The 64817-nt window shown below is 49.0% G+C and overlaps 1 protein-coding gene and 1 non-coding gene across 7 annotated transcripts; one reads left to right on the forward strand and one right to left on the reverse strand.

The window, feature by feature from the left end:
- The first annotated feature begins 5832 nt into the window (after positions 1–5832).
- IQGAP3 (IQ motif containing GTPase activating protein 3) lies at positions 5833–50794 on the forward strand. 6 transcript variants are annotated; one of them, XM_004026975.5, is made up of 38 exons: positions 5833–5933; positions 8980–9067; positions 11912–12068; positions 12354–12431; positions 13769–13845; positions 14632–14699; positions 14790–14903; positions 15144–15322; positions 15791–15869; positions 16457–16620; positions 17434–17521; positions 19530–19693; positions 21838–21995; positions 24141–24262; positions 24368–24531; positions 25885–25975; positions 27480–27647; positions 27740–27879; positions 27984–28154; positions 31749–31832; positions 31998–32069; positions 32171–32240; positions 35300–35508; positions 36227–36379; positions 36680–36843; positions 37184–37408; positions 38879–39019; positions 40945–41029; positions 41459–41691; positions 42051–42183; positions 42317–42419; positions 43084–43210; positions 44944–45031; positions 45871–46083; positions 47106–47272; positions 47578–47679; positions 48128–48236; positions 49597–50794. In XM_004026975.5, the coding sequence occupies exons 1-38, from the start codon at positions 5897–5899 to the stop codon at positions 49708–49710; spliced, it is 4899 nt and encodes a 1632-aa protein (XP_004027024.5). In that variant the 5' UTR covers positions 5833–5896; the 3' UTR covers positions 49711–50794. The 6 variants fall into 6 exon arrangements, 5 of the variants coding, with proteins under 5 accessions (XP_004027024.5, XP_055218161.2, XP_055218169.2 ...); XM_055362186.2 differs by having other exon boundaries at positions 5859–5948; positions 27743–27879; XM_055362182.2 differs by having other exon boundaries at positions 5860–5948.
- LOC115932512 (small nucleolar RNA U13) lies at positions 46759–46858 on the reverse strand. Its single transcript, XR_004068787.1, has one exon. It is a non-coding gene; the product is annotated as a small nucleolar RNA U13 (small nucleolar RNA).
- Positions 50795–64817: the final 14023 nt, after the last annotated feature.

Below are 64817 nucleotides of genomic sequence, written 5' to 3' on the forward strand. Positions count from 1 at the left end.
TTTTGATATGTTGCCCAGGATGGTCTCAAACTCCTGAGCTCAAATGATTCTCTTGCCTTGGCTTCCCGAAGTGTTGGGATTACAGACTGCACCTGGCATGACCTGTGATAGCAAGCTTTAATGGGGCTTGAGCTGTCCTGGAAGTGAACCCTTTCTCTCTCTCTCTCTCTCTCTCTCACGCGCACACACACACACACACACGCTCTCTTACATACTGTGCTTTTGTGTGGTGGTTTCACATTTGGGAACAGGGTGAAAGATTGATAGTCAGGAAAGGCCTGGAGATCAGAAGAGACTCCCCCAGGGCTCCTTTTTCCAACTCCACTGATCTGCGACCTACAGTTTCTGCTTAATGAGAGGACAGCAGGCCCCAGGACGATGGGAATATAATGCCCCAACTCACCAAGGGTGGCCTGCATCAGAAAGCAAATGTCGTCATTGCCTAGGGAAAGGCCTCTTTTAAGTAAAGAGGCCTTTGCCAGAAACAAAAATTATGAAGTGACGGGGCTCACCTGCGTTTGGCCTGCAGCCTTTGCTAAATGCCTGCTATGTGCAGGCATAGTGCTGGGTGCTACAGATGGTGCTGTGGCAGAGTGAAAAAATGGCTTCTCCCTACCCTTCTAGATTGTTTGGCTGGGCTACAAATTAAATTGACATAAGACAGATTAGCAGGAGAAAAACCATTTTAATTACAGTCATGCTTCGCTTAGCAACAGGGATATGTTCTGAGAAATGCATCATTAGGTGATTTTGTCGTTGTGCAAACATCATAGATGGTGTTTACTTACACAAACTTAGATGGTGTAGCCTACTACACACCCAGGCTCTCTGGTATAGCCTATTGCTTCTAGGCCACAAAGCTGGACAGCATGTTACTCTCCTGAATACTGTCACCAAATGTCATTCAATGGTATTTGTGTATCTAAATATATCTAAACAGGAAAAGTACCCTAAGTATATGGTATAAGAGATTTAAGTGGGGTGTGGTGGCTCACACCTGTAATCCCAGAACTTTGGGAGACTGAGGTGGGTGGATCACTTGAGGCCAGGAGTTGGAAACCAGCCTGGCCAACATGGTGTAACCCTGTCTCTACTACAAATTAGCTGCACGTGGTGGTGCGCACCTGTAATCCCAGCTACTCGGGAGGTTGAGGCAGGAGAATTGCTTGAACCCATGAGGCGGAGGTTGCAGGGAGCTGAGATCACACCACTGCACTCCAGCCTGGGTGACAAAGGGAGACCCTGTCTCAAAAAAAAAAAAAAAAAAAGGAGATTTAAAATGGTACACCTGCATAGGGCAGTCACCATGAATGGAGCTTGCAGAACTGGAAGTTGCTCTGGGCAAGTTAGTGAGTGAGTGGTGAGTGAATGTGAAGGCCTAGGACATTACTGTTTGTTTATGTTTTTGTTTTTTGAGACAGAGTCTCTGTCTGTCACTCAGGCTGGAGTGCAGTGGTGAAATCACAACTCACTGCAGCCTTGACCTCCCGGGCTCAAGTAATCCTCCCAACTTAGCCTCCTGACTAGCTGGGACTATAGGTGTGTGCCACCATGCCCAGCTAACTTAAAAAAATTTTTTTGTAGAGACAGGGTCTCGCTATGTTGCCCAGGCTGGCCTTGAACTCCTGGGCTCAAGTAATCCTCCTGCATCAGCCTCCAAAGTGCTAGGATTACAGGCATGAGCCACCACATCCAGCCTAGGACATTACTATACATGTATATATGACTGGCAGCACGGTAGGTCTGTTTACACCAGCATCATCACAAACATGTGAGTGACGCGTTGTACTAAGATGTTAGGGTGGCTACAACATCACTAGGTGATAGGAATATTTTAGGTCTATTATAATCTTATGGCATCACCATTGTATATGCGATTTGTTGTTGACCAAAACGTTGTTATGAGGCTCATGACTGTATGTGCATATACACAGGAGTCCCGTAACACATGAGACTCAAAGAAAGGTCAGATGATTGACATTTATACAGCATCCCCAGCTACAGAAAGGAATAGGGGTTGGGGCATCTCGGGGGTGGTGCTGATCCAAGTTATTGGAGGGTGAGGGGAGCAAGTGCATGGTGAACAGAGGTTGTCCAGCTAGGACAAACAGAAGTTAGAGCAGCCCTCTTCCTGATACAGATACTTTACTAATGTAGATTTCCTTTACAGATATAAATTTCTTTTACGAAAGGACAACTTTTCAGCGCTACTCCTGTGTCTGCAGTTTCTCAGAATAACCTGCTCAAAATATGCCAAAGAAGTATATTTTGAGGTGGCATATTCTAGTTTCCTATAGTCATATTTTGGGGTGGTGTGTCCTGAGTCCCACGCCCAAGGCAGGCTAACCCAGCTGTCTGCAGCTTCTGCAGACAGCTGGGCTTTTAAGGTGCTACCACAGCCTGGTCAGGGCCAAATATGCAGCTCAGTTTGTCCTTCACTCAGCAGGCTTCCCTTAAGAAGGGAGGATGATTTAGGGAGAGGACAGGGACTGAAACTGTTCTCACCAAGGCTCCAATGACCTCCCAATTATCCCGTGATCATTTCTGAATCATTTTCTTGTTTGATTCCTTTCTGCACCACCACATCCTTGCACTCTCTTTTCACTTGGCTTCCATAATGTTCTGTCTCCTGGCTCTCTCTTTCCTTCTCTGAAAATTCCATTTCCATCTCTTTTGCTGGGCCCTCTGTCTACCTCTTAAATGCTAATGTCCCCCAACATGCTGCCCTTTGCTGTTTTCTCTTCTTACTTTATATACTCTTCTAAGAACATTTCACTGACTCCTGTGGTTTTAACACCACTGACAGACTCATAATTTCTAAATGTATACCTATAGATGTAACTTGTCCAAAGGAAACTCAAATTTCCCTAACTCTACCCTTCCAGCGTTCTCAGTGTTAATAGTAGACCAACAACCCAGTCTCTAAACCAGAAACCGAGGAGCCATTCTTGACTCCTTCTCTGGCTCTCAGTCTCAGCCTGTTGATTCTACCTTTGAAATCCTCCTCTAGTATACCCTTTGTACTGCAGTCTCATGCCTTGGAGGTGGTATAGTATATAGTGGTTAAAAACTCAAGCTTGGGGCCGGGCGTGGTGGCTCACGCCTATAACCCCAGCACTTTGGGAGGCTGAGGCGGGCAGATCACCTGAGGTCAGGAGTTTGAGACCAGCCTGGCCAACATGGTGAAACCCCATCTCTACTAGAAATATAAAAAAATTAGCCAGGCGTGGTAGTGGGCACCTGTAATCGCAGCTACTTGGAAGACTGAGGCAGGAGAATTGCTTGAACCCAGGAGGTGGAAGTTGCAGTGAGCCAAAATCGTGCCAATGCACTCCAGCCTGGGTAGCAGAGTGAGACTTTGTCTCAAAAAAATAAAAAATAAAATAAAAAATAAGGCCAGGCGCGGTGGCTCATGCCTGTAATCCCAGCACTTTGGGAGGCTGAGGCGGGCGGATCATGAGGTCAGGAGGTCGAGACCATTCTGGCTAACACGGTGAAACCCCAACTCTACTAAAAAATACAAAAAAGAAAAATTAGCCAGGCGTAGTGGCAGGCATCTGTAGTCCCAGCTACTCGAGAGGCTGCGGCAGGAGAATGGCGTGAACCTGGGAGGTGGAGCTTGCAGTGAGCCGAGATTGCGCCACTGCACTCCAGCCTGGGCAACAGAGCGAGACTCCGTCTCAAAAAAAAAAAAAGAACTCAAGCTTGGAGTGCGACTATCTGCATTTAGCTCTAGTCTCTACCAGTTATTAGCTGTGTGACCTTTCTAAGTCTCAGTTTCTAATCTGTATTGTAAAGATTAAATAAGATAGTTATTGTAAGATGATGCTAAATATAGTACCCATCCTATAGTAAACACTATATGTGTGTTGGTCTATAACTCTGGTGTGGAAGAAATTAATCTCTACTCAACTTCTGTTTCAAGCCCTGATTCCACTGGGATGATGGAAACAATGTGAACCAGTCTGGGGATTTACCCCCTCCTTTTCCCCAGGGTGGAGTCTAAGTAGGGGGAGGTATATGATGCCAAGTTGAGGCTCATCTGGTCCTCAGCCGTCTATTCACAAAGGTGTCCTCTGACACCTTCTTTCTTCTCATCTACCTGGCCCTTTCAAGCCCAGGGTCCAAGCAGAAGAGGGGAGTAATTCATTCGGATACTTCCTTTCTGTCTAGGTCAGGAATTTCTGCAAAGCTGTCTATTGTCTGCCTGGCTAATTATATAACTGTTCTTTCTCGGGGTCCCGTACACCTAGGGTCCTTTCCAGGAAGCAGAGAATGGGACCCCAGTTGCCAGGAGCCACCAACATCTAGATTCTATCTCCCCCAGCTGGTGAGAGGTAAGGGGAATCCCTCAGATCTTCAGGGGGGCATCCACTCTCTTCAAATCACACTTTTCCCAGTTTTGTCTCAGCCCCTGAGTCTCCTCTGTTCCTCTGAAGGCTCTAGGTATGGATTTCTGTTTTCTGTTCTTTCACATTCTCCTCTCCTACCTGCCCAAGCTATAAGCCTAGGCTGCTTGGTTGTTTGTATGGAGTGTGGGGAAAGGGTAAAAGGAGAAATACAACATGGGGAAACCTATCAGATAATATTTTTTCAGCATAGTTGTTGGTGTCATAATTATTTTTTATTAGTTCAGGCTCTTTTTTTTTTTTTTTTTTTTTGACACGGCGTCTCACTCTGTCGCCCAGGCTGGAGTGCAGTGGCACAGTCTCAGCTCACTGCAACCTCTGCCTCCCGGGTTCAAGCGATTCTCCTGCCTCAGCCTCCGGAGTACCTGGGATTACAGGCATACCCCACCACACCTGGCTAATATTTGTATTTTTACTAGAGATGGGGTTTCACCATGTTGGCCTGTCTGGTCTTGAACTCCTGACCTCAGGTAATCTGCCCGCCTCGGCCTCCCAAAGTGCTGGGATTACAGGTGTGAACCACCGTGCCCGGCCTAGTTCAGGCTCTTATTATCTCTCTTCTGTGCTACTGCAGTAGCCTTCCAACTGGTCTCTGCCCCTAGCCTCACCACCTTCCAATCCCCTGCTATAAGATGGCTCTTTTTAAAAGACAAATCTGGCTCTGACCTATGTCTAAAGTGTTCCTTGGCTGGTGACTGCTCACCAGACCCCATGCCAGGGCCCTAGCATGGTGCCCAAGGTGCTACTGGACCTGGCCCTGTGCCTCCAGGATCCCTTCTGGCCTCTCCCTGGCTGAGCTTTGTTCTCCTCTAAAACTGAACCAAGTTTAAGTTCCCGAACTCACCTCCTTGTTCTTGCACATGCTGTTTCCACTGACTGCACTGCCTCTCTTCTTCAATCTGATGAATTCTCTTTCACTTCTCAACCCAAATCAGCTGTCACCTCCACTAGGACGTCTTCCCTGTCATTCGCTGCTCTTAATCACAGCAATGACCCCCTCCCTCTGTGCATCACCGACCTCTAATTTATTTGACTATATGTCTATCACTTGTGCCAGAACAGCAAACTCTTTTAGAGCATTCACTGCCCTCATACATCTCTGCATTCGCATCACCTAGCTTAGTGCATAGCGCCAAGTAGGCCCACAAGTTAGCCGGACTCGGGAACACATAGGAAGCAGAGTAGGGGTTAATGGGAATACTAGGTGGAAATGACAGAGGCAATGGCAGGAGCAGCAGCTAGAATAAGACTGTTTAGCAGAAAAGGAGCCTGGAAGGAACAAGACGAGGAACTGCTGTAAGGGGAGCGGTACTGCCCCGGCCTGGGGCGCCTCTTCTCCCAGCACCTGGGCGGCCTGCCTCCGCGGCCTGGAACTACAAATCCCAGGATTCTCAGCGGTGTGGACGGGAAGTGTCCTGTCTGGCGGTGCCGACGGTGAGGGGCGGTGGCCCAACGGCGGGAGATTCAAACCTGGAAGAAGGAGGAACATGGAGAGGAGAGCAGCGGGCCCAGGCCGGGCAGCCTGTGAGTGCGGAAAGGGTCAGAGAAGGGTCTCGCAGTGGTGCCGCTGGTCGGGGGCTTGGCCGTCCCGGGAGAGATTGGGGCGTGTGTCGGGCGTGAAGCCTGAGGGGCGAGGGCGGTGGGACTGCTCAGTGGGACGGGAATCCTCAGCCCGGGCGCCGCGGGCCCGAGTGGAACTGTGAGCGGCGCATTGTCCCCTGACTAATGTGCTGCGCTTTAAAGCTTACAAAGCACTTTCTTCCTATTTCCAAGTTCTGGGGTTCCGGAGTCGGGAGAATGTAGGTGATCCTAATGGCTCCTTAAAATTCAGCAGTTACTGCTGGCTACCGAACTTGCCCAGCGATGCCACCGGACAAGACGCCTCAAGGGATCTGGGGGACTCTTAGGCTTTGAGATGCCGCTTTCAGACAATGCCTGTCAAACAGGGGGTGAAATTACCTGGGAAGCTTGTTTGAAATGCAGATTCCTGGGACCTGTTCCAGAGCTTCAGTTCCAGAAGGTCTGGTTTGGGGCCCATAATCTGCATTTATAACAAGCACTGCTGTGCTTCTTCCCTCACCCCAGGTGATTGTGAGGAAGGTAGTCCCTGGGCCACATTTTCAAAGACACTGTTTTAGAGAGAGAGACTGGAGCTGGAAGGATGGGTGGGGCAGAAAGGTTCTATCTGATTTTCTGAATGAAAGGAAAACCTGCTCCTTCCACCACTCCCTTCCTTTCTATTAGGATTCAAAGAGCAAAGTCCATGTCCAGTCTTCTGTTAAAGGAAAACTAGTTCCAGACCTGAGAAGAACAGGAAAACTGTTTTTTGGTTTTTTATTTTTTTGAGACAGCATGTGTATGTACAAAATCCCTCCCATCGCCCACAGTCCTCAGTTCATAACTCTGAGATGATGTCATTCACTTACTGGTTTATTTTCCATGCTTAACAACCAACACTTGTTCCTTGTACACCCCCTTGGAGGAACTGATGGCTTTCCTGTGGTTGGCCAGTGTTTTCAAATCTGTGTTTGGAGGGTTGTGTGTGTGTGTGCGCGCGCATGTGTTTTAATTTACTTAACTGCTCATTCAAATAAGCTCTGCCCTTCCCTGAATCATTGCAGAATATGCAATATAAGGAAATAGGATAACAACCGGGAATGACATTAAGTGCTGAGTCAAAGACAGATTGGCTAAGCTCTGCCTTTTTTCAAGCTCTCTGAGTTTATTTTCTTACTGTGTGTGTAGCTTTCTCTTACTCTTTCTGTTTGATTTTGTATTGTGTTTCTGAGGAGAACAGAGAGAGGGGAGAGAAGGGAGAAGGATTAAGGGAGACTGTAACTAAGGCAAATTATGATTGCTGTCTCACTTGAGGGATTCTCTATTCTTGAGTTTTGGAATCAGTACTCTGTATTTTATTTAGCTTGAAAATTCTTTTCCTCCTCGGGTGACCTATACCAAAAAGGATAGTGAAGATACCTTTGTGGTCTTTTAAAATTTTCTTTGTCCTTCCACTTAATCCCAAGTGAGTGGCATGTTTCCCTCTGTTGGACTGCCTTTCCCTGTGTTCTGCCTATTTATTCCTTAAGATCTAGTTCATAGCTAGAATCCTTTGCTTCCTCTGCTGCTTCCATAGATTTTATTCATGGGCTATAATCATATTTATCATGTTAGATTAATTTATTCAGATGTTTTTCTCTTCTAATAATAATCTTTGGGCGCTGTGGTTCACGCCTGTAATCCCAGCACTTTGGGAGGCCAAGGCGGGAGGATCACTTGAGCCCAGGAGTCCAAGACCACCCTGGGCAACATGGTGAGACCCAGTCTCAACAAAAAATGCAAGAATTAGCCAGACACGGTGGTGCGCACCTGTGGTCCCAGCTATTTGGTGGTGGGGGGCTGAGGTGGGAAGATCACCTGAGCCCAGGAGGTCAAGGCTGCACTACTGCACTCCAGCCTGGGTGACAGAGTGACACCCTGTTTCAAAAACAAAACAAACCCACCAATATCTCTGTTGTCCAGGATGGAGTGCAGTGGCATGATCATGGCTAACTGCAGCCTAGACCTCCTGAGCTCAGGTCTAGGCCCAGTAGCTGGGAGTACAGGTGTGCACCATCACACCAGGCTAATTTTTGTATTTTTTGTCAAGACAGGGTCTCACCATGTTGCCCAGGCTGGTCTCAAACTTCTGGGCTCAAGCGATCCACCTACCTCAGCGTCCAGAAGTGCTGGGATTATAGGCATGAGCCACCATGCAGGCCTTTATCTCTGCATTTCTTAAGAGTAGGGGTCTGCTAGTCCAGTGCCTGGCATAAAGGAGGTATTGATGAATGAATGAATGAGTGAATGATGAATTCTGGTTGGTTCTATTACCTCACCTCTGAGAGAGTAACCAACGAGGATGACACAGGTCCAGTTCTTGGAGAACTCAGTCTAAGTAGGGATAAGAAAAGGAGTTAAGTTTCAAGCCAAGGAAGGCTCTGGATGTCCCAGCTGGGAGGTACTGAGGGAAGTTCCATGAGTAGACTTGAGGAGGAAGAGGACAGGAAGATGGCTACAGAGGAAAGAGAAGTAATGCCTCCAGCACAGGAGGAGGCTGCCTATTAAAGGGTATCCTGGGAAGAGAAGGAGGGACACATGGGAGATGCTTCAGGTCTCTGAGCAGGGTTGCCTAAACAAGTCTGTTGAGAAGACGTTTCGGCTGGGCATGGTGGCGGCTCATGCCTGTAATCCCAGCACTTTGGGAGGCCAAGGCGGGCGGATCACGAGGTCAGGAGATCAAGACCATCCTGGCTAACATGGTGAAACCCTGTCTCTACTAAAAAATATAAAAAATTAGCCAGGCGTGGTGGCGGGCGCCTGTAGTCCCAGCTACTCGGGAGGCTGACGCAGGAGAATGGCATGAACCCTGGAGGCGGAGCTTGCAGTGAGCCAAGATTGGGCCACTGCACTCCAGCCTGGGCGACAGAGCGAGACTCCGTCTCAAAAAAAAAAAAAAAAAAAAAAAAGACCCTTCAGTGCTAAGGCACCTCTAATGCTCTCTTCATTGACCTTATCCCGTTTAACTCCTCAGATGAACGCCTCACAGCTGAGGAGATGGATGAGCAGAGGCGGCAGAACGTTGCCTATCAGTACCTGTGCCGGCTGGAGGAGGCCAAGCGGTGAGCGGAGTCCGGGAAGATGGACTCTTTCTGCTCTCCCTTTCTACCACCCCACCCTAGGCATCTGCCGCTAAAGCAAATGCAACAGATCGAGAGTCCATCCTCTGGGAAAGGGCGAGTTGAAATAGCTTTTTAATTTTTTTTTTTTGAAGCAAATCCCAGTCACATCCTTTTGCCCACTATATACCGCAATACGTATCTCCAAAATATGTGGACGTTCGCTTATATAGCCACAATGCCATTAAAATATCCAACTAAATTATTTTAAATCCTTGGAAGATCAATACCCAAGCCATTTTCAAATTTTCCTGCTTGTCTTAAAAAAAAAAAAATCTGTTTTTACAGTTATCTTATTCAAATAAGGATCCAAAAAGCTCACTAATTACATCTGCTTGTATGTCTTCTTTAATCCAGAGCAGCCCATCTCCTTTTTTCAGTTCATTATCTTATTGACTTGCTGAAGAAAACTGGGTCATTTTTCCTGAAGTATATCCTACATTTTGTCTCTATTTCTTTTCTTTCTTTCCTTTTGTTTTTTAGAGATGGGTGTCTATTTGCTTTCTTGTGTCATTCAGCTTATTCCTGTATACCCTGTATTTCCTATAAATGAATGTTGGCTTAATTAGATTTGGGTTCAACATTTTTGACAAGCAACATGGCAAAACCCCATCTCTACAAAAAATACAAATATTAGCCAGGCATGGTGGCGTGTGCCCATAGTCCCAGCTACTTGGGGGGCTGAGGAAGGAGGATTGCTTGAACCTGGGAGGTCGAGGAGGCCGCAGTGAGCCAAGATGGTGCCACTGCACTCCATCCTGGATGACAAAGTGAGACTGTGTCTCCAGAAACAAACAGAAAAACCTGGATGGGCGCTGTGGCTCACGCCTGTAATCCCAGCACTTTGGGAGGCCAAGGCGGGCAGATCACCTGGGGCCAGGAGTTTGAGACCAGCCTGGCTGACATGGTGAAATCCTGTCTCTACAAAAAAATACAAAAATTAGCTGGTCGCAGTGGTACATGCCTGTAATCCCAGCTACTCAGGAGGCTGAGGCAGGAGAATCGCTTGAACCCAGGAGGCAGATGTTGCAGTGAGCCAAGATCATGCCACTGCACTCCAGCCTGGGTGAAAGAGTGAGACTCTGTCTCAAAAAAAACAAAAACAAAAAACCATTTTTGACAAGAAGGCTTCATTAGTGTTGATGGTTTTTTTTCCCCCACTCAGATCCTTTTACCCCTTATATACTGCAATACATATATCTAAAATATGTGATATTTAACATATGTAAGATACATGTTCCATATCACATCTTATAGAAAGAATACAATGTCTGCTTTTTCCACTTTTAGTGATGCTAAGTTCAATCTGGGAGTTTAGGTGAAACCAACCTGATTTACACATCATAAAATTTCCCATTAACTTTCATCTAATGCCTTCATTCATTGTTGGTCTACATCAGAATTTATTATTTTATCAAGGGTGTAAAATGACTATTTTCTAGTTCTGTCATTTCTTCCATATTTACTAGCTGAAATCCTAAAGAACATTCCCTCATCATCTTAGGACTATTTGGTTACTCTAAAAGTCAATCTGTACAGGAAAAGCAGGATACGTACTTAATTCTTTGCTTTTAATCGACAGGATTCTTTTAATGTTCTTAAAGGAAGTCAGGAGGATGGGGCAATCAGGAAAAATCAGGTGTCTAAGGCGGGGAAGACATGGAACAATGTGTAACTGGCTCTCTTTTTGGAAACAGATACTTTCCAATTAGACCCCAATATGTAGGGAAGTTTGGAGATTCTATCTGAGGAATCTCTCCCTCATACAACCATCAGTAATAATAATACTTTATATTCAAAGTGTTTTCACATTCATTAGCTCATTTGATCCTGGCAGCTGCCCACTGAAGGAAATACAGGTGGCATTATCCTCATTTTGCAAATTGTGCAACTGAGGCTCACAGAGGTGAAGTAGGGGAGATGGTTGGAAAGGGGGCCTTCGGACTCCAAGAGCTGTGGTCTTTCTGTCCCTTTGTGCTGCTCCCCTTCCACCAGCCCCACTACTCTCATCATCATCAAAGCTGGGTTATGAGCCATGTAGATCATTCAGGCAGACATGACCTTTCTGCACCCAGGTTCTCAGAGAACAACCCAGAATGAAAGAAGTGAGCACGTTCTATTTTGTTTAGCAGTCAAAGATGTAACTAGGGCCGGGCACGGTGGCTCATGCCTGTAATCCCAGCACTTTGGGAGGCCAAGGCGGGCGGATCACCTGAGGTCGGGAGTTTGAGACCAGCCTGACCAACATGGAGAAACCCTATCTCTACTAAAAATACAAAATTAGCTGGGCGTGGTGGGGTGTGCCTGTAATCCCAACTACTCGGGAGGCTGAAGGCGGGAGAATCACTTGAACCTGGGAAGCAGAGGTTGCAGTGAGCCAAGATCGCACCATTGCACTCTAGCCTGGGCAACAAGAGCAAGACGCCATCTCAAAAAAAAAAAAAAAAAAAAAAAAGATGTAACTAGACTGAGTGAGAAGCTATGTAACAGTTGAGCCTCACTGAAGATGGGCAGGTTCAGGATCTGTCAAGGAAGATTTGCTGGGGTGGGTGGGGCTGAGGGTTGGCCAGTCCAGATATTTGGGGCAACCTAGGAGAAGGTGGGAACAGCCAGGCAATGGGCAGAGAGGGGAGTTGGAGGTAGAGCAGGAACAGGAGGTAGAGCAGGAACAGGAAGCAGGGGAGGGTCAGAGGCCACTTAAAAGGAGGGACAGAGGGAAGTTCCTGTTGTTAGAATAAATCACTGTGGTCTGCCAGAGTGCGTGAGAAGGTGCTCTCATGTTCATAGCTGGATGGAGGCCTGCCTGAAGGAGGAGCTTCCTTCCCCGGTGGAGCTGGAGGAGAGCCTTCGGAATGGAGTGCTGCTGGCCAAGCTGGGCCACTGTTTTGCACCCTCCGTGGTTCCCTTGAAGAAGATCTACGATGTGGAGCAACTGCGGTACCAGGTGGGAGGATTGGACCCCACCTTCTACCTTCGTCCCCTCAAACTATGCCTTCTCCTCAAAGCTGTGAGGGTAGAGTGACCATATAACTTATTGTCCAAATCTGGATAAAAGGGAGTGTTATTAATCTATGTTTCTCTGTCCTGGTAGGGATGGAAAATCCACAGGATGTGGTCCTCTGGTTCCCCTCTGCCCATCCCTCCTGAATCTTTAAGCTGTAGTCTGGGCTTTACCCCTAGGGAGTGCTGAGAACTGTGGAAATAGATTTTCTTTTTCCTTCCCTTTCAGGCAACTGGCTTACATTTCCGTCACACAGACAACATCAACTTTTGGCTATCTGCAATAGCCCACATCGGTCTGCCTTCGGTAATACTGGGCCTGAAGATTGGTATTCATCTTTACTCCTTACCAGCCACCTCCCACAATCCCATGCTTTATCTCCCTGGACCCTTTAGCCCTATTTCCATGTGTCTTCTAAACTAACTTAATCTAAGAGAACAGTTCCTTGCAGCTGTGTGTCTTTGAACCAGGTTATTTTTTCTCTGCCTCCTCTTCCCTGTGGATGAAAGGAGGTGAAGTTTCCCTGGCCTGAGTGGCACGGTTCCCATTATGCAGGAGGTGGGAGGCTGCTATGTCATGCTCATATTGGCCAGCCCTGTCTCCACCAAATTTCACAGTGTGAAGCAAGGGTATACACATCCCTAGGTGGCAGACTTTGAGTTAGAAGTCTAGGTCCAAAACCCCAACTGGACACATGATTTCACTCTTTGAACCTCAATTTGTTACTCATCTGTAAAATGGGGATAGTGAGCCCTGCCCTGTCTACCTTACAGTGTTGTCAGGAGGATCACATGGTCTGTGTGAACTCCCTTTGTGAATTGTGAAGAGCTATACAAATGAAGGCATGATAGGATTCTACAATGTATGGTTTCTTTCTGCTTTGTTTTTCTTCACTGTAGAAAGGCACTATAAGACAGGAAACAGCAGTAAAGAAAGACACTTCGATGGGAGGCAGAAGCAATGAGGTCATGTGTCTTCAGTGGGACTGGAACACTCTAGGTCTCTAAATTTGGTCTTTTATTGTGAATCTAAATATAACCAAGATATATTGAGGTTAGGCCTCATTACAGTTGTCAGGTGGCATTGAGAAGCCATACCTGGTGCCACTCGGTTCTTAGAAGGGCTCTCATTGATCAGAAGCTGCTGGCTTGGAGACAGGGATAACAGCCTGACACTTTTGTGGTCCTTGGCAATATATGCTTCATTGGGCCCTGCATGGGAGTAGGCCAGCTCTCCAGCATACCACATCTCTGGCAAGGGTCTAAGGTGAGGCATGCAGGCTCACTATAGACATCTGGAAGACAACTGGGGGCCTGGTTTTTTGTTGTTGTTGCTGTTATTGTTTTTCGAGGATATGGCTTATATCCTGTAGCCTTGATGGCCTTATCTGGTGTTTGGTTAATCCAGGGCACCCTAGGACTATGTGTCTGTGGCTGAGCCTTGGCTTAGTATGCATCCTCAGTGAATTTCTTTTATACTAGGCTGACTAGAAATGGTTGGGGGAGACTGACCTAGACACCCCAGGTAACAAGGGAACACACACCTCAGGTTGGAGAGGAAGACCCATTCCTCGGCACCCCCTCTCCGTATTTGGTGCTGCTTAAAGGTTCCCAGTGGCAGTAACTGGCTGGTTTCTCCTCTAGACCTTCTTCCCAGAGACCACGGACATCTATGACAAAAAGAACATGCCCCGGGTAGTCTACTGCATCCATGCTCTCAGGTGAGAGACCTCAAATTTTATCATCCAGGTTCCTCTAGGTGGATGCGACCAACAATCAACAGCAACAAACTCAGCAAGAAGGATGAAGGGTAGACCACAGGGAGCACTGCTCAGGAGAGTGAGGTTTCAGATTTACAGAGTTGTGTTTAGATTTTTGTGCATGTCTGTGGGCACATTTATGTATGGCCTGTGTGGGTGAAGGGGAAGGGCAGGCAGGGTACCAGAGATAGGAAAGTAGCAGGGTAGGGCCTTCAGTTTGTAACTGGGTATAAAGGAATCAGAACAGGACCTATTGAGAGCATCACAGGCAAGACACTTAGTATGGATGGTGTAGGATCTTTGGTCCTACTTACAGCCAGCCATCAGGAACCAGTTGGCTAAATCACAGCAAGTGACTGACCAGTTCCTTGTGTTTACCATGCCATCTCTTTCTGACCACTTCCCATGTCCCTTTGTGCCCCTGTGCCTTAGCTCAGCAGGTATCTGCTTGCTGCGCCCTTCCTGTCCTCTGTCTCCATTGAGTGACCTGCTACTGCAATGTGGCCTTCTCTGTGAAGCCTTCCTAATCCCCTCAGACCCCCAACACCATCTTGTTTACCTTCTGCAGCACTTTCCTTGGGCTGATTTATGGTCATATTTCTTTATGTGGGTTGGGGATGACTTGAGGGCAGGTGCTGAGTGGTCTTCATCTCTAGGTCCCCATAGTATCTCCTTCAAACCCATCGTGGGCAGAGTGTCAAAATGAATAGGCCCCAGTGCCTTCCAATGCCTTCCGTTTTTTCCTAGTCTCTTCCTCTTCCGGCTGGGATTGGCCCCTCAGATACATGATCTATACGGGAAAGTGAAATTCACAGGTAAGCCCAGCTCCTTCCCTGACCACCACAGCCTGGGCAGGGTCTTGGGGGTTCTGGGCCTGATGAAGGGCACCTGTGGCATCATTGCAGCTGAGGAACTCAGCAACATGGCGTCCGAACTGGCCAAATATGGCCTCCAGCTGCCTGCCTTCAGCAAGATCGGGGGCATCCTGGCCAATGAGCTCTCAGTGGATGAGGCTGCAGGTAAGGACTAGGCTCTGCCCTGCCAGGAGTAGGCTCAATGCGTATGGGAGGGCTCCAAGCCTCACAGCCATTGGATGGGTTCTGGCCAGCTCTCATCCACAGATAGGGCCATCAGGCTACCTGGTTTGTCTGGCCCTTGAGGGTGGGAAAAAGGATGACATTAGAGTGGGCTGCTACTGGTTGCGCTCCAATGTGGGATTCACTCTGGCCTCCTGACCTTGTTTCCATGCCCTCTCCCAGTCCATGCAGCTGTTCTTGCCATCAATGAAGCAGTGGAGCGAGGGGTGGTGGAGGACACCCTGGCTGCCTTGCAGAATCCCAGTGCTCTTCTGGAGAATCTCCGAGAGCCTCTGGCAGCCGTCTACCAGGAGATGCTGGCCCAGGCCAAGATGGAGAAGGCAGCCAATGCCAGGAACCACGTAAGGAGTAGTCTTGGGTTGCAGGGACCGAAAAGTTGAGTGGCTGGAAAGTCTCAAGTAAAACCGGGACTCCTATCTGTCATGTCTCTAGTATCCAAAATTGCTTCTTAGAGAAACCATAATTTATCAGTGATTTTAGAGAAATAGGAAAGGAACTTGGAAGAATGATGAGAATTCCGAAGAGAAGACTGGAGAAGAGGTTCTTGGGGGATGATCTTCAGGGAAGCCTGAGAGGGGTGCTGGAATGTAGAACAGAATGAGATTGGACTGGAGGTTCCAAAGGTTGGTTTGGCTTAATTATGTCAGTGCCAAGTGTTTTAGACCCCACAATTCCTGAATTCTGAGCAGACTGACCTTTGGCCTTGGGAAGGTCCCCAGAAGAAGAAATAAGTGTAGCCAGGCAGGGAAGAGCAGGACAAGGAGATTAAATTGGGTTTCCCAGGTTCCCTTTCAACGGAGTTTTTGCAGGATGACAGAGAAAGCCAGGACATCTATGACCACTACCTAACTCAGGCTGAAATCCAGGGCAATATCAACCATGTCAACGGTAAGAGACATCGAGCAGGAGTGGTTTGGGGGTGCCCTCAGGGTAAGCCCCTGCACTGGGAGGTTTGGGGATAGCTTTTCTCAAGCCAGAAAGCCCTATGGTCTCACTTGGGCCAACTCCTGCCTCGGGGAAAGATCAGAGTCCAAGGAGTATGTGCACTGCTTTCTGGCCGTCGGTGTCTAGAGGAGAAGTAGTCCATGTCCGGGAAGCTTCTGTCTGACTGGAGAACCATAGAGAGGAGCAGCTCTTGATGCCAGGGGGGCAGTTGGACTGGGGTCCTTCGAGAGGGGCAATGTGGAGAATACATGAGGATGGGGTTATCTGGGTAGGAGCCGTGTGAAGGCTCAGGATGGGTGGGCATTTGCCTATTTGGGTGAGGATATCCTTGGGGTCTGGGGCGTGAAGTGAGAAGGCTGTGAAGACCAAGCTGAAGAATTTGGGCTGAACCAAATGGGCCCAGGAAGCAAGGGGGAAAGGGTGGGGGTAATTCCGGGCAGGCAAGAAGAGGGCAGATTCCTAGGGCTGGACTAGGGGATTATGAGAGGTGGCTTTCTCACACTGTCCATTATGGAGTCATTTTTTTTCAGTCCATGGGGCTCTAGAAGTTGTTGATGATGCCCTGGAAAGACAGAGCCCTGAAGCCTTGCTCAAGGCCCTTCAAGACCCTGCCCTGGCCCTGCGAGGGGTGAGGAGAGACTTTGCTGACTGGTACCTGGAGCAACTGAACTCAGACAGAGAGCAGAAGGCACAGGTTAGCCTCTGTCTATTACCTGCCACCCCCTCTATGTGACTATAGGATAGGAGAGGGCCTCTTACTCAAAGATCACCACTGTTGGTCCTTTGTATTCTGTAAGTGCTGACTACGTGTTTAAATGGTTAAATCACCCCAAGGCCTAGTAGACCAGATTGATCAGCTTCTGTCCCTGAAAGTCCCCCAGGCTGACCAAGAGGAACCCAAGGACAGTCCCATAGGCAGTAATGTGCTCCCCCATTGTTGAACTGGTGCCTCCACTTAGCAATCTTGTTTTTAAAGTAGTTGACTTTTCCCCGACACTATTTGTGTTGTCTATGTTGTTATTTTAGATGCTTGCTGAGCAAGAAAGATTAAAGATGAGTTAATAGGGCTGGGCACCGTGGCTCATGCCTGTAATCCCAGCACTTTGGGAGGCTGATGTGGGTGGATCACTTGAGGTCAGGAGTTTGAGACCAGCCTGGCCAATATAGTGAAACCCTGTCTCTACTAAAAATACAAAAATTAGCTGGTGTGGTGGCACACGCTTGTAATCCCAGCTACTTGGAAGGCTTCGGCAGAGAATCGCTTGAACCCGGGAGGCAGAGGTTGCCGTGAGCCGAGATTGTGCCACTGCACTCCAGCCTGGGAGACAGAGCAAGACTCCATCTTAAAAAAAAAAGGGTTAATAGGGATGAGTGAGCCAGCCTAACGGAGAGAGGTAGGATTGAGGGTAGGTGGCTGGGGAGACCTGGGAGCTCGTGCTGGCAACTCGTAAAGCATGGTCATGGCCCTGGAAGGACTCCATTCTACTGTATCTCTTCCCTCTCTTAGGAGCTGGGCCTGGTGGAGCTTCTGGAAAAGGAGGAAGTCCAGGCTGGTGTGGCTGCAGCTAACACAAAGGGTGATCAGGAACAAGCCAGTAAGTCATCTGCCGGTCTGAGGCCTGCTCTGTGTGTATCTCTGACTCTTAGAAGAGTATCCCACCTCTTTGCTGGCTTCTGTGTTGGGCAGTACACACTGCTGCTGTTTCCAGCCTGGCTAGGAACTTCTCCCCTCACATAATCTGCTTTATTCCTGCTGCCTGGGGGAACACTACAGATAAGTTCATTAAGGCCTTAGAGATAATGACATGCCAATACTGCACTGGGCTGTTCTCCTGGGGCAGGCAGTTTTCTTCCAGGCAGTTTGCCTGTAATTTTGACAGTTTCAACCTGCTTGAATTCCTTTGGCTTCGGAAATGTAGTAATGTTCCAGAATATGAGCAAAAAACTCATCTTCTCAGTTTCCCTTAAAAACATTATATACAAATGTAATTCTTTTTTGTTTGTTTTTGTTTTTGTTTGAGACAGAGGCTCACTCTGTTGCCCAGGCTGGAGTGCAGTGGCACAATCTCGGCTCACTGCAACCTCCACCTCCTGGGTTCAAATGATTCTCTTGCCTCAGCCTCCCGAGTAGCTGGGTTGACAGGCACCTGCCACCATGGCAGGCTAATTTTGGTATTTTTAGTAGAGGTAGGGTTCTTCGTGTTGGCCAGGTGGGTCTCAAACTCCTGGCCTCAAGTGATCTGCCTACCTTGGCCTCCCAAAGTGCTGGGGATTACAGGCATGAGTCACTGTGACTGGCCACAAATATAATTATTTATTACAAGAATGTGAGTTAGTAATTGTCTTCCTCCAAGAGATCTATCTGCACTGCAAGTATGAAGAGAAACAGTGCTGAGGCAAAATGCAGTAGCCTGTGGACACTAGACCTGTTACAGTTGCTTGCCTTAGTCTGGACTTGCTGTCAGGTTTAGAGGTTGCTCAGTAACCATTTACCTTTGTCTAACAGAGCTTTCCGACATTCACTAGCTTTCATAGCCCCCAGGCCACTCCTGACTGGCTGCTTTCCTAATCCACTCAGTTCATTCCCGATTGCTGCTGCCAGAGTAATCTCTGAAGCACAGATCTGATCTTATCTCCCTTGTTGAACATCTTCAGACCTTCATGGGTTCTTCCATTATTTAGCCCACACTTTAGTCCTATCTCCTTGTCCTGGCAGATAAGACCTTTCCAGAGTTCGTCCCCAGCTCTTCTGTTCACATTCCATCCAATTCAGCCGAGCAAACCATCTATTCTCCCTAGATTGCCCTCCAGCCTTTCCCATCACCGGGCTTCTGGTCCTGTGGGTTACATTTCTCCCACATTCTCACCTGTTGATGAGCGGGTGAAAACATTCTCCAGAGCTGTCTCCAAGGCTTCCTCCTCTGTGAAGTCTTCTGCTCTCTCCCAGGCAGAATCCCTCCTCCCCTGCTCTGCCATAACATTGTGTGGGGGTGGCGGGAGGTGGACTTCTAACATTACATTGACAGCAGTGCACTGTAGGTACTTTGGTATCCTTAGTTCTTCCCAGTAGATTGTGCTCTCCTTGATGTCAGTGCCCGTATCTGCTAAGCATTTTGTAAGCCACAGAGTTTGTAAACTCAGACTACATTGAGGCACCACAGCCCCTTTTAAGCTTACTACTGCCCTTTGCAGCAAACGGCTCCACCTTGGAGCTGGTTCCTTATTCCTCTGTGCTGTCATCAAGCCTTGGTCCCTAGAGCCCCCTGACTAACCTCATCTTAGTTACGTTCCATAGCCACCTGTCAATCTTGTGCTCACCACCTTAGGAACTCACCCTCTGCCATGACAGCCACTCTGTGTTACATGCTGAGCTACTCAATTTCTAGGCCTGACAAATTGCTTCTTACAGAGCCTCTTCTTAAAGCAACCCAGCCCCTTTTCTTCCTGAACACTTAGAAATGCATTTTAAACCTAGCAGATTTTTGAGAGCAGTTGCAAAGCCATTTCCCCACCAAGATCCCCCGGCGGAGCCTAGTTGGTGAGGAGAGTGGAGATGCCACTGAATGCCCGGCCAGTACAACCTGTTGCTCTCCTCCCTTGCAGTGCTCCACGCCGTGCAGCGGATCAACAAAGCCATCCGGAGGGGAGTGGCGGCTGACACTGTGAAGGAGCTGATGTGCCCTGAGGCCCAGCTGCCTCCAGTGTACCCTGTTGCATCGTCTATGTACCAGCTGGAGCTGGCAGTGCTCCAGCAGCAGCAGCAGGGGGTAAGCCCCAGAAATGTGGGTCTAGCTCTGCGGTCCCCATGCAGCTGGAGGGATCAGGACAGGCAGCCCAGGCCACCCTCTTGTGAGTGCAATATGAGATGCTGGCACGAGATTAGGATGGGGAAAGAGCTACCATCCCTGCCTTACTGAGCGTATTTTAATAGCCAATACCTTGAGCAAACACTGCTTTACATACTCATTTAATCCTTAAAAGGACCCTATGAGGGAGGCATTCTATTTTAGAGATGGGGAAACTGAGATGCAGAGGTTAAGTCACTTGCCCAACACAGCTGTGAGTGCCAGTGCTGGGAGTGGATGCAGAAGCCCATGCTTTGAAGCACTTCACTGTCCCACCTCATCCCAATCCATACTTCTTCTCTGACAGTGAAGCGACAGGGCCCTCACTTAGGGACTTTCAGTCTGTTGGAGGAGTTAGAATACACCTGAGGGTCCAAATAGAGACACACAGGGAGAGAAGAGCAGATGACATAAGTGGAAGAAGTCTTCAGACCAAGGAAATGGAGGAAGCAGAGCCGGGAAGTCTTCCTGGAAGAGAATCAATAGAGAACTACACCCACAGCAGGTGTTTATAGAGCATCTACTCCCAGCATGACTTGGATACAGGCACAGCCCTCAGGAAAGGCACAGTCTCAACATAGGAATGACTATGTACAAGGAAGCATAAAATAAGTACTAAGAAGTAAAGCATTGTGACTAAAGTTGTGGACTTTTGAGCCAGGCTGCGTGAGTTCAAATCTGGCTCTGCTACTTCTTAGCTATGTGACATTGGGCAAGTTAATTACTTTCTCTGCTGCTCAATTTCTTCGAATATAAAATGGGAACAATAATATATTTACCTCAGGCTATAGGATTAAATAAGGTAACATATTTGCTTAGAGAAGAACCTAAGAGAAGAAAGTAAGAACCTTAGAGAAGAAAGTAAACTTTAGCTATTAATATTATTGTGGTTGATATTCACAACATTCTGTTAGGAGAAAATAGGAAGGGGGCTGGGTGTGGGGGTTCATGCCTATAATCCCAGCACTTTGGGAGGTCCAGGCAGGCAGATCACTTGAGGCCAGGAGTTTGAGACCAGCCTGGCCAACATGGCGAAACCCCATCTCTACTGAAAATACAAAAATTAGCCAGGTGTGGTGGTGGCACATGCCTGAAATCCCAGCTACTCCAGAAGCTGAGGCTCAGAGATCACTTGAACCCGGGAGAGCCAAGATTGTGCCACTGCACTCCAGCCTGGGCCACAGAGCGAGACTCTATCTCAAAAAAACAGAGAAGAAAATAGGAAGGGTGCTCTAGACAGAGGGCACGGCATAAGCAGATGTTTGAAAAGCAGAAGAAGGACAGGGCAGGGAAATGGGGCCGGGGCTTCTTGGGTGTGCGGTGCAGTGCAGTGTGGAGGCGACCACTCCATCTTCATCTCTGTATACCCAGGGCCTAGTGCAGTTCAATTTTTTTTTTTATTTTAAGACAGGGTCTGGCTCTGTCACCCAGGCTAGAGTGCAGTGGCATGATCTCGGCTCATTGCAACCTCCACCTGGGTTTAAGCGATCCTCCTGCCTCAGTCTCCCGAGTAGCTGGGATGACAGGTACGCACCACCATGCTCAGCTAATTTTTGTATTTTTAGTAGAGACAGGATTTTGCCATGTTGGCCAAGCTGGTCTCAAACTCCTGAGCTCAAGCGATCTGTCCACCTTGGCCTCCAAAGTGCTAGGATTACAGGTGTGAGCCACTGCACCCGGCTAATACAGTTCTTGATATGCAGTAGGGACCAATGGGAGCTGGTAGAGCTTACTTGTTAAGTGTGGGCTTTGAAATCAGACAGCTAGTTTTGACTTAACATTATTGGTCGTGGGCTCATCCATGAAATGGGGATGTTAATGGTACTATGGTTCTATTGTCGGCTTATTATGAAAATTAAATGATAATGTGTGTGAAGTACTTATAATTGAGCACATAGTAAGTATTCTCAGGTGTTTTGTATGATGATTATTAGTGAGTGAATCAGGCCACTGGGGTTTTGGGATAGAGACTCTGGGATATTCAAGAACCTTGGGGGCAGGATGGTGAATAGGCCTTTAGACCCTTCACCTGCCCACTTGGGAATTGGCCCTCCCACCCATTGTAGGAGCTTGGCCAGGAGGAGCTCTTCGTGGCTGTGGAGATGCTCTCAGCTGTGGTCCTGATTAACCGGGCCCTGGAGGCCCGGGATGCCAGTGGCTTCTGGAGCAGCCTGGTGAACCCTGCCACAGGCCTGGCTGAGGTGGAAGGAGAAAATGCCCAGCGGTGAGAAAGGCTTAGCCACACATTGGGAGTGAGGGATGGGGGAATGCAGCCAAGACTCAGCACTCTTCTGTTGGAGACTTGCCTTGTGTACAATGTCCCATTCTTGGGCCCAGGCCCACCCTCTGGGTCTGTTCACAGTTCCTTGGCCTGTGTTTCTTCCTGGGAGTGGATGGAGTCACAGTCATTCCTCTTTTCTTCATTGATTCATTCTTTCCTAGCAGATGTTTGAGTACTGACCCATGTGCCAGATATTACTCTAGGTGCTGGGAAACAGCAGTGAACAAAACACTTTCTGCTCTTGTCAAACTTACCTGCTAGTAAAGGGAGACAGATGATGAGAAAAGAAGATGAGGTGGCTGGGTGCAGTGGCTCACGCCTGTAATCCCAGCACTTTGGGAGGCCAAGGCGGGAGGATCACTTGACGTCGGGAGTTTGAGACCAGCCTGACCAATGTAGAGAAACCCCATCTCTACTAAAAATACAAAATTAGCCGGGCGTGGTGGCACATGCCTGTAATCCTAGCTACTCTGGGAGCTAAGGCAGGAGAATGACTTGAACCTGGGAGGTGGAGGTTGTGTTGAGCCGAGATCGCACCATTGCACTCCAGCCTGGGCAACAAGAGCGAAACTCCATCTCAAAAAAAAAAAAAAAAAAAAAAAGAGAAAGAAAGAAAAGAAAAGAAGAAGAGTCATAGAGAAAAATAAAATAGGGCAAAGTGGGTAATGGGTAGAGACATAGTAGGGACGGTTTTTCTGTTTTACATAATGTAGATCTCTTTGCTGAGGAGGTCATTTTGAAAGAGACCTAAAGGGCATAAATGATTGCCATGAGGCTATCTGGGGCAGAGGCCTTAAGAAAGCAATGTGCATGGTGTGTTCAAAGAACATCAGGAAGCCAGTGTGGTGGAGTGAAGTAAGGAAGAAAGAGGAGTGGGAGATGAAGACCAAGTAGCCGAGGCCAGACCATGTAGGACTCTGGTTTTTACTCTGAGTGAGGAAGGAAGCCATGGGAGGGTTCTGAGCCAGGAGGGAGTTGATCTGACCTACTTCTTTTTTTTTATTTTTAGAGACAGGGTCTTGCTCTGCCACCCAGGCTGGAGTGCAGCGGTGCATTCACAGCTCAGGGTCTGGTTCTGTCACCCAGGCTGGAGTGCAGTGATGCAATCACACCTCAGGGCCTTGCTCTGTCACCCAGGCTGGAGTGCAGTGGTGCAATCATGGCTCACTGCATCCCTGAACTCCTGGGCTCAAGTGATCCTCCCAACTCAGCCTCCCAAGTAGCTAGGACTACAGGCACATGCCACCATGCCTGGCTAATTTTTTAATTTTTTGTAGAGATAGGATCTCTGTACGTTGCCCAGGCTGGTCTTGAACTCCTGGGCTCAAACTATCCTCCCATCTTGGCTTCCCAAAGTGTTGGAATTACAGGCATGAGCCACCGTGCCCAGCGATCTGATCTACTTAATAGGATCTTTCTGGCTGCTGTGCTGAGAATTGACTACAGGAGTACAAGGGGAAAGCAGGGAGACCTGTTAGACAGCTATTGGAGTAATCCAGGCAAGAGATGATGGGGGCTTGGCCTTGGGCGGTAGTGGAGATGGGGAAAAGGAGTCAGATTTTGGATACATTTTGAAAGCAAACTGACAGGATTTGGTCATATAATAGATATGGGGTAGAAGAGAGAACAGAATTAGGTATGACTCCAAGATTTGGGGCAAGATGGGAGAGACGGTGGGACATGCAGGTTAAGCAGGGGAATCAGTTCAGATGTGAGCTGTTGGGTTTGAGGTGCTTGTTAGACATTCACTTGGAAATCACAAGGAGCTGGCTGGGATAAATGAATGGGCTGGAGGTGTGCTTTCGGGAGCATATGGTGTTAAAGTCATGAGATTGGGTGAGATCATCTACAATGTAAGTATGGAGAGAGAAGAGATCTGAAGACTGAAGTTTGGGGTGCTCCCATGTTTAGATGTCAGGGAGGAACCAGCAGAGGTGTCTCAGAAAGAATAGCCTGTGAGGCAAGAAGAGAACTAAAAGAGTGTGGTGTCCTGGAGGTCAAGTGAGGAAAATCGTTCAACTGTTTCCCCTGACTTCTGGCTGATGATTCACATGCTACTCACCTCTCTGCCCTTCACCCCACTGCCAGTTACTTCGATGCCCTGCTGAAATTGCGACAGGAGCGTGGGATGGGTGAGGACTTCCTGAGCTGGAATGACCTGCAGGCCACCGTGAGCCAGGTCAATGCACAGACCCAGGAAGAGACCGACCGTAAGTATAGTCTGGAGCTGGGTGGAGATGGCCCAACTTAGGCAGTCCTGTCCCTTAGCCATTAAGTCTAGGGGCCCCCTGCCCACCTAGATCTCTCTTTCTTAGGGGTCCTTGCAGTCAGCCTCATCAATGAGGCTCTGGACAAAGGCAGCCCTGAGAAGACTCTGTCTGCCCTACTGCTTCCTGCAGCTGGCCTAGATGATGTCAGCCTCCCTGTCGCCCCTCGGTACCATCTCCTCCTTGTGGCAGCCAAAAGGCAGAAGGCCCAGGTGAAGTTAGGGCTGGCTGGGTTGGTCATCAGAGCAGGAAGAACATTCTCTGTGGGTTGCACTGTACCCAGTCTGGCAGAGCTCTATTCTGATGGACACAATGGCTTCTGGGTGGGGGGGAGGGGGGTGTTCCAATCTGGTAAAGAAGGATGGCCCCGTTGCCAGGGCAGTGGGCAGTCCATGGGAAGAGCACAGGCCTGGGAGCCAGAGAACCAGGCTGGATTTCCTACTCTGACCCTTAGTGACCATGTGACCTTGAGCAAATCCCTTGATATTTCTGAGCTCTATTTACTCATCTGTAAAGTACTGCCTACCCTGGTCCTACCCAGCTCCCAGAATGAGGGTGAAAATCAAATGAATTGACAAATGGGGCAGGGTTCTGAACCTGAAACACCCTGAGTATATTGCAGTAGAGAGTGGTTGAGAGCTCAGGCTCCTGGGCCAGACTACTGGAGCCTACATCCTGGCGGCCTGACCCTGCACGTGTTACTTAACCTCTCTGTGCCTCTGTTTCATCACCTAGAAGCTTGTGGCAGTAAAGAGCGTATCTCATAGTTATGGGGTGTAAGTGAGATAATATGACAGTAGTACTGGCTAACATTTATTGAGTCCTTACTCTGTGCCAAGCATCATTTTATGTGCTTTACAAGTATTAATGCATAAGAAAGTGCTTTAGAATACTGCCTGGCACATAGTCAGTACTCAATAAAATGTTAGTTTACAAAGTCTATTATTAATGAGGAGAGTTGGGAAGGAATAGAATCTGGGGTTGTGTGAGGCAAGGAAGGGTTCAAGCCTTTATCAGTCTGACAGTGTGGCAGGCATAGGCTTACTTGACCTGTGGGCTCATGTAATCTTCCCACTACCTTGTCGGGTAGAGGAGTGTGGAGCAAGAAAAGGAAAGAGAAGGTAAGGGTCAGGGTCAGGATTGGCCTGAGAAGGTGTGCAGTGAGGCATAGGGGAGTGGGGCGTGGGGGCAGGTAGTTGGAGCCTCCAGTGTAGGCTATCCCTGGACATGGCTGAGGCATAAGAGCAGGGAATTGAGCTGTTGAGAAGGTAGTGGATGCTGAGGGTTTGAGGAGCTATGCAGAGCCTCTGTGGTTCTGGAGGTGCTGTGGCCAAGCCGAGTAGACCTGAAAGCCCAATAGGATAAAAGAGCCTTCTGAGCCTGGCCGCATCCCAGGGAACCACATGCCACACATGCCCACACACAGGGCAGAGAGCTGAGTGGAGATCACTGTCCCTGTGGCTCCCAATGCCTGCCTGCAGTTTGGTTCCCTTGGGCATCTTGGCCTGGGAACCTAGAGAGACTAGCTTGGGGTCTCATCGTTTTTTTCTCCCTCAATCTGCCAGGTGACAGGGGATCCTGGAGCTGTGCTGTGGCTTGAGGAGATCCGCCAGGGAGTGGTCAGAGCCAACCAGGACACTAATACAGCTCAGAGAAGTAAATGGACTGGTTGGGGGACCCTGGGAGGGGAGGGATGGTGATGTGGGCTCAGCAGCAGCCCAGATAATCAGGCAGCCTCCTTGGTCACCACCCTCTCCCTTCAACCTCTGTGGGGAGGCAGGCCAGAGTCAGAGCAGGAGGGCTGCTGTTCAGACTGCAGGATGGATTTCCTGGCAGTCAGCGGGGCAGGAAATTCTCAGGAGGTGAGAATCCATAGTTCACCTGCTGCCTCCCTCTATGCCTTCCTGTGGACACTTTCCCTGTAATGTGGGCAAGTGAGATCATGCGGTAGTCAGAAATCCCATTTCTGCTGGTAGCTTGAGTTTGGGTTCCAACAGTCAATCAGCTCTGGCTAGAAAATGTTTAGACTTGGAATGAGAGAAGAGGAATTGGCAGGAGTTTGAGGAAAACAGGCAGACTCAGTGCAAATAGACAGGGGTGTGCTGATGTGTGGTGCTGGTGGTGTTAGTTCTCAGTGGCTGGGGTCTCTCTGTCCATCTGTCTGTCTGCTAGTGACTGGAAGGCAGATGCTACAGCAGCCATTCCCACCTCTTAGGCTCTCTTCTAAGAAACTGTCCCAGGGTCCTCTGCCCTGCATAAAGTGCTTCTTTTTTGAGACAGGGACTTAACTCTGTCACCCAGGCTAGAGGGCAGTGTACTGTGATCTCCATTCACTGCAACCTCTGAAGCAATCCTCCCACCTCAGACTCCTGAGTAGCTGGGAGCACAGGCATGCGCTACCATACCTGGCTAATTTTTTTTTTCTTTTTTTTTTTTTTGAGACAGAGTGTCGCTCTGTCACCAAGGCTGGAGTGCAATGGTATAATCTTGGCTCACTGCAACCTCTACCTCCCAGGTTCAAGCGATTCTTGGGCCTCAGCCTCCCGAGTAGTTGGGATTATAGGCGCCCACCACCACAGCTGGCTAATTTTTGTATTATTAGTAGGCACATATAATACATATAATTCACCATATTGGCCAGGCTGGTCTCGAACTCCTGACCTCAGGTGATCTGCCCGCCTAAGCCTCCCAAAGTGCTGGGATTACAGGCGTGAGCCACAGTGCCTGGCCAATTTTTGTATTTTTTTATAGAGATGGGGTTTCGCCATGTTGGCCAGGCTAGTCTCAAACTCCTGGGCTCAAGTGATCTGCCTGCCTCAGCCTCCCAAAGTGTTGGGATTACAGGCAGGAGCCACTGCTCTGGGCCTTTATGCTTCTGTTCAAGCTGATTTTCCTTTTATCAAGCCCCAACTCAACCTAGCCCCACGCTGCCTCCCTCAGGAGTGCTTCCTTGACTGCTGCTGCCTTTCCCTCCAAGCACAGTTGCATGCTGCTGCTTTTCATGTATGTGTCTCTGTCCATCCTGGGATGTTCCCGTCTACTCCTTCAGAAGGGTGATTTTGTGTCCTCTTTCATGGAATCTGTCCCTAGTGGACCGGCCAAGGCCCATGGGAGGGACTCGGGGGAAGGATTGACTGCTCTCTCCTGATGCCCCTGTCAGTGGCTCTTGGTGTGGCTGCCATCAATCAAGCCATCAAGGAGGGCAAGGCAACCCAGACTGAGCGGGTGTTGAGGAACCCCGCAGTGGCCCTTCGAGGGGTAGTTCCCAACTGTGCCAACGGCTACCAGCGAGCCCTGGAAAGTGCCATGGCAAAGAAACAGCGTCCAGGTAATGGCCCAACCTGACCCTCCTCTTCGCTGCCTGCCCCAGCCACCCCTTGCCTGCTCTGAACCTTCTCTGCTTGCTTGGTTTCTGCTTAGCAGACACAGCTTTCTGGGTTCAACATGACATGAAGGATGGCACTGCCTACTACTTCCATCTGCAGACCTTCCAGGGGATCTGGGAGCAACCTCCTGGCTGCCCCCTCGACACCTCTCACCTGACCCGGGAGGAGATCCAGGTTGGCAGAGCCCCTGCAAGGGTAGGGGATCTTGGATAGGAATGTCCTGAAGAAGAGGCTCCCACTCCCCAAAAGACCACAGCATCTCTCTCCTGCCTCCACAGTCAGCTGTCACCAAGGTCACTACTGCCTATGACCGCCAACAGCTCTGGAAAGCCAACGTCGGCTTTGTCATCCAGCTCCAGGCCCGCCTCCGTGGCTTCCTAGTTCGGCAGAAGTTTGCTGAGCATTCCCACTTTCTGAGGACCTGGCTCCCAGCAGTCATCAAGATCCAGGTGGCAGGCTCCGGCTTTCTCAGTCTTCAGGGCCTGGGCTTATCTGGGCTCCAGGGTATCCACCCTGCTTCCTTTTTACTGACATGGGAATGATCTTTCGGCCTCTGAATAGTAGTGGTTAAAAGCATAGGTTCTGGAGCCAGACCACGTATGTTTGAATCCCAGCTCTACCACCTCTTAGCTGTGTGACCCTGGCAAGTTACTTACCCTCTCTCCCTCAGTTTCCTCACTGGTCCCTCAGTCTTCATCTGAAAAATGGGGATAATGATAGCACCTACCTTATAGAGTTGTTATGAGGATTAAGTTAGGTAATATCTCAAGTGTTTATAAATTGTGCCTGGGAGGTAGGTAAGAACATGGTAGAAGTTACCATGCTATTTATATCATTATCGTCACCATCCAGAGAGTGAGAGCTGCTTCTTAGCTTCCCCAAGGGAAGAGTGAAATAAGATTTAGCTGGGCGCAGTGGCTCATGCCTGTGATTCCAGCCACTCAGAAGGCTGAGGTGGGAGGATTGCATGACAGGGTCTCACTCTGTCACCCAGGCTAGAGGGCAGTGTACTGGCTGAAATGAGCTATAATGACACCACTGCACTCCAGCGTGGGCAACAGAGCGAGACCCTGTCTCTAAAAATGTGTGTGTGTCTGTGTGTGTGTGTGTGTGTGTGTGTGTGTCCGTGTGTCTGTGTGTATGTGTCTGTGTGTCTGTGTATTTAGCAAGACATCAAGGCTTGGACACTAGGAGGGCTCGAAGAAGTGGTGGTGGTTAAACAGAAAAGGGGTGGAATATCCTTTAGGAAGAGAATAGCCTTCTACCTTTCCTCTCCTACCAGCCCTTCCCGTTTTTATTCTTCCAACCCGTGGATGGTCCAGTGTGGCCTCTGAGACTGACCCATAAGTAATTGAGACATGAGGCTGGTAGGGAAGATAGCCAGAGACACTGTGCAAGCCAGGAATGATGGCAATTGAGCAGATACCTTCCCAGGCAGATGTGATCTGGAGGGCCTCGTGGAGGTGCTGGCAATGTAAAGATGCTTTCACAAACTTCTTTGAATGCCAAGAGCACGCCACTTGGCACTAAGCAAGGGTGGGAGATGGGTGCAAGGCCCACGGGTGAGTAATCACTTCTCTCCCCTCACAGAAATTGGAGTACACTTGATGTTAGACATTGTGATAGGAGGGACATGAAGACAACACCAGAGAACACCAAGGGAGACAGATGTGCAGACCGGGACTGGCAAATGGCCCTTGATTATGACTGAGGGTGTTGGGGGGTAATTGAGAGCTCAGGCTTTGGGGTCAGAAAGTAGAGTTTGCCTCCTGGTCCTACCACTTCTGGGTCATATGACATTAGGCACCTTACTTATGCCCTCTCTAGCACTCGGTTTCCTCATTCATAATGATGGTACTCACCTCATATGTTGATTAGGAGGATTCAGTAGGAAAATTACATGTAGCACTTACCATGGTAAGTGCTCCATTGATGGGAGCCATTATGAGATTTTGTTTTCAGGGCATTGGTCCCAGAACTCAATACAGAACTTTAGTGATCTGTATTTAGTGGTCTGAATCATAGGGATTTCTCCCTCCTGAGCCCAGTCTGGAATTTCACACTAAGGCGATGAAAAACCACACCAACAGTGGGAGAGAAGATGGAGTCAGAGGGAACATTTGTCACTAGTACCAAAGCTGTGTGGGCTCTGGCCTGGGTCCTGGGAGACAGAGAAAGAGAGAGGTAGCCCAGAGCCTTGAGCCTCTTGCCTGGGGAAAGGAAAATCCAAAATGAGGCTTCCTGGGTGTGCTGAGACTTTATCTCCTGAAAGCTCTGACCCTGGCCAGAACCCCATCCAGGGTCCTGAATTCTGACCAATTCAGAGGCCTTAAGGAGCCTGGTGGAGGTTGGGTAGTGAGTAAGAGCAGAGAGCAGACCACTCTGCCTTTTCCCACAGCAACTTTCCAGGCAGTACCTGGAGGAGGAAAGGAAAGAGTCCTGAGGGCGGGCATGGAAATGGGCCTTCCTGACCTCTAGGCTCCAACATGGACAGCTGGCATCATGGACCAAGCTATCCTCTTTTACATCCTGTCCCAACAGAGGGGCCGTGTAAGCCTTGAGGGAAAGCTGGCAGAACTGGCTTTAGGAAGGGCTAGGGGCAACTGAATGAAAGGAGTTGCTCCCAAGTCTTACCAAACTGAGACAATGTCAGTGGTAGAGTATCTCCCAGGGCCTGTGCACTGGGAGATGCTGTACATGGGGCCTAAAAGACAGGAAGGGCCAAGCATGGTGGCTCACGCCTGTAACCTCAGCACTTTGGGAGGCCGAGGTGGAAGGATTGCTTGAGCTGAGGAGTTCAAGACTGGCCTGAGCAATATAGTAAGACCCCATCTCTACAAAACATAAAAAAGTAATCAGGCATGGTGACACACACCTGTGATTCCAGCTACTTAGGAGGCTGAGGCAGGAGGATCACTTGAGCCCAGGAGGTTGACGCTGCAGTGAGCCGTGACGGCACCACTGCACTCCAACCTGGGTGACAGAGAAAGACCCTGTCTCAAAAAAAAAAAAAAAAAAAGACAGGAAGTATTTCAGTGGGAACAAAGGTGAGTATAAAAGGTTCAGGGACAGAAAACCATAAGGCATGTTTACAAGAAAGTGAAAAGTCTGATGCATCTAGGATCCTTAAGAAGGTGGGGACCAGTGGCAAGTCAAATAGGGAGTGTGGGGTCAGATGGTTGAGAACTTCTGGAAACAGGCTGGGACAGTCTAAGAGGTACTTTAGGAAAATTAATCCCACACAAGCTTGGAGGGAAAGGGAAAAGTCTCCTAGGAAGGAGACCGGAATGGAAGAGGGCCTTGAGATTTTAGAGACCAAAGGAGGCATGATTTGTGCAGACGTCGGTTGGGCCCTTTGCAGCAGATCAGCTAGGGGAGAGGCCATCAGCCTGACAGCTGAGTTACTGGGGACCTTGGTGGGAAGATTTGCTGAGAACTAGGGTCAGGAGCTGGATTGTGTTTTAAAGAGAATGTGAGTTATGAGAGCATTAGTGACCTGCTGCCCAGGTGGCTGCGGGCAGAGATGGTGAGCACACGGCTCTGTGCCTGTACACACTTCTCATCCACACAACTGCATGCATTTCCAGACTGCTCTCTGCCCACTTTCTGTGCACATGAGGGAGGGTGGAGTGTGTGATAGGGTGTGGGTGGTCTGCATATGGGTGTATGAGTATATTTTAGGCTGATATGGTACATACTTTGGTGAAGCTGGTGAGTAGGTATATGCTTTATTATCTTTTAGGACTGTATCTTATAGTTGAGTTTCTGTGAAGATGTGTTGGTTAGAGGTGTGTGGGTGTGGGTATGTGGGTGTTTGTTCTGGGACCAGGGAGTATGGCAGAGGGCATTGTTGGCTATGTGAAGCCATTTGGTCTTCCCCATGAAGTTGGAAGTTCTTTGAGAACAGGGCCACTTTCCCCTTCCCCCTCTGTTTAACTGCCCCCTTCCATTCCCTGGAGGGCCCAGGACAAAGATTTTCTTAAAAGCCTCTCTGGCCAAAGGAGACCTGCTTGAGTTACTTCCCTTTCTCTCCTGATGTGCAGGCTCATTGGCGGGGTTATAGGCAGCGGAAGATTTACCTGGAGAGGTTGCAGTATTTTAAAGCAAACCTGGATGCCATAATCAAGGTAGCTATGGTGGTTTTGGCAGGCTCCTTTCTCTCAAAGGACCGTCTGAGAACAATCTTGTAGTCTTGTCACCTCCTTGTGACCTCTAGATTTAGCTGAATTGGCCTGAGACTGAGTGAGGGTGGGCCCCAAGCTGGAGCTGAGGCAGTGTGTTTCTTCTCCCAGATCCAGGCCTGGGCCCGGATGTGGGCAGCTCGGAGGCAATACCTGAGGCGTCTGCACTACTTCCAGAAGAATGTGAGTGTCATCTTGTTCCCCCTGCCCACATACCCAACCTTTGCCCATGAGACTAGAGCAAGGACAGCCAGCAACCCTTTTCCCATCTGTGTTTGTGGCAGGTTAACTCCATTGTGAAGATCCAGGCATTTTTCCGAGCCAGGAAAGCCCAGGATGACTACAGGATATTAGGTGAGCTGCCTGATCCACCCTCCCCAGCTGTTGGGAGGGAGAGGACCCCACAGAGCCAGGCAGGTCTAGACATCCTTCTGCGACTGCACAGCAGGTAAGGGGAAGGTAGTCACAAGTTGTCTGTGCAGGAGCATGGAACAGGAGTTGTAACAAAAGCCCCCCTGCTCATCCCAATCACAGATAGCCTTTGTCACGGTGAAAGTTCTTCTAACCAGGCTCTTTTTGGAACAAGCTTAGATTATCTACCTATTGCTACCACCAAAGCAGAAAGAAAAGGATCTTGCTTCTTTTCTTAGGGTTCAACCTTCTCCTCTCCAGACCTCTGTGGCCCAGCACAAACAAGGCCTGGTGAGGCACACAGAGTCCATCCATTCCGTGGTGTGGAGAATGTGAGAAGCACCCAAGGGAGTGCCATCTTCCTGCTCCATATTCCCCATTAGTTGGGTGCTCATTTAAAGCTTTAAAGAGGTCCTTTCTGGCTCTTGTTCTTCAAGTTCAGAAGCCCAGCAAATGGCATCCCCTTCCTTTTTGTGAAATTGACAAGTAGTCCATTTCTACATTCACCTCTAGCCCCTGGGTTCCTGAAGCAGTAGGCCCTTTTCCTTCCTGGCCTTGAGGCTGCACTCTTGGGCTTCTGGTGAAATGTCCTGTTCAGGAATCCTCTCCTTCACCTCCTCAGTCCTTCTTCACCCCTGTCCTGCCCACAGGGGCTTTGCCTGTCCCTTCTCTGGCCATGCACACTCAGGCCATCTGCTTCCTGTCAACAAGCTTCTTTCTCTCCTTCCCTATCCCCAGCCTAGCCTATTCTATTTTGTCTCTGTGGTTACACTAATACCATTGTCCTAGCCATTCTTTATCTTCTTTTTCTTCTCTTCAGTTTATGGTTTTTCTGGAAGAACTTGTTTTTCCCTAGTGCTGTCTCCTGACTTCAGTGGCCCCCAGACTTTACTCAGAGCTCTACCATTTACTAGCTGTGTGGCCCTTGGCAAGTTACTTAACTTCTTTTTTTTTTTAATTGATTATTTATTTATTTATTTGGGACAGAGTCTCGCTCTGTCACCCTGGCTGGAGTGCAGTGGCATGATCATGGCTCACTGCAGCCTCAACCTTCCAGGCTCAAGCGATCCTCCCATCTCAGCCTCCTGAGTAGCTGGGACTGGAGGCGTACACCACCACAACTGGCTAACTTTTTGATTTTTTGTAGAGATGGGGATCTCCCCATTTTGCCCAGACTGGTCTCAAACTCCTGGGCTCAAGTGATCCACTCACCTTGGCTGCCCAAAGTTCTGGGATTACAGTCGTGAGCCACCACACCCAGCCAATTAACTTCCTTCTTGCCCACTTTTCTCCTTTATAAACTGGACATAATGCTAATACCTATCTTGTAGGGTTGTTCTGCGGAGTTAATATGCTGTATTTCATCGAATCCAAGATGCCATGAATTGTCTTGGCCTCTACCCTTCTTCACTCCTCAAAGATTTGTCCCCAGGCCGGGCCCAGTGGCTCACACCTGTAATCCTAGCACTTTGGGAGGCTGAGGCAGGAGAATCACCTGAGGTCAGGAGTTTAAGACCAGCGTGGCCAACATGGTGAAACCCTGTCTCTACTAAAGATACAAAAATTAGCCAGACGTGGTGACAGGTACCTGTAATCCCAGCTACTTGGGAGGCTGAGGCAGGAGAATCTCTTGAGCCCAGGAAGCAGAGGTTGCAAGGAGCTGAGATCATGCCACTGAATTCCAACCTGGACAACAGAGCGAGACTCTGTCTAAAAATAAAAATAAAAAAAGATTTGTTCCCCTACTGTAGCCAGATTAATCCATTAAACCTGTACATGTGATCATGTCACTCACCTCCTTAAGACTTATCATGATGCCCTGTTGCCTTGAGGATAAAGTCCAACCTCCTAATCACAGCTTTGGGGCTTTCTGTGATCCAGCCTTTCCCTACACCTCTAACTTCACTGACCTGCCCCTCACCACCTACACCTTCTGCACTGTGTTCCAGATACAGTGGACTTCCAGCACTCCCCACATTCACCCTCTCTGCCTCCTTTTCACCAACATCTGGGGTGTCTCACCTCCTCCTTGCAGTGTCTCTTCACTCCCCAGGTGGGGTTGGGCAACCCACTTTTGTTTTCCCAAAGATCCCCATGCTTGCTCCTCTCAAAGTGCTAACTACACTGCAGTGAATTGTGGTTATTTGTCTAGTTCCCCTACTAGACTGCCTTTAGGGACAGGGACTAGTTTTATTCATCTTCCAAATCTGACTCCTTCATTTATTACTAACTGTGTAACATAGGGCAAGTTGCTTACCTTCTCTGAGTCTCAGAGTTATTATCGGTAAGAGAGGATAGTTATAGTGTACTGACCTCACAGGTGGTCTTAAGTATGTAAAGTACTTAGAACAGGTTCTGTCTCATAGTAAACATTCTATGTATTAGTTGTTTTGTTGTTATTTCCAATAAATTAGCTCAGAGGCTTCTTTCTTTTTTGCTCAAATGCTAATTCCAAAGGTGATTCAAGGAGAATCACCAGCTAGCTCTGACCTCCCCTATATTATAAAGCCCACTGTCCATCCCGTCTACCTGTCCTTCCTGGTGTGTACAGACATTCCTGACAGAGGAGCACTGTGGGAGCAAGCAGGGCTGAGTGGTGGCTGGCAGGTAGGAGGAGGAGGAGGAGCAGGTTGGCCCAGCAGAAGTGAGTGGTAGATTGGGGTAGACTAGGGAGGTCTGGGAGGATAATCAGAGGGAGCTGTGGCTCTGGCTTTGGTGTCAGAGGTCCCTGGGATAGACCCAGGCTGGGGTGAATCAGAGGCATGGGAAGAGCAGCTATTATGTCATCTCCAGTTATAAGACAGGAAGCTCAGGGACAGGCCTGGCTAGGAGGCTACCCACTGCCCTCCAAGTGCAAGCAGAACCAGTTAGAAGAGGACTGGGGTTGGGGACCTGCTGATCCCAAGCAGAACGGGGACTGGGGTGGGCTGACTCGGGCAGGGGCTGGCGAGGAGGCCTCTGATGAGGATGGCTAATCCTGATGCCTCCTCCCTTCCTCCCAGTGCATGCACCCCACCCTCCTCTCAGTGTGGTACGCAGATTTGCCCATCTCTTGAATCAAAGCCAGCAAGACTTCTTGGCTGAGGCAGAGCTGCTGAAGCTCCAGGAAGGGGTAGTTAGGAAGATCCGATCCAATCAGCAGCTGGAGCAGGACCTCAACATCATGGACATCAAGATTGGCCTGCTGGTGAAGAACCGGATCACTCTGCAGGTATGGGGCCCACCAGTCCTCCCCTCCCCCAGATCTGCCTGCCTCTGGAGATGTGATGCTGACCATTCTCTGCTTGCTAATCAATTTTTTTCAAAACGGTGTGGATTTTGTCACCTGACTCAGGTCCTTGTTCCAGTGGCCCTCTGCCATTCTAATAAATCATTTTGGGGGACCCATGACAGAGTAGAAAGAGCATGAAACCTAGAATCAGAATGCCTGGCTCTGCTGATTCCCAGGGATGGGGCTGTGGGTGCTCATTTCACTTCTAAGTCTGTTTTCTCATTAGCAAACTGAGAATAATGAGAATGTCCACCTCTCCAGGCCAAATATAGAGACAGATATGAAAGCTGTTTAAATCATAAATTACCATATAAATATGCAGTGACAGGGTAATAGTGATAATAGTGATAGCTCCACCTCAAATGTGTGTAGCAGTCTAATAAGAAGAGATAGCAAAAGCCAAATAGACACAATTCCTCAGCCTGGCAACCCAGTTCTCTTTGGGGACTCACTCCCATGACAGCAGAGGAAACAGATGGAGTCTCAGGGCACTAGGAGGGGCCCTTCCTCACCCTAGAACTGCTTCTGTCCCCCAGCTTATGCCTGTTCCTTGAACAGCAGAAAGCCCTGGCTCTTCAAGGCACTGATTCTAGACCGTATGTTCTGTGCCCTGAGATGGCCTAGGCTAGTTGTATCACCCGCTCCTCCACCCCTGCAGGAAGTGGTCTCCCACTGCAAGAAGCTGACCAAGAGGAATAAGGAACAGCTGTCAGATATGATGGTTCTGGACAAGCAGAAGGGATTAAAGTCACTGAGCAAAGAGAAACGGCAGAAACTAGAAGCATACCAACACCTCTTCTACCTGCTCCAGGTTAGCAGAGGACTTTCCAAGGAGAAGTCTCTCCCGTCTCCTGAGGGTCTGAGACTTCAAGGCCTTCTTGTCTGTGCCTTTGGCACCATGCAAGGTGTCCTTTCCCATAATCTTAATTCCTTATCCCCAGGAAAGGAGACTACCTCTTCCCCTGTTTGTCTGGAATGTTACTAGCACCTGGAGAAAGTGTGGTAGTGCTTTCTCCATTCCAGATTTCCATCAGGGGAAAGCCTTTCCTTATCCTATCACTGGTCCTCGAAGTGCATGGTCAGCCATTCCTGTCTCCCCTCTTGCTTGCAGACTCAGCCCATCTACCTGGCCAAGCTGATCTTTCAGATGCCACAGAACAAAACCACCAAGTTCATGGAGGCAGTGATTTTCAGCCTGTACAACTATGCCTCCAGTCGCCGAGAGGCCTATCTCCTGCTCCAGCTGTTCAAGACAGCACTCCAGGAGGAAATCAAGTAGGTTCTCCAGACACAAAGGAATGGGGAGAGAATGGGTTAAGAGATGCCCCTGTTGGCTCCTTCACAAGGTGACAACTTGTTGAGGCTTAAGGGTAGAAATGGAATCAGAAGACCTCTTTTCTCTACCTCCTGTGGAGAAACCGTAAAACATCTGGGACAGCACAGTGGGAGGATATGGGCTGACATGCTAACACAAAGGATGAGAGAGATATCAAGACATTCCTTAAGAGCGGGGACACCAGGGCAGGCTTTGAGAGCCAAAATCTCAAAAAGGAAAAGCAACGGTTTGTCCTACCCAGAGGCAGAAGACTAGTTTCAATGACCTCTTAAACCACAGGTCAAAGGTGGAGCAGCCCCAGGACGTGGTGACAGGCAACCCAACAGTGGTGAGGCTGGTGGTGAGATTCTACCGTAATGGGCGGGGACAGAGTGCCCTGCAGGAGATTCTGGGCAAGGTTATCCAGGATGTGCTAGAAGACAAAGTGCTCAGCGTCCACACAGACCCTGTCCACCTCTATAAGAATTGGATCAACCAGACTGAGGCCCAGACAGGGCAGCGCAGGTGAGCACATGGGCAGAGGGAGAGCTCTCTTTGATCAGCTGTGTCTTGGACCCTACTGGGGAAGCTTGGGTGTACTTTGAAGGTGGCATATAAATGGGCATGCTGATTTATGCAAATATGACACCAGCTTTGTAGGCATGAATAAGGTAGTCTTTTAGACCCCCTCTGATAATTAACATGAAACTGATGTAAATGACTTCAGACCTGGTGGGCTTAACATAAAATGAGTACAGATGAATATGCAAATGTGCTTACTTGCTATGTCAGTGCTTGCAAATGATGTGTCAAATTTGCTGGTAGTAGGGCCGGACATAGTGGCTCACGCCTGTAATCCCAGCACTTTGGGGGGCTCAAGGTGGGCAGATCACCTGAGGTCAGGAGTTTGAGACCAGCCTGGCCAACACGGTGAAACTCTATCTCTACTAAAAATATAGGTCGGGCGTGGTGGCTCACGCCTGTAATCCCAGCACTTTGGGAGACCGAGGTGGGCGGATCACGAGGTCAGGAGATCGAGACCATCCTGGCTAACATGGTAAAACCCCGTCTCTACTAAAAATACAAAACATTAGCCAGGCGTGGTGGCAGGCGCCTGTAGTCCTAGCTACTCGGGAGGCTGGAGCAGGAGAATGTCATGAACCTGGGAGGCAGAGCTTGCAGTGAGCCGAGATCGTGCCACTGCACTCCAGGCTGGGTGACAGAGCAAGACTCTGTCTCAAAAATAAAAAATACAAAAATTAGCTGGGTGTTGTGGCGCACTCCTGCAGTCCCAGCTACTCGGGAGGCTGAGGCAAGAGAATCACTTGAACCTGGGAGGTTGCGGTGAGCCGAGATCGCACCACTGCACTCCAGCTCTAGGCAACAGAGTGAGACTCTGTCCCCCCACAAAAAAAGAAAAAAAATTTGCTGGGAGTTAGGATATGGACTCCTATTGATAGGGGTATAGAAGAATATTTCTATTTACAGATGAATAGGCAAATGAGATAGTGGGAGAGATAGGTTGCCCTTATAGCCTGGGGTCATTACTCAGGTCCCTAGGTGCTAGGGAAACCTAGCCACAGAGGCGAGCAGGCAATCCTGGTGGCTGCTCTGGATGGCACAGGAGGCTTTAGGTGAGGGAACTATAAGGCTCTGGCCCAGCCTCTCCATTATTCCAAACTCCCAAAGACTATTTGCAGCGCAGCCGCCTGCTTGTCACCTGTTCCCCTTAGAAGGGTCACTAGATTCCAGGTTCTTTGTTCCTTCCTACATTCTTCCAGCTTCCCTGTAGATACTCCAACTCTTCTTTACCTCCTGACTGCATTTCTCCAGTCCTTTCTGTCATTCTGGCCCTTTCTCCTTTAGCATGCTGAGCTGTCCTTAGCACATCTGTATGAGATCTTGTTGTTAGACAAGCGTTTAAGGAATAGGGCCTTGGGGAAGGAGGCCATTGGAGGGGGCTCCTGCTTACACCTTGTCTCTCTCTGCTCATAGCCATCTCCCATATGATGTCACCCCGGAGCAGGCCTTGAGCCACCCCGAGGTCCAGAGACGACTGGACATCGCCCTACGCAACCTCCTCGCCATGACTGATAAGTTCCTTTTAGCCATCACCTCATCTGTGGACCAAATTCCGTATGTGCAACAGCCCCACCCCAGCCTACGCATGGGATTTCAAGAGGGCCAGGCCACCATGGGGAGCAGAGCAGGGTGATAGTCCTGCAGGGAGGAAGGCAGGGAGGGAGATGGAGCCAGGGGTAATCAGAGGGGTTTCTGAAGAGATGTGGGGAATGCTCGAAGCTCCTGCTAGAGAGCTGAGCTGAAAGACGGCGTGCAAGTCTGTGTGTGGCCTGGTAGGATGTCAGTGGAACCAGAGGAGGGACCCTAAAATGATCTCAGGGACACTTTATTAGCTAAGAGCAAATGAGGAGAAAATGGGACTCTTCAGTTCCCAATATCAAAAATAAATATTTTAAGCCCATAAAGTACTTTATAGTTCTCTCTTTTCTTAAAATTTAGTCAATACATTTGGTTTTCTACATTTATTTTTGACACATGGTAATTGTACATATTCATAGGGCATAGTGTGATGTTTTGATACGTGTATACATTGTGCAATGAATGATCAAATCAGGGTAATTAGCATATCTATTACCTCAAACATTTATTTCTTTGTGGTGAGAACATTCAAAATCCTTCTAGCTATTTTGAGATATACAACACATTATTATCAACTATAGTCACCTTCTGTGCAATGGAGCACCAGAACTTATTCTTTCTACCTGGCTGTAACTTTGTACCCATTGACCAACCTCTCCCCATCCTCTCTCCCCTTCTCCTACCCTCCCCAGGCTCCGGTAACCACCATTCTACTCTCTACTCCTGTGAAATCACCTTTTTTAGATTCCACATATGAGTGAGATTATGCAGTATTTGTCCTTCTGTGTTTGGCTTATGTCACTTAACACGAACCTCTAGGTTCATCTATGTTGTCGAAAATGACAGGCTTTCATTCTTTTTTTGTTTTTCTTTATTTTTTATTATTATTATTTTTAAGACAGGGTCTCACTCCGTTGCCCAGGCTGGAGTGCCCAGGGCAAGATGAGGATGTTGAAAGGGGGAACCCACAGAGTTTATAACCCTGCTCCCCAAACTTGGAGAACCGGATTAAGAGTTTACAATTAGGAGTAAGAAAAGATTGTTCTAGGCTTAAGAAAGTAAAGTACACAATGAGCTGTAAACTTCTGTCTCTGGTACCCTAGGAGTGGAAATTGCTTTTAAATGAATTTAATTACATTTGTAGGTGGCACATCCATAATACGAATAATAATGATAATACAGTCTAGCACATTTGAATAGTACTCTACCATTATACGTTACTATCGCAGACATAATTTCACTTGATCCTCAAAAAGCCCTGTGAGAAGAGAAGGCAAGAATGATCATTCCCATTTTCTAGACCAGGGGACAGATTACAAAGGAGAAGGAAATAGTCTAAGATAATATCTCTGGTTGGTGGTGGTGTCCAAACTGGAGCTTCTCCTCCCGGCTCACTGATCTCCTTGGGGCCCTGCCTCTAGCCCAGACTAGGCCACTCACAGATGCTCTGTGACAGCTGACAAGGTTGACTACCTCGGAGCCACCTAGGCTGTCCTAGGACAGGGTTTTGGCTGTGAGTGTCAGATACCCAAGCTTTAGGTTAATGGTGCCTCTGGGGGATGGGGGATGGCTATGGTGATCTGGGGTGCTCTGCAGGGGACCCAGAGAGTCTCAAAGAAGAGGTTCTCGAGCCAGGTTGGAGGCTGTGTGAGAGATTTAGTAGATGATAGGGCCCTGGTCCTGACTACTGACACAAGGCAGGAGGAAGGGACAAGGCCCAGAGACGTTTGGAGGAAGGCAGCAGGGAGCTGGCTATGGCTAGTGGAGGGACAGTGCTTGAGCTCCACTCTGGAGTGGCTGAGCCTGGGGGAGAAGAGACAGCCAGGCACTCAAGCTCTTATCTCTGGCAGAGAGAGATGGGCAGAGGCACAGGCACAGCGCACCTATTTCTTTGTCTCCAGGTATGGGATGCGATATGTGGCCAAAGTCCTGAAGGCAACTCTGGCAGAGAAATTCCCTGACGCCACAGACAGCGAGGTCTATAAGGCAAGTGTTGTCTCCCCACCCCCACCTCCCAATCCCTCCTTTACTTTGCTGGTACCTGCGATCCCCAGACTGACACAAAAATACAAAAAATCCTATGCCATAAAAATCCAAGGAGGGAAATATGCTGCCCCCTATAAATGGAGCCTGGCTCACTCGCAGGGCTTCAGGTGGCAGATGGCTCACGCTGGGGTGTGAGCGAACAGAGTGGGCAACACTGGCTTCTTGTCAGGAGATCTGGGTTCAAGTCCCAGCTCTTGCTCAGGTTTGCCGTGTGGCCTTAAGCAAGTTGTCTGCCTGCTCTGGGCCTGTTTTCTTTGAAGTGAGGGGGTTGGCCCAGGTGTCCCTTCCAGCCAAGCAAGCTGAGAATGTGGGGCCGCACCAGTCAAGGCGGCCCCTGGACACTTCTGAGAGAGTCTCCTCTGCCCTCAGGTGGTCGGGAACCTCCTGTACTACCGCTTCCTGAACCCAGCTGTGGTGGCTCCTGACGCCTTCGACATTGTGGCCATGGCAGCTGGTGGAGCCCTGGCTGCCCCCCAGCGCCATGCCCTGGGGGCTGTGGCTCAGCTCCTACAGCACGCTGCGGCTGGCAAGGCCTTCTCTGGGCAGAGCCAGCACCTGCGGGTCCTGAATGACTATCTGGAGGAAACACACCTCAAGTTCAGGTCTTGGGTCCCTTTCCTCTCTGTCCCCTTTCTTCCCTCTTCTCACCTTTGACATCCCACTTGTCCCCTCCAGAATCCATGAGGACAAGAAGCATAAATAGAAGGGATGAGCATAATGAGCAGGGTGGAGGATAGGTTGTTGGAAGGACTCCCCAGTGGAGAGAAAAGGAGACTATTAAGAGAGATTGGCTTGAGGGGTCACTGGGACAGAGGTAGGGCAGGACAGAGGGCAGAAGCTGAGACTGGAGAGTCCAAATTGGCCTGAGCAATCACTGGAGAAGGCTGGGGAAATGATGCGGACAGAAGATGTGTGGGGTGCTGGCCCTCCCCACTCTCTCACATGCCCGCCCTCTGGACAGGAAGTTCATCCATAGAGCCTGCCAGGTGCCAGAGCCAGAGGAGCGATTTGCAGTGGACGAGTACTCAGACATGGTGGCTGTGGCCAAACCCGTGGTGTACATCACCGTGGGGGAGCTGGTCAACACGCACAGGGTGAGGGGCTGAGATCTGGAGGGTGTTGGCTGGGTGGGCAAGGGTTTGGTAGCCTGTGATGGGGTAGTGGGCTGGCCCCAGAGGGAAGACCTGGCTCAGACCCTGCATCTCCTTTTCTTCCTCCGTCCTGCAGCTGTTGCTGGAGCACCAGGACTGCATTGCCCCTGATCACCAAGACCCCCTGCATGAGCTCCTGGAGGACCTTGGGGAGCTGCCCACCATCCCTGACCTTATTGGTACATGCCCTCCTTAGCAGCTGGGGCCAGCTAGGGGACCTGCATGGAGGGAGGGACAGGCAGGCAGGCAGGGCATGTGAGCGTGCCCATGCAGTCTAGGGCTTGTGCCAGGCGGCTAGTTCCATACTCTCCCTCTGGTCCTGACATGGGCACAGGGACACAGATTGATGTGGAGAAGGTAGACAGACAGTAGAGGGACCCACGATCATCATGGAAAACGGTCAATGAAATGATCTGAAAGAGGCACAGGGATCAGGGCCTCATTAGGTTTCTCTGAGAAGGAGGGGTTTCCGGGCCATGGAATAGGAGGAAGCCAACTTACTGGGAGGAAGGACAGAATGAAGATGGTGATTGGAGAGAACCAGGAGCTGCAGACTCAGGGAGGCACAGCTCCTCTACCCTCAGGGCACCCAGGGCTGAGGGTGTGGGGGTGGCACAGCCCCAGTAACACAAGGGTATGCTCTGTGGGTAACAGCCCTTCCATCGATGCTAAGGGTTGGGGACACAGGGTAGTTCAGCAGGCCAGTGTGGGAAAACTTCCTGGAAGAGGGGCATGTGGAGCAGCCGATTTAACATGACCCCATCGGTGCATGTGTATGTGTGTATGTGTGTGCGCATGTGTGTGTGTATGCCTGTCTCCCTCTCATTCCTCACCACACCTCAGGCGAGAGCATCGCTGCAGATGGGCACACAGACCTGAGCAAGCTAGAAGTGTCCCTGACGCTGACCAACAAGTTTGAGGGACTAGAGGCAGATGCTGATGACTCCAACACCCGTAGCCTGCTTCTGAGGTGAGTGATGCCAGCCTCTGCCCCTGCATACCTGAGCTCCCCAGCCCTGAGGCCAGTAAAATGGCCTTATTCTGAGGCGCCCATTCCACCTTCTTCCTGGGCTCCCTTATCCTTCAGGAAGTTCTCCCTGAAGCCTACCTTTATTCCCCTCGCTACAGCCTTGGCTCTTTTCCATCTGGTATTCTCAGCTTTTTGCTCTGTGTTGTACTGAAAGTAAAGGAATGGTGAAGATATTGGCAACGGCAGGTGTTTGCATATCGTGCTGTTTACCAAATGCTTTTTTCTTTTTTTTCAAGTAGAGACAGAGTCTCGCCATGTTGCCCAAGCTGGCCTCAAACTCCTGGTCTCAAAGCCATCCACCTGCCTCAGCCTCCCAAAGTGCTAGGATTACAGGATTGACCCACTGCGCCTGGCCCAAATGCTTTTTTAATAAGTTATCGTTTATTCTTAGAAACAAGCTATGAGGTAGATGGTGGCTTCCCCTCTTCATAGTTGAGGAAAGACTCAGTAGTTATGTGATTTATCCAAAGTTCCACAGCCAGTGGGTTGTAGAGCTCATGTTCTAATTCCACTTTTTTTTTTTTTTTTTTTTTTGAGATGGAATCTCACTCTGTCATCCTGGCTGGAGTGCAGTGACACAAACTCAGTTCACTGCAACCTCCGCCTTCTGGGTTCAAGCGATTCTCCTGCCTCAGCCTCCCGAGTAGCTGGGACTACAGGTGCTCGCCACCATGTCCGGCCAATTTTTGTAGTTTTAGTAGAGATGGGGTTTCACCATGTTGGCCAGCCTGATTTTGAACTCCTGACCTCAAGTGATCTGCCTGCCTTGGCCTCCCAAAGTGCTGGGATTACAGGCGTGAGCCACTGCGCCCAGCCTAATTCCGCATTCTTGTTGAGTGTGATGGTCAGGAGATGGGCATGGAGCTCTTCTTCCCCAGTTCTACAAAAGTGAGGGAGGACTCCCAGTAGGGGTGAGCTGGTCATCTGGGCAGAAGAGGAGCCAAAGTGCCAGCTCAAGCTCCCTGCCAACAAGGCAACCCCTTGCACCCACTCATTCACTCAATAAACAAGTGAGCTGGCCAGGTGCGGTGGCTCATGTCTGTAATCTCAGCACTTTGGGAGGCCGAGGCAGGTGGATCACCTGAGGTCAGGAGTTCGAGACCAGCCTGGCCAACATGGTGAAACCCCATCTCTACTGAAAATACAAAAATTAGCTGGGTGTGGTCGCAGGCACCTGTAATCCCAGCTACTTGGGAGGCTGAGGCAGGAGAATCACTTGAACCTGGGAGGCAGAGGTTGCAGTGAGCCGAGATCATGCCATTGCACTCCAGCCTGGGTGACAGGAGTGAAACTCCATCTCAAAAAAAAAAAAAAAAACAAGTGAGCTGAGTATCATCTTTGTCCTGCCATCAAAGGGCTGAGAGCAGGATCGGGCTAGCACTGAACACAGAGCACCACCAAGAGGGCGGTGGGTGTCAGATGCATTGAGAGCTAAGGAGAAGGGATGGCTGAGCGGGAAGGACATGTGTGCTCAGCTGAAGGACTCAAAGGAAGATAGTTTGTTGGGAAGGTATTCCAGACAATGACATCCCCTATCCCTCGCTCTCTCTCCTTATATCCTAGCAGCCATGCTATAGAGCACGGTCCACTTACTCTCAGACCTCTGGCCAGTCCCATGTCCAGGCCCTTCCCCTGCCCCTTACCTCTTCTCTGTCACTGTCCTCCTTGTGCAGCACCAAGCAGCTGTTGGCCGATATCATACAGTTCCATCCTGGGGACACCCTCAAGGAGATCCTATCCCTCTCGGCTTCCAGAGAGCAAGTGAGTAGCCGGGCTGGCCCACAGGTTCTGTCTCATTCATCCCCCAGCTCATCCCACCTGCACTGCTGCTGTTTCCCTCCTCTGAACCTCACCCACATCAGCCAGAAGCAGACACCTGTGCTCACCAGTAATGAGAACTCTGGAGGCCTACAGGGTGAGGGATACAGCTTTAGCCTTGGGAAGCCTCAGGCTGCAGAGTCATGGGGCCCCACCCCTCTCCCCACTTCACACACTGAAACAAGCACCAACACTAGGGCTATGGGGGGCATGGAGAGACCGTCTGGGAAGGCTCCCCTGGAAGGCCTGCACTCAGAAGAGTGGTCTGCTAGAACGCCTGGAGGCAGGAGAAGGTAGTAGGCAGGTGGGGGGCCACGGGCAGGTTGGGCCCACTGGAGCGAAGACTGAACCAGGGTCTTCCCAAAGAAAAGGGAATGGCCAGTAGAGGTATGTCCCAAAACAGAACAGACAGGGAAATGCCCCCAAACATCCTGTGCCGTCAGAAAGATCCATTGTTGGGAAGTCACAGCTAGTGTCTGTCCGGAATCCTTTATGCCATGGCCTGGGTTTGGGTCTCCTTTGGGCTACTCCTCCCCTGTGGTGATCTATGAGGCCCTCCCATGTGTGACACCATGTATTATGGTGTTATACCTTGATATTCTTCATAAGCGATGCCCTGCCTCAGCCATATCCTGCAGAGGCTGGGCTCTGGGGCACTTTCTTAATGATACGCAGAAAAATGCTCAGGCCTCCCTTTGTTGCTGGTGCCCATGGGACCTTCACTGGTGTGGGAGCAGAATGGTAGGACCTGGTAGACCCCTCCAGCGTCTGTGTGTCCCCAGGAAGCAGCCCACAAGCAGCTGATGAGCCTACGCCAGGCCTGTATAGCCCAGACACCGGAGCCACTGCGACGACACCGCTCACTGACAGCTCACTCCCTCCTGCCACTGGCAGAGAAGCAGCGGCGCGTCCTGCGGAACCTGCGCCGACTTGAAGCCCTGGGGTTGGTCAGCGCCAGAAATGGCTACCAGGGGCTAGTGGACGAGCTGGCCAAGGTAACAACCTGGGCCTGGGCTCCGTGTGCCTGTGTGTACGTGTGTGTGTGTGCGTGCATATACATGTTAATCCATAGTGTTGGTGGGCCCCTCCTGATGAGTCCTCACCCAAAATTGTCACCAGCCAGAGGAAGGCTGAGGGTCCTTTTTAAGGAAAGATTTTTTTTTCTTTTCTTTTTTTTTTTTTTGAGACAGTCTCACTCTCATCCAGGCTGGAGAGCAGTGGTGTGATCCTGGCTCACTGGAACCTTCACCTCCTGGGTTCAAGTGATTCTCCTGCCTCAGCCTCCCAAGTAGCTGGGATTACAGGTGCGCGCTGCTACGCCCGGCTAATTTTTGTATTTTTAGTAGAGACACGGTTTCAGGCCATGTTGGCCTGGCTGGTTTCGAACTCCTGACCTCAGGGTCCGCCCATCTTGGCCTCCCAAAATGCTGGGATTACAGGCGTGAGCCACTGCACCCAGCCAAATTTTTGTATTTTTAGTAGAGACAGGGTTTCACCATGTTGGCCAGGCTGGTCTCAAACTCCTGACCTCAAGTAATCTGCCCACCTTAGGCTCTCACAAAGTGCTGGGATTACAGGTGTGAATCACCACTCCTAGCCTGAAGGAAAGATCTTGAAATTAGTTAGAGAGGAGGGTGTTCTTGCAACTCTCTCTTTTTTTTTCTTCCCCACATTAGCTGGGTAATGTGCCCAGGTCAGAAGGTTTGAGAGAAGCATATCTCACACAAGAGCGTGAAAACCCAATCCTCAGCTTATGACCTACAAAAGTATCCTTGCAACTTTCTTTTACTAAAAAACAAAGAGCCTTGAAACCAGTTAGTCCTCAACGGGCAGAGGCCCTGAGGACATGCCTTGAGGATTTGGAATACCATCCTTGAGATTTTCCTTTTAGGAAAACAGCCTTGAAGCCTGTTCTTCCGAAGAGCCTCACAGTGTGTAGCTCTTGGGCCTGTGTCAGGCCCTAAGGCTCTCCTGCCAGGAAGGACCACTCATCCCTCCATCTGTTCCCCAACCCCAGGACATCTGCAACCAGCACAGACACAGGCACAGGCGGAAGGCAGAGCTGGTGAAGCTGCAGGCCACATTACAGGGCCTGAGCACTAAGACCACCTTCTATGAGGAGCAGGGTGACTACTACAGCCAGTACATCCGGGCCTGCCTGGACCACCTGGCTCCCGACTCCAAGTAGGTGCTGCTTTCCCGTACTTGGAAGGTTATGTGTGACTTCTCACCCCTGCCCATGTCACCTTTGCCCTGCTATCTCCCAGCTTTGAAAGGGGAATCTCACCCAGCACAGCACAGTCCCTTCCTAAGTCTGGTCTTTGAGCCTCATTTACAAAGTCTTGGGCTCAAGTGCAGCCCCCCTCCTCTGTCTTCCATCAGTGAGAAGTCTTCCTCGGGGTCTCATTTCCTTTCCAGCCACAGAAAACAAGTTTCTTTGGTGGTAAAGTGTTTATTGGATGAATTCTCTGGGGTCTTCTTTTAATCAGGAGTTCTGGGAAGGGGAAGAAGCAGCCTTCTCTTCATTACACTGCTGCTCAGCTCCTGGAAAAGGGTGTCTTGGTGGAAATTGAAGATCTTCCCGCCTCTCAGTATGTGTCTTTGGAGGGCAGGATGTCAACCCCTTCCTGTCCTCTAACCTGGGGGTGGAGCTCTGGGCTGGGCACCGGGTGGAAGAGAAGAAGCATGGTCCCGATCTTGAAGGAGCTGCTAGAATGATGGTGGAGACAGAGCATGCCCAGACAGAAAGTGAAGGGCCGTGGACATGGTCTAGCACAGTTCTAGATGCCCTGAGGCAGAGGGTACTGGGAAAGCTTTCCAGAAGTGAGAACAGCTGAGTAGGGCAGGGCAGATAAAGAGATGATGTGGGGAGCAGAAGTAAAACGGAGAAGACAGCGAGCTGGGCCCTCTGGGAGTGACAGAGGGAAAGCTGGTTCTGGATGACACCGCTACCCAGGATGAGGAGCAGTGGGTGCAAGAATGTGGCTGTAGCCCTGGAAAGAGGCAGTGGGTTCCTGTTTTGAATCCTGTTCCTGACAGCTTCAGAAACGTCATCTTTGACATCACCCCGGGAGATGAGGCAGGAAAGTTTGAAGTAAATGCCAAGTTCCTGGGTGTGGACATGGAGCGATTTCAGCTTCACTATCAGGTGAGGGGACAGTCCCATGAGCCTGCAGGACATCTGCTGGGCTTTAGGTGCTGGCCTGAAGAGAGCAGCTGGCCTCACTTTCCTAGTCCTCAGATGACACCAGCTCAGTTTTTCACCCGATCAGTATCGTCTGTTCCTGAAGAGAAGGGTGGGGGTCTGTGCAGCCCAAGCCCCCCTTTCCCCATGCCCTGACACAGACCCCACTGGCAAGCATCAGGGAGAGTGGAGTGGGCTGCTGGTGTCAGAAGCAGGATTAATATTTGAAGCCCTATCACATGTCAGGGACTTTACATGTTACCTCCTTTAATCCTCTCCACAGCTCTGAAGTATTATCCCTATTTTACAGGCTCTAGGCTAAAAGGTTAAGAAGCTGGCTAAGTCATAGGCCAGTGTTCAGGAAAGGAGTGAAGCAACGGTGTTTTTGGTTGTGGTTGTGGTGGTTGTTGCTTTTTTGGGTTTTTGTTTGTTTGTTTGTTTTCTTGAGACGGAGCCTTACTCCGTCACCCAGGCTGGAGTGCAATGGCGCAATCTCAGCTCACTGCAACCTCTGCCTCCTGGGTTCAAGCGATTCTCCTGCCTCAGCTTCCTGAGTAGCTGGGATTACAGGCGTGCGCCACCACACCGGCTTTTTGTGTATTTTTAGTAGAGATGGGGTTTCACCATGTTGGTCAGGCTGGTCTCGAACTGCTGACCTTGTGATCCGCCCGCCTCAGCCTCCCAAAGTGCTGGGATTTACAGGCATGAGTCACCGTGCTCAGCCGAGCAGTAGTTTTTAATCCAAATCTTTTTGCTCTGATGTTTTGCCTTTTGAGTAAGAAAAATGATTTTGGCCGGGTGCAGTGGCTCACGCCTATAATCCCAGCACTTTGGGAGGCCGAGGCGGGTGGATCACGAGGTCAGCAGTTCGAGACCAGCCTGGCCAATATAGTGAAACCCCGTCTCTACTAAAAATACAAAAATTAGCCTGGCGTGGTGGCACCTGCCTGTAATCCCAGCTACTCAGGAGGCTGAAGCAGGAAAATCGCTTGAACCTGGGGAGGCGGAGATTGCAGCGATCCGAGATCGCGCCACTGCACTGTAGCCTGGGAGACAGAGTGAGACTCCGTCTCAAAAAAATAAATAAATAAAATAAGAAAAACAATTTCAAGCCCTGGTTCTGCTTGAGTTGACATTTGATCAAGTCACTGTACCTCTCTTGCCTCAGTTTCCTCATTTGTGAAGTGGGATTTCAATGCCCTACTTCAGTGGCCAGTGCCACTGGTGACTGCAGAAGGCCCCATGATGTGAGTGTTTTGTACACCATCTGACTGGACCACATTCAGAAGCCCTTAAACTCCCCTCCCTGCCTCTTCCCTCCTAGGATCTCCTGCAGCTCCAGTATGAGGGTGTGGCTGTCATGAAACTCTTCAACAAGGCCAAAGTCAATGTCAACCTTCTCATCTTCCTCCTCAACAAGAAGTTTTTGCGGAAGTGACAGAGGCAAAGGGTGCTACCCAAGCCCCTCTTACCTCTCTGGATGCTTTCTTTAACACTAACTCACCACTGTGCTTCCCTGCAGACACCCAGAGCTCAGTACTGGGCAAGGCCCAGGGATTCTCACCCCTTCCCCAGCTGGGAGGAGCTTGCCTGCCTGGCCACAGACAGTGTATCTTCTAATTGGCTAAAGTGGGCCTTGCCCAGAGTCCAGCTGTGTGGTTTTTATCATGCATGACAAACCCCTGGCTTTCCTGCCAGATGGTAGGACATGGACCTTGACCTGGGAAAGCCATTGCTCTTGTGTCTGCTACTGCCCTCCCACAGTCACCCCAATATTACAAGCACTGCCCCAGCGGCTTGATTTCCCCTCTGCCTTCCTTCTCTCTGCACTCCCACAAAGCCAGGGCCAGGCTCCCCATCCCTACCTCCCACTGCATCAGCAGTGGGTGTTCCTGCCCTGCCTGAGTCTAGGCAGCTCTGCTGCTGTGATCTGCACACCCTCCAACCTGGGCAGGGACTGGGGGGATGCAGTGTGTGTTAGTGCCCATGTGGCATTGTGGCACTGTTGCCCCCCATGGCGGCATGGGCAAGATGACCTTCCATTAGCTTCAAGTCTTGTTCTCTTGTTTGTGGTCTGTTTAATATGTGGGTCACTAGGGTATTTATTCTTTCTCCCATCCTTACACTCTGGATCATTGTGCAGACTTAATCAGGGTTTTAACGCTTTCATTTTTTTTTTTTTTTTTTTTTTTTTTTTTTTGAGCTCAGAGTTCTCATTTTCCCTATTCAAACTAATACCCATGCCGTGTTTTTTACCTTGGATTTAAAGTCACCTTAGGTTGGGGCAACAGAGTTCTCACTCATGTTTAAGATCTTGTTATTTCAGCTTCATAAGATCAAAGAGGAGTCTTTCCCTTTTCTCTTTTACCCTCAGGATTCTCATCCCTTACAGCTGACTCTTCCAGGCAATTTCCATAGATCTGCAGTCCTGCCTCTGCCACAGTCTCTCTGTTGTCCCCACATATACCCAACTTCCTGCACTGTTGCCCCTCTGATGTTAATAAAAGCAGCTGTTACTCCCACATCTGTTGTTAACCCTTATTTCATTTTCTGTAGAGCTGGCCTTTAAGTTCTGGAACACAGCTCCCTGAGAGAACTGGGGAATCCTTCCTGCAGCCTCCTCCAGCCCTCTGCCTGCCTCCGGTGTGGGCCTACTCTGCCTGCCTGAGCTCGTAAAAGCTTAATGAGATGTGGCATTTATTCTCTCTTCCTTCCCCCGGGGGACAGAGAGGAGGAAGGAATGCTTAGGTTTCTATTCTGTTTTTATCGGACACTCTGAAGACTAAAGCTGAGAAGAGAAGCCACTCTAACTTCTACCCCACCCGTTTTACACACAGTTCCTGCAGGTTCTTTTCCTGAGCCTTGGGTGGTGATATCAAAGGTGCTTAAACCATAACTCCTTAGGTATTGTAGATTCTACACTCTGATCAAAATCTCCTTTCTGAAGGGGGAGCTCCCTCCTTTCCTCCTTGCTTTCAGAAAGTAGGGAGGGAAGTCTGTTGGGGAGGGGACAGTAGAGACAGACACCTGCCCTGACATCTGAACTCCCAGGCAGCTCCTGTTGGGGACACACCTTTTCCTGGTGCAGTCTGCCTCCCTCCACTCCGTTCCATTCTGTCACTCAGGATCTGTCTTGCTGTCACATCCAATCTCAGTCACAGCCTCTCCCCCCCCCCCCCTTAACATGTCACAGCAAAGACTTCAAGTACTGCCTTGCTCTGGGTGACAGTGACATTTACCAGTAGATCCAAGTTTCTACATGTGATCAGCCATCATTAAAAATCTCATACTCACCAAATGGCTGCAATGCTCCCCCACAATCACATGATCTCAGCCACATATACCACATATAGAAATGTCACAATAGCTACCGTTACTGAGAGTCTGTCGTGGGCTGGGATATTTACATACATTTACTCCTCACAACAACCCTACTAAGGTTGTTGTGGTCTTCATCTTGGTTTAACATGATGAAACTGAGGTTCCGAATTGGATCTGATAACTACCCAAGGCTACTCAGCTGGAAAGGAGCAGAACAGGGCTTTAAACTCAGGCCCACCAGATATACATTCCCCAGCATTTTTTCTCTTCTCTGAGAAAAACATTTTTACTTCCTTCAACCTCCCCTTTTGTGACACTCTCAAGTTCCCCCAACACTCCACTCTGCTGTGGGTCCCTGATAAGCTTGAGCTCATTAGTGTCCTTGCTAACCTTCAATGCCCAATCTGAGATACAGTTTCTTAGCTGCTATGAATGGGACTATATGCCAGTGTAACCTCTTTGGAGGACAATTTGGAAATATAAATAATATAAGTGCTTCTTAGACAAGGTGGCATGAAAAATATTAAGTGCAGGGTACCAGGATAATTCAACAGAAAGTAGTCTTTTCAACAAATGGTGTCAGGACAACTGGAAATCCACATGTAAAAGGAGGAAGTCGGACCCCTACCCCACACCAGATACAAAAATAAACTCAAAATGAACCACAGACCTAACTGTAGGAGATAAAACTATAAAACTATTTAAAAAAGGCCAGACATGGTGGCTCACACCTGTAATCCCAGCACTTTGTGTGGCCAAGATGGGAGGATTGCTTGAGTCCAGGGAGTTCAAGACCATCCTGGGCAACATAGTGAGACTCCCATCTCTAAAAAATATATGTATTTTAAGCCAGGCGTGGTGCCTCATACCTGTAATCCCAGCACTTTCGGAGGCCGAGGCAGGTGGATCACCTGAGGTCGGGAGTTCAAGACCATCCTGACCAACATGGAGAAACCCCGTCTCTACTAAAAATACAAAAATTAGCTAGGCGTGGTGGCGTGTGCCTGTAATCCCAGCTACTTGGGAGGCTAAGGCAGGAGAATCGCTTGAACCCGGAGGTGGAGGTTGCAGTGAGCCAAGATCACACCACTGCAATCCAGCCTGGGTGAAGAGCAAGACTCCATCTCAAAAAATAAAAATAAAACAAAAAAAAATAAAAAAACCCACAGAGTGGGAGAAAATATTTGCTAATCATATATGTAATAAGGGATTTATATCCAGACTATATAAAGAACTCATCACAATAGAAAGACAACCTAATTAAGAAATAGGCAAAGGATTTGAATTCACATTTCTCCCAAAAGAACATATACAAATGGCCTTTTTTCTTTTGAAACGAAGTCTCACCCTGTCACCCACACTGGAGTGCAGTGGCATGATCATGGCTCACTGAAGCCTTGATCTCCCGAGGCTTAGGTGATCTCCCGCCTCAGCCTCCCAAATAGCTAGGACTACAGGCATTCGCCACCATGCCCAGCTAATTTTTGTGTTTTTTGTAGAGACAAAGTATTCGCCATGCTGCCCAGGCTGGTCTTGAACTCCTGGGCTCAAGTGATCTGCTCTCATTGGCCTCCCAAAGTGCTGGGATTACAGGCCAGGGCCACTGGGCCTGGCCATCACTAGCCATTAGAGAAACGCAAATCAAAATCACTATGAGATCCAATTTTACTCCCATTAGGATGGCTAAAATAAAGCAGACACAATGATCAGTGTTGGTGAGGATGTGGAGAAATAACTCTCATACATTGCTGGAAGGGTTAAAATAGTGGAGCCACTTTGATAAACAATTTGGCCACTCCTCAAAATGTTAAACATAGAGTTATGTGACCTAACAATTCCTCTCCTAGGTATATATCCAACAAAATTGAAAGCATATGTCCACCCAAATATCTGCACATGGATATCTATAGCAGTACTATTCATAATAGCCAAAAAATGGAAGCAATCCAAATGGCCATCAACTGATGAGTAGATAAACAAAAGTAGTATCTCCACACAATGGAATATTATTCACCTATCAGAAGGAATGAAATACGGACACATGCTACAACATGGATGAACTTGAAAATGTGCTGCTAAGTGAAAGAAGCCAGACACAAAATGCCACATACTGTATACTTTTATTTATGTGAAATGTCCAGAATAGTCAGATCCGTAGGAACAGAAGGTAGATCAGTGATTGCAAAGGCCCGGGAAAAGGGGAGAACGGAGAGTGACTGCTAATGGGTATGGGCTTTCTTTTAGGGGTGATAAAAATGTTCTGTAATTAGTGGTGATAGCTGCACAATGCTGAGTATAATAAAATATCACACAATTATGTACTTTAAAAAGGTGAATTGTATGGTCTGTGAATTATATTTCAATAAAGCTTGTTTTTCTTAGTATAAGTGCACATACCCAGCAAGGACTTTTTCCTGTGGATATACCTGGATATGTGGGCAAAGAGCTCTGGAGGATTTGTTGCAGTATTGTTTGTATTGGCAATAAACTCAGTAGGGTAGTCACACAATGGAACATTAAGCAGCCAATAAATATTATCAGCTGGAAGCTGGGTATGGTGGATCACGCCTGTATTCCCAGCACTTGGGAGGCCAAGGACAGAGGATCGCTTGAACCCAGGAGTTCAAGACCAGCCTGGGAAGGCCGGGTGTGGTGGCTTACGCCTGTAATCTCAGCACTTTGGGAGGCCGAGGCGGCCAGATCACCTGAGGTCAGGAGTTCAAGACTAGGCTGGCCAACATGGTGAAACCCTGTCTCTACTAAAAATACAAAAAATTAGCCAGGCGTGATGGCACGTACCTGTGATCCCAGCTACTCGGGAGGCTGAGGCAGGAGAATCGCTTGAACACGGGAGGCAGAGGTTGCGGTGAGCTGAGATCACGCCATTGCACTCCAGCCTGGGTGAAGAGAGTGAAACTCTGTCTCAAAAATAATTAATTAATTTAATTTAAAAAAAAGACCAGCCTGGGCAGCACAGTGAGACCCTGTCTCTTAAAAAAAAAAATGAGGTGGATCTGTGTGTGCCAATGTAGAAAGCTGTCATTTTGGACTGATACACAAGAAGCTTGGCAGTGGTCACTTTTGGAGAGTAGAGATGAGAAGAAGGCTCTTCTTGTACTATTATTACGATACGCTTATATTGCTCTTTTTTTTTTTTTTTAATTTAGAGATGGGATCTCCCTCTGTTGCCCAGATGTGAGCAACATGACAGAGTGGCATGCTGCTTCTGCTAGAGCAGTGCTTCTAAAAGTGGGCACCACAAGCTGTTACTGGTCCACAACTAGATAAATGCAATAATTGAGAGCAAACATTTAGAAGCTTACAGGAACTGCCAGTAATTTTTCATCTGAATGTAATAATTTTAAAAATTGAGGCTTGTATTTAATAGGTCTTTTTTATTTCAGTTTTCCAGTAACTAGTACTTCTTGCACTTCACAAAAATATCAGTCCATAAAAGATTGGAAATTTTTAAAAATGCATCCTTCACTACAGACAGTTTGAGAACTGTTCTAGAGGGCATACTTTAATAATGTGATATAAGAATGCATTATCTCTGTTGAATCAAACTAGAGAGATTTATATAGCATTATAATTTGTCAATTTACAATAAAAAATAAAGAGACTTGAGTTGAGAGTAGCTGAGATCATATTGTATATGCAGTTTTAGATTCTGCTTTATTCACTTAGCCATGAAAAATATTTTCCTCTGTCTCAAAAATTTCTTCAAAAATATTATTAATGCCTATAATATAGCCCATATGTATTTAACATTCCTACAATGTTGAATTGTTTTCCATTTTCACTAGTATAAGTAATTATGTAATGGATATCTTTGTAGACAAAATCTTTGTTACATCTTTTTCTTTCTTTTTTTTAGACAGGGTCTCACTCTGTTGCCTGGGCTGGAGGGAGTAACACCATCACGGCTCACTGCCACTTCCAGTTCCTGGGCTCAAGGGATCTTCCCACCTCAGCCTACCAAGTAGCTGGGACTACAGGCGTGTACCACTATGCCCAGCTTATGTTTTATTTTTTGTAAAGACAGGGTATTCGCCATGTTTCCTAGGCTGGTCTCAAACTCCTGGACTTAAGTGATCCTCCCGCCTCAGCCTCCCAAAATGCTGGGATTACAGGTGTGAGCCACTGCACTGGGTCCTTTGTTACATTTCTAATTAACTCCTTAGAATAGAATACTAGAACAGAAGGTAGTTCAAAGAGTATACACTTTTTAAAAAGTTATAGTTTTTTTCCTGACTATAATACATATTTTTTGTGGGAAATTTAGAAAATATAAAAAAACAAAAAAGGTGAAAATAATTCATGATACCATAAGAAGTGGTGACCACTTGTAACATTTTGATATATTTTCTTCCAATAATATTTGTAATTAGAGCCACACTATGTATCTTCTTTTGTAACCTGCTTTTTCCACGTATCATTATAAACATTCTCCCATATTAAATGGGATGTAACATAATCTACTTAATCCATCCACTATAAAATAACTAGATTGTTTAAGTTTTAGTATATAAATTAATGCTGTATTGCCTGGGCGTGGTGGCTCACGCCTGTAATTCCAGAATTTTGGGAGGCCGAGGCAGGCAGATCACTTGAGGCCAGGAGTTTGAGACCAGCCTGGCCAACATGGTGAAAGCCCGTTTCTACTAAAACTACAAAAATTAGCTGTGCCCAGTGACGTGCACCTGTAATCCCAGCTACTAGGAAGGCTGAGGCAGGAGAATTGCTTGAACCTGGGAGGTGGAGGTTGCAGTGAGCCAATATCGTGCTACTGCACTCCAGTCTGGGGACCGAGCGAGACTCCATCTCAAAATTAAAAAAATAAAAAATAAAATAAAATAATGCTGTATTGGACTACATGTCTAGATGAGAAGATGCTTGGGGCATTTTATAAAGGATCTTTTTACATGTGGCCTAATGTCTACAGAAAATCTGTACCAATTCACAGAAAGAAAGAAGGGACAGAAAGTGAGAGAAAATGGTCTACACTGCTGGGGCCAGTAGTCCAGGGTCAAGAAAGAAGCCCAGACTGACTTTGCTGCAAATCAACACAAATCTGTCTCTGCTGGGGCTTATGAAACCTCTCAGTTGCCTTTCTACTAGTGTAGGTAAGAGGGCCCCTTTCTCTGCAAGAAACATGGACATTTAAAAAATATGTGTTGTCAAATACAATTTGGTAACCTGAACTGGATCCTGGCACAGAAGAAAAAGGGACATTAATAGAAAATGGTGAAATTAAATAAATTCTAGAGTTTATTTAACAGTAATATGTTCATAGTGGTTTCTTAGTTTGAGAAATGTACCACAGTAATGTAAGATGTTAACCTTAGGGTAAACTCAGTAAGGGGTACACAGGAACTCACTGTACTATCTTTGCAACTTTTCCATAAATCTAAAATTAGTACAAAATTTAAAGTTTTGTTTAAAAAATGTATTGCACCAATGTAGAGTCCCACTAAAAGTGTGTGGAAGTGTTAGTGTAACCACACCCTTGCTAGCAGCAAATATTTTTTTAAAAATTTAATCCTTCAACAAATATTTATTAAGTGCCCTCTGTGTGCCAGACACTGCCCTAGGTACTTGGGATACATCATTGAACAAAGCAGACATAGATCAATGACCTAGTGGAGCTGACGTTGCAGCAGAGAAAGACAGATACTTTAGTATGTTAGAAGAAATAAGTGCCTTGTGGCTGGGCACAGTGTCTCACACCTGTAATCCCAGCACTTTGGGAAGCCAAGGTAGACAGATCACTTAAGGTCAGGAGTTCGAGACCAGCCAGGTCAACACGGTGAAACCCCGTCTCTACTAAAAATACAAAAATTATCTGGGCGTGGTAGTGCGCTCCTGTAATTCCAGCCACTCCAGAGGCTGAGGCAGGAGGATCACTTGAACCTGGGAGGCGGAGGTTGCTGTGAGCCAAGATCACGCCACTACACTCCCACCAGGGTGACAGAGCAAGACTCTGTCTCAAAAAAAAAAAAAAAGTAGTAAGTGCCTAGGAAAAAGGAAAAACAGGGTAAGGGACATCAAGGGTGGAGGAGAGGAGTGAGGGATGGGTTGCAATTTTAAATAGGGTGATCAGGAGAGGCTTCCTTGAGAAGACAACTCAGCAATGACTTGAAGAAGCTAAAAGGTGAGCTATGTGTGAATGCCTGGAGACAAGGTCTAAAAAGAAAGGTGGAAGGACAGATCTGACATAACCTTGTAGGCTGTAACAAGGTGTGGCAGATAACACCAAACACTCACCAATAACTCCATTTACTCTGCTACATTTCCCAATCTCCTTGCAGTTAGGGAGAACTATATGACTAGTTTAGGCCAATGAAAGGTGACTGAAGCACAGCGTACCATTTCCATGCTTAGGCAATAAAAATCCCACATAAGTCCAGGCACAGTGACTCACACGTGTACTCCCAACACTTTGGAAGGCCGAGGTGGGAGGATCGCTTGAGCCCAGGAGTTTGAGGCCAGCCTGAGCAACATAGCAAACCCCATCACATTTTTTTTTTTTTTTTTTTTTTTTTTAGAGGCTTTCAGTCTGTTGCCCAGGCTAGAGTGCAGTGGCATGATCAGGACTCACTACAGCCTCAACCTCCTGGGTGCAAGCAAACAATCCTCCCACCTCAGCCTCCCAAGTAGCTAGGACCATAGGCATGTGTCGCCACATTCAGCTGAATTTTTTTTTGTGGGGGGGTAAGGACGGGAATCTCCCTATGTTGCCCAGGACTCAGTGGATCCCCCACCTCGGCCTCCTAAAGTGCTGGGATTACAGGCATGAGCCACCACACCTGGACTTTTTTTTTTTTAAGAAAAATAAAAATTTTAAAAGTATAAAAAGGCTGGGTGTGGTGCCTCACACCTGTAATCTCAGCACTTTGGAAGGCTGAGGCAGGTGGATCACCTGAGGTCTGGAGTTTGAGACCAGCCTGGCCAACATGGTGAAACCCCATCTCTACTAAAAACACAAAAAATTAGCTGGGCATGGTGGCAGGCGCCTATAATCCCAGCTACTTGGGAGGCTGAGGAAGGAGAATCACTTGAACCCAGAGGGCGGAGGTTGCAGTGAGCCAAGATCGCGCCATTGCACTCCAGCCTGGGCAACAAGAGTGAAACTCCGTCTCAAAAAAAAAGAAAAAGAAATAAAAAGTATAAAAATCCTATATGCCCCTCTCCCTCTCCCTCTCCCTCTCCCTCTCCCCTTTCCACGTCTCCCTCTGATGCCGAACCGAAGCTGGATGGTACTGCTGCCATCTCGGCTCACTGCAACCTCCCTGCCTGATTCTCCTGCCTCAGCCTGCCGAGTGCCTGCCATTGCAGGCGCACGTCGCCACGCCTGACTGGTTTTCGTATTTTTTTGGTGGAGACGGGGTTTCGCTGTGTTGGCCGGGCTGGTCTCCAGCTCCTAACCGCGAGTGATCCGCCAGCCTCCGCCTCCCGAGGTGCCGGGATTGCAGACGGAGTCTCGTTCACTCAGTGCTCAATGGTGCCCAGGCTGGAGTGCAGTGGCGTGATCTCGGCTCGCTACAACCACCTCCCAGCCACCTGCCTTGGCCTCCCAAAGAGCCGAGATTACAGCCTCTGCCCGGCCGCCATCCCATCTAGGAAGTGAGGAGCATCTCTGCCCGGCCGCCCATCGTCTGAGATGTGGGAAGCACCTCTGCCCTGCCGCCCTGTCTGGGATGTGAGGAGTGTCTTTGCTGGGCCGCAACCCCGTCTGGGAGGTGAGGAGCGTCTCTGCCCGGCCGCCCCGTCTGAGAAGTGAGGAGACCCTCTGCCTGGCAACCGCCCCATCTGAGAAGTGAGGAGCCCCTCCACCCGGCAGCCGCCCTGTCTGAGAAGTGAGGAGCCCCTCCCTCCCGCAACCACCCGGTCTGGGAAGTGAGGAACGTCTCCGCCCAGCAGCCACCCCGTCTGGGAGGGAGGTGGGGGTGAGCCCCCCGCCCAGCCAGCCACCCCGTCCGGGAGGGAGGCGGGGGGGGGGGGGGGGTCGGCCAGCTGCCCCGTCCGGGAGGGAGGTGGGGGGGTCAGCCCCCCGCCCGGCCAGCCACCCCATCCGGGAGGGAGGTGGGGGCGTCAGCCCCCTGCCTGGCCAGCCGCCCCGTTCGGGAGGTGAGGGGCGCCTCTGCCCGGCCGCCCCTACTGGGAAGTGAGGAGCCCCTCTACCCGGCCAGCCGCCCAGTCCGGGAGGGAGGTGGGGGGGTCAGCCCCCCGCCCGGCCAGCCACCCCATCCGGGAGGGAGGTGGGGGGGTCAGCCCCCCGCCTGGCCAGCCGCCCCGTCCGGGAGGTGAGGGGCGCCTCTGCCCGGCCGCCCCTACTGGGAAGTGAGGAGCCCCTCTACCCGGCCAGCCGCCCAGTCCAGGAGGGAGGTGGGGGGGTCAGCCCCCCGCCCGGCCAGCCGCCCCGTCCAGGAGGTGAGGGGCGCCTCTGCCCGGCCGCCCCTACTGGGAAGTGAGGAGCCCCTCTGCCCGGCCACGACCCCGTCTGGGAGGTGTGCCCAGCGGCTCGTTGGAGACGGCCATGATGACAATGGCGGTTTTGTGGAATAGAAAGGCGGGAAGGGTGGGGAAAAGATTGAGAAATCGGATGGTTGTCGGGTCCGTGTGGAGAGAAGTAGACATGGGAGACTTTTCATTTTGTTCTGTACCAAGAAAAATTCTTCTGCCTTGGGATCCTGTTGATCTGTGACCTTACCCCCAACCCTGTGCTCTCTGAAACATGTGCTGTGTCCACTCAGGGTTAAATCGATTAAGGGCGGCGCAAGATGTGCTTTGTTGAACAGATGCTTGAAGGCAGCATGCTCGTTAAGAGTCATCACCACTCCCTAATCTTAAGTACCCAGGGACACAAACACTGCGGAAGGCCGCAGGGTCCTCTGCCTAGGAAAACCAGAGACCTTTGTTCACTTGTTTATCTGCTGACCTTCCCTCCACTATTGTCCTATGACCCTGCCAAATCCCCCTCTGCGAGAAACACCCAAGAATGATCAATAAAAAAAAAAAATCCCATATGCGATTCTCATATCTTTCTTTCCCAGATATGGTATCTGTGTTCCAGATGGTGGAGCTAGAAGATGGTAGAGCCTCTATCAGCCTGGGTCCTTGAGTGACTATGTGGAGCAGAGCCTCCCCTACTAACCTGAGTGTGACATGTGTCATGAGCTATCACCAGCTGGTAGCAACCTGGAAAGAAAGACAGCCACTATCTGCCACTGAGACTTATTACGTTAAGCTACTGAGACTTGGGGGATGGTTACCACTACAGCATAACTTAGCCCATCTGGCCTAATACAGAAGAGCTTGAATTTTTTACTCTGTGTTAACTGAGTCAACTGTTTCTTTGAAGAAGGGGAAGCATCATTGATTAGTTTTTATTTATTTGATAATTAGTGAATGCAACAGGTTTTCTTTTCTTTTCTTTTCTTTTCCTTTTTTTTGAGATGAAGTATCGCTCTGTGCCCCAGGCTGGAGTGCAGTGGCACAATCTCGGCTCACGGCAACCTCTGCCTCCCGGGTTCAAGCGATTCTCCTGCCTCAGCCTCCTGAGTAGCTGGGACTACAGGCACAGGCCACCATGCCTGGCTAATTTTTGTATTTTTAGTAGAGCCAGGTTTCACCACGTTGGCCAGGCTGGTCTTGAACTCCTGACCTCAAAGGATCCATGATCCACCCACCTCGGCCTCCCAAACTGCTGGGATTACAGGCATGAGCCACTGCGCCCGGCCCAGCAGGTTTTATTTTCTAAGATATCCATAACAAAATCTCCGCTCCTTCATGCTCTTCTTATAGGGGCATTATCCGTCATCCCATTGAGAGGGGGCATCCACAGTCCCTCCCTTTGAATCTGGGAAGGCCTCTAACTACAGTGAAAGTGAGGTTATGTGACTTATGGCTTCCACCTGGTCCTATGGGCCATTTGCTCTGGGAACCCTACTGCCATGCTGTGAGGAAGTTGAGGCCACATGGAGAAGTCAACATCTATATGACGTTCCTTTTGACCTTCCCAACTGAGGTCCTAGCTGACAACCAGACACATGAGGAAGCCTTTGAGATGACTCCAGCTGCTGTCTGCAACCACATAAGAGACCTGACAAGCAACAACTGCCTAGTTTAGCCCAGTAGAGCCCAGGACCATAATAATAATGAAAGAATGTTGTTTTAACCCTCTAAGTTTTAAGGTGGTCTGTTACACAGCAATAGATAAATGGAAGAGTGGAGCTGAACATTTGCCACTGTTTTAATCTAATATGTTCAAGTGTTTTTGCGCCAGTAAGCCACCTTCTTGCCAAATCTGCCTTTTCTCTTTCCAGACAAAAGTGCTAACCAGGACAGGGCAATGGATGGAGCTAGCAGTGATATCTCTCCAAGCTGACGCAGATTTATTAACAAGATTTTCTGGGTATAGCTGTTCCATTAACACACAGTAGGCATTCACTGACTATTTGTTAAATGAATGAGTAATGCTGTCCATGTTCCTGCATCTTTTTAAAAAGATAATATAATCAACCTAATGAAATGCTTTCATAAAATTCAGATGCATTATGCAACACTCCTCAGAAATACCATCCATTAAACCCTTTTATTATAAAAAGCCTACAGTAATTTTTTTTCTGAGTTCCTTTCTCATTAAACAAATGAAATAATGTATACATCATCTTAATGTAAAAGATTCAAGTCATATGTACAAAGTAAGGTAAAATATATCTGCATCTTCCCCAAAAATAAGCCTTATTGATAATTTGGTATAGATCCTTCCAGGCCTTCTTTCTATACATTTGCCCTCATATATATGTTCATATTCTGGCAGAATGTACTTTCCAAATATGGCCACGACATTTCCCATTCCATGGGCTCTTCGAAAACCCTGAGGTTTGGAGCCTCCCCATGAGGTGGAAGGCTCTGTCCTCTACCCTAGAACATGAGCAGGCCTCTGTGACTGCCTCCACTAATGTATGACAGTGATGCTGGGTGACACCCAAGGCTAGGTCATAAAAAGCAATATTGATTCCCCTTAGCTCTCTATCTCAGAATAATGCCCTTGGAGCCCTAGTCCTCCTTGTAAGAAGGCTGACTACCCTGAACCCCCGTGCTGGAGAGACCACAAGGACCACAAGGAGAGACCAGAGAGAGAAAGAGACTGTAGCTGTTCTGGACTCCACCTGCTTGAGTGTTCCCAGCCTCGGTGGCAGACATGTGAAGACGACTTTGAGACCCCCGATCCAAACCTTGTCAGACTGCAACAGCATGAGACTCTGAGGGAAAATCACCTGGTGGAACCCAGTCAATCCCCAAAACCAAAAGCAGTCATTGCTGTTTTAAGTCACTTAGTATAGATAGTTGATGAATACACACATACCTATACATGCTTATTTACATAAATAGCCTATTCTATAGATTGCACTGAGAATTACTTTTTTCTTTCTTCTTCTTTTTTTTTCTGAGACAGAGTCTCGCCCTGTCGCCCAGGCTGGAGTGCAGTGGCACGAACTCGGCTCACTGCAAGCTCCACCTCCCGGGTTCATGCCATTCTCCTGTCTCGGCCCCCTGAGTAGCTGAGACTACAGGCGCCCGCCACCACGCCCAGCTAATTTTTTGTATTTTTTAGTAGAGACGGGGTTTCACCGTGTTAGCCAGGATGGTCTCGATCTCCTGACCTCTGCTCTGCCCGCCTTGACCTCCCAAAATGCTAGGATTACAGGCATGAGCCACCGCACCCGGCCTTTTTTTTTTTGAGACGGAGTTTCGCTCTTGTTGCCCAGGCTGAAGTGCAGTGGCGCGATCTCAGCTCACCGCAATCTCCGCCTCCGGGGTCCAAGCGAGTCTCCTGCCTCAGCCTCCTGAGTAGCTGGGATTACAGGCGTGTGCTACCACGCCTGGCTAATTTTGTTTTTGTTTTTCTGTTGTTGTTTTTTTTAAGACGAAGTCTTGCTCTGTTGCCCAGGCTGGAGTGCAGTGGCTCAATCTCTGCTCACTGCAACCTCTGCCTCCTGGGCTCAAGCAATTCTCCTGCCTCAGCCTCCCGAGTAGCTGGGATTACAGGCGCCTGCCACCATGCCCAGCTAATTTTTTTTTTTTTTTTTTTTTTTGTATTTTTAGTAGAGACAGGGTTTCACCATGTTGGTCAGGCTGGTCTCGAACTCCTGACCTCAGGTGATCCACCCACCTCAGCCTCCCAAAGTGCTGGGATTACAGGTGTGAACCACCACGCCCGGCCCTAATTTTGTATTTTTAGTAGAGACGGGGTTTCTCCATGTTGGTTGGGCTGGTCTTGAACTTCCGACCTCAGGTAATCCACCCGACTTGACCTCCCAAAATGCTCAGATTACAGGCGTGAGCCACTGTGCCTGGCAGCTGCTTTTTGCTTTTTGCTTTCTTTCTTTCTTTTCTTTTTTTTTTTTTTTTTTTTTTTTGAGACGGAGTCTCACTCTGTCACCCAGGCTAGAGTGCAGTGGTGTGATCTCGGCTCACTGCAACCTCCACCTTCCTGGTTCGAGCGATTCTTGTGTCTCAGCCATCCAAGTAGCTGGAATTAGAGCCACCTGCCACCACACTCAACTAATTTTTGTATTTTTAGTAGAGACAGGATTTCACCATGTTGGCCAGGCTCGTCTCGAACTCCTGACTTCAGGTGACCTGCCCGCCTTGGCCTCCCAAAGCGCTGGGATTACAGGTGTGAGCCACCATGCCTGGCCTGAGACTTGCTTTTTTCACTAAACAATTTGTTTCTGGGACCATTCTGTCAGTGGGCCCAGATCCAGTTCATGCCTCGTAAGGCTGTGCAACATTCCATAGCACAGATGTCCCATAACACAGCACAGACGATTTTCAAACATCTTTGGCTGTGGCCCGGCTCTTCAAAGGAAAGTTTAGTTGGAAGCCCACTGTGTAAAACAAGTGAATGAAACCATGGGGCAAAGGAGGCAGAACCCCGCCCTGCACAGTGCCCCTCCAATCCTCTCCTGGAGGAAGAGGTTCCTGAAGGAACTTTTAGCTTTCCATGGCACCTTTACAATCACTCACCTACTTATAGGGTTGAAGAACAGGTTACGGGCTGGGCACAGTGGCTCACGCCTGTAATCCCAGCCCTTTGGGAGGCTGAGGCGGGCAGATCATGAGCTCAGGAGTTCGGGACTAGCCTCGTCAACATGGTGAAATCTTGTCTCTACTAAAAATACAAAAATTAGCCAGGCATGGTGATGCACCCCT

Source organism: Gorilla gorilla, chromosome 1, assembly GCF_029281585.2.
Source record: "Gorilla gorilla gorilla isolate KB3781 chromosome 1, NHGRI_mGorGor1-v2.1_pri, whole genome shotgun sequence".
Taxonomy (NCBI): Eukaryota; Metazoa; Chordata; class Mammalia; order Primates; family Hominidae; genus Gorilla; species Gorilla gorilla.

Coding starts and splice junctions, on each gene's coding strand:
- IQGAP3 (XM_055362182.2), top strand. CDS start 5,897: ATGGAGAGGAGAGCAGCGGGCCCAGGCCGGGCAGCCTGTGAGTGCGGA. Junction 32,070..32,170: donor TGCACTACTTCCAGAAGAAT/GTGAGTGTCATC, acceptor TGTTTGTGGCAG/GTTAACTCCATTGTGAAGAT. Junction 36,380..36,679: donor ACCTCTTCTACCTGCTCCAG/GTTAGCAGAGGA, acceptor TCTTGCTTGCAG/ACTCAGCCCATCTACCTGGC.